Here is a 72,089-nt window from a genome sequence, read left to right as displayed (position 1 = left end):
ATCATCTTATAATGCTACCGCCGAACTAAGCAAAATAAGATGCATAAAGGATAAACATCACATGCAATCAATATAAGTGATATGATATGGCCATCATCATCTTGTGCCTTTGATCTCCATCTCCAAAGCACCATCATGATCACCACCGTCACCGGCTTGACACCTTGATCTCCATCATAGCATCGTTGTCATCTCACCAACTATTGCTTCTACGACTATAGCTACCACTTAGTGATAAAGTAAAGCAATTACATGGCGATTGCATTTCATACAATAAAGCGACAACCATATGGCTCCTGCCAGTTGCCGATAACCGTTACAAAACATGATCTCATACAACAATTTATATATAATCACGTCTTGACCATATCGCATCACAGCATGCCCTGCAAAAACAAGTTAGACGTCCTCTACTTTGTTGTTGCAATTTTTACGTGGCTGCTACGGGCTTAGCAAGAACCTTTCTTACCTACGCATCAAAAACCACAAAGATTTTTCGTCAACTGTCCTGTTTTAACCTTCAACAAGGACCGGGTGTAGCCACACTTGATTCAACTAAAGCTGGAGAAACAGACACCCACTAGCCACCTGTGTGCGAAGCACGTTGGTAGAACCAGTCTCGCGTAAGCGTACGCGTAATGTCTGTCTGGGCCGCTTCATCCAACAAATATCGCCGAATCAAAGTATGACATGCTGGTAAGCAGTATGACTATTATCTCCAAACTCTTTATGTTTTACTCGTGCATATAACATATACGCATAGACCTGGCTCGGATGCCACTGTTGGGGAATGAAGTAATTTCAAAAAAATCCTACGATCACGCAAGATCTATCTATGTGATGCATAGCAACGACAGGGGGAGAGTGTTATCTACGTACCCTCGTAGACCGAAAACGGAAGCGTTATGACAACGCGATTGATGAAGTCGTACGTCTTCACGATCCGACCGATCCTAGTACCGAACGTACGGCACCTCCGCGATCTGCACACATTCAGCTCGGTGACGTCCCACGAGCTCTAGATCTAGCTGAGGTCGAGGGTGAGTTTCGTCAACATGACGGCGTGATGACGGTGTTGATGAAGTTACCGACGCAGGGCTTCGCCTAAGCACTACAATGATATGACCGAGGTGGAAATCCGTGGAGGGGGGTGTCGGTGTCAAAACCGGCGGATCTCGGGTAGGGGGTCCCGAACTGTGCGTCTAAGGCGGATGGTAACAGGAGGCGGGGGACACGATGTTTACCCAGGTTCGGGCCCTCTCGATGGAGGTGATACCCTACTTCCTGCTTGATTGATCTTGATGATATGAGTATTACAAGAGTTGATCTACCACGAGATCGAAGAGGCTAAACCCTAGAAGCTAGCCTATGGTATGATTGTTGTCGTCCTACAGACTAAACCCTCCGGTTTATATAGACACCGGAGGGGGCTAGGGTTACACAGAGTCGGTTACAAGGGAGGAGATCTACATATCCGTATTGCCAAGCTTGCCTTCCACGCCAAGGAGAGTCCCATCCGAACACGGGACGAAGTCTTCAATCTTGTATATTCATAGTCCAACAATCCGGCTAAGGGCTATAGTCCGGCTGCCCGAGGATCCCCTAATCCAGGACTCCCTCAATAGCCCCTGAACCAGGCTTCAATGATGATGAGTCCGGCACGCAGATTGTCTTCGGCATTGCAACGCAGGTTCCTTCTCCGAATATTCCATAGGAGATTTTGAACACAAGGATAGTGTCCGGCTCTGCAAAACAAATTTTACACACGAGAATAATATTTCCACAAATCTAATCTGCTGACACATTCGGCAGCATGACATCACACCATGGCCCGGTCATTATTCGAACCGTTTTTCTCAACCAGCTACTGCACATATTGCGAGGCGGTTTTCTTGGCACGTCTTGTCGAAGCAGAGATCATGTCCCCTTATCACGAGATTCTCATCAATACGGGTGTGCGTAACCCAACCGTGCCATCAATTACGACGCTTGGGGAATAAGCGAGTTTGCTAGGCAGGTGGGGAGGCGTCTAGTTTCTTCCACCCTTATAAAGGGACAAGGATTCGGCTTTTTCACCCACGCCTTCTTCTTCCCGATCCATTCCCCTCCGCCCAAGCTCCAGCGCCCAAGCATTCATCTTCTCTGCCCACCAAGGCCTTCTGAAAATGTCTGGATCCGGAGCAGGACGCAATGGATGGCCTCTACCGTCTGGGAGAAGGATATCAAAAAGCTTCGGGAGGCCGGGTATCTGGCCAAGAAAATCAGCAACCGTCTCCCAACGGCGGGACAGATCGTCCCTACCCCGGAACCCCACGAGAGGGTTGTATTCCTCCCTCACTTTTTCCACGGGCTAGGGTTTCCCCTCCACCCGTTTGTTCGCGGCATCACGTATTATTATGGGATCGATCTTTACGATATGTCCCCTAATTCCTTCCTCAACATCTCGACATTTATTGTCGTGTGCGAGGCTTTTCTCTGCATCTCGCCACATTTTGGCTTATGGCTGAAGATTTTTAATGTGAAGCCCAAGGTAGTGGGTGGCGAGCACGCCAAGTGCGGGGGCGCCATGGTGAGCAAGATGCCCAATGTGACATGGCCAACAGGCACCTTTAACGATTCCGTCAAGGAGTGGCAACAACAGTGGTTTTACATCACCGAGCCGCGCGGCACGGAATGGGCCGCGACCCCCGAGTTTCGATCCGGTGCCCCCCTGCGGCTTACATCCTGGGTCAAGAAGGGCCTGAACTGGTCCTCGTCCGATGAATTGTCGGTGCTCCAGATGCGCGTTAAAGATATGGGAGACAAGAACATTGAACTTGTCAACGTGGTCCAGGTGATGTTAGTTCGCCGGATCCTGCCTTGTCAACACCGGACTTGCAATCTATGGGAATTTGACCCGGCCAAGCACCAAACCTTGCGAGAGCTTTTCGGCTCCTCGCACAAGGACATCTGGAAGGTGCTTTTCAAGTCCAGCAAATCATGGCCGGACTCCGCCGAAGACCGCGGGTACCAAATGTCCCGCCCTGCAAGCTCGGTGAGTTATCGTAATTTTTATCCGCATAACCCAAGGGAAGCGCTTAACGTGTTTTCTACAACTCTCCTAGGGCTGGACGAAGAAGGCGGAGCGGATCCATTGTCCGGCCCCGCTGCCCTAAGAACCGGTCGTCCCACTTCTGACGAAGATGCTGGTCCCGGTGCCTTACAAGGTGCCGAAGAAGACGGCCGAGAAGGGGGCCAAGAAGACCCGGGTCGGCCTTCGTCACCGCGGCGCTTCGGATAACATATCCGAAGGCTCTGACGCCCATTCCGCCTCAGAAGAGGACGAGGAGGAGGAAGAGGAAGATGAATCCCCCACGGGGGAAAGAAAGAAGAAGACGGCCTCCGCACACTTGGAGGCCGAGTCGCCAAAAAGGGGAAAAGCTCCTCTTCCGGGGGAGTCCACTGCCACCGCCGACAGCGGCCCGGTGTGGGATCCGAGGGTCCAGCCCCTGGTGAACACGTGAGTATATATAGTCCGAACATGTTTATGCATCCAGACTCATCCTGGCATAATATTTTAACCTGAACTTCATGTTTTGTAGTCCGGCGAGGTCCCGTACCGAACAATCCTCATCAGACGATTTGCTGAGCTCGGATGCTATGGAAAGCGGGACGCCCCCGAAGGCCCCCTCCCTCGAACAGGTGAATACCACCGAGGCTTCATCCCAGAGGGACCCCGGCCAAGGAGGAGACGAAAAGACCGTGAAAGCGGCGCCTGGAGGTCAAACTTCAGGGGCCAAACACATGGGGGAGCAAATTCCCATGGGAGCTGACGGCGGGGGCCTTCTTGAATTCGGCTCCCAGCCGGATGCAGTTCCGCAGACCAATACATCTCTAGAATTAGGCGGGCAGCCTCTCTCAGCTGGAGGGGGTAGACCGGCAACCTCTGTTCAACCAGAGGTGTCCGATGCTTTGTTGGTGGCGCTGAAGAGCGCCTTCATCGTCGACGAACACCGTACCCTTATGGGTGCGGTGATTGAGAAAATTCAGTCTGCTGAGAGTGGACTGAATGGAGCCTGCATCAGCATTATATAAGGTTTTGAGGTATGTTTTTCGAAGAGCGTCATGGTATGGATAGTAGCCCCTGATACACTGTTCGGTGAAAGAAGAAACCGGACAGAGGATCAAATTTATGTTCGTAGGAAGACTCATTAAATGACATCTATTGCATTTTTGTTATAAGTAGGCGTTTGTAGTGGCTGCTGCCTCTCATACTGCGAAGATCTCCGGACTAAATCAAAGTCTGGAATAGGCCAAAGAAGAACTTGGCCAGTTGAAAATGCAATTGGGAGAGAAACGAGGTATGCACAAGTCTTGTTCGCGTGTAGTGCGATCGACTTTCCAGTATAATAAAATATGTTCCCTGATTTTCTCTAGGGATGATGACCGAAGTCGAGGCTCTTAAGAAGGCTGTGGCCAAGGCCGAGGAAAAGGCAGCCGCAGAGCAGGCACAACGTGAGAAGTACGAGGCCAGGGTTATTAAAGCTGGGCAGGAGCTGCAAGAGGCCGTGAAGAAATGCAAGACCTTGGAGCAGAGTTTAACGGAGAAAGAATCCGAACTCACTAAGGCGCATCAGGCCACAAACAATGCCCGGGGGGAAACCCAAAGCGCACTGCAGGGGATCCAAGAGGCGAGGAAGATCACGGCGGGTAAGGCTTTTTCCCTCTGAAGCAAGTTTTTGAGGAGAAGATTATGTTTCTAATTTTGAATTCGGATTTCTTCAGGGGTGTTTGCGGAGCTGCCCCGCAGTATATCGGATGCCGCCCAATTCTACCGGGCCGAAGAAAGGACACTGCGGATAAGCTTTTCTGGTCGCAGTATTTGGCGCCGAATTATCCGGTGCCTTTTGCCGATTAACTGAAACAGCTGATCGAACTGCATAAGGCAGCGGAACTAGCCATGAAGGATTTGATTATCCGGCTATGGCCCGCCGAGCTGATTCCAAGCATCTACTTCGGGCTCGTGAAGCGGCTTGTAAGCGCTTGCCCTCGACCTGACGTCATCAAGCGGTCGGTCTGCATAGAGGGTGCGCGAATGGCCTTCGCCCGTGCAAAGGTGCACTGGGGGAAGATGGATGCTAAGAAGCTGATGACCGAAGGGCCACCAGAGGGGAAGGAGCACCGCAAGCCCAAATTATATTATGAAAGTGTCCTTAAAGGATCCTACCATGCAGCGGAGCTATGCACCAAGGACACTATATTTCCATGAATGCCAATCATGTTGTCCTTTGTAATGTTTGAACAAGGTCATTTATTTATTGCCTGTTATATAAAAGTTTACCCTCCTGTGCGGCCGTTTTATATGTTAAACCTGAGAGTTGGCCAGTCGTCAGCTTCTGCCCCTAGGTAGGAAGTACGGGGGTGTTCGGGATAAACCTGAGCACTCTTTATCCCAGTTTTGGGTCCTTCGAAGGAGGTGCTCAGCACAACGAACCAGGCAATCGGACTATAGGGCTTTATCACTCTCACTTAGCCATAGGAGCTTTAGTAAGGTAAGCGCAGCCCCTGGTGTTCGGAAGACCGTACTAGGGGCTCTATAAGCACCTGATCGGAGGAAAAACCGATCCATCGCACGCTGCATTGGTTATGGCATTATGCGGGAGAAATCCTTAAAGATTTTACGACCTCTCGAACAGCTAACCAGCTCTCGCTGTATCATGACAGTCAGTTTTCGGCTTTCTGTACTGAGGTGCTCGTCCGGAAGAACCGGGACACAATCGCAGTAGTTCTCCCAGTGCTACCTTAGCCGATATAGCGGAACGTAAGGTACCAAAACATGGGAGCCGGGCAAACCCAACAATTGACCCAAGACATGATTCGGAGCTGATGCATATAATGCTATAAGTTCGGGGTGCCGAACTTCCACGAAGGTGTTTGGGCTTTATTGCCATACTATGGGTAAAACGAAGCCCCTGGCACGTTTAAAGGCATATCGTGCTGTACTTATGCCACTCGACAAAAGAGTTTTAATAAGAAATGATAGCAGAAAAGCGTCATACAAATCCACATATTTTATTTGAATAGTACGTCGATGCGTATAAGACAGGTAATAATGGAAAAGAAATATGACTGTGGCACCTGATGAGACCAGGGAAGAAGAAGCTGCGTGCGGATCCGGGGTATAGTCGGATGGTCATCGCGGGGAACATCTGAGGATTCCCTTGCGCGTTCGGGCTGCCTCCATATTACCCGTCCTGGTCAACGCAAAGGTGAACCTGCAAATGAAATGTAAGAAATGTTTGTGTGCCGGGAGTGGTTTAGCCGCTGTATGCGGCCTATCTTGGCCTTCGCCGGAGTGTTCAATTGAGTACTGGACGAGCCGGGCTATGCTGCCGCTAAGTAGTTCGACATCCTTTGGCGGTATCCGAGAGCCTGGCCGTCGACTTGAGGTTCGGCCGCAAGGTGCTGCTCATTGCTTCTGCTGTTAAGGCAGCGGTGTACTTGTTCCTGCCAAAGGAGAGGTCGACCTTGCCCTTAACCGTGATGACGCCGCATGGACCGGGCATCTTGAGCTTGTGGTAGGCGTAATGTGGCACTGCATTAAATCAAGCGAACGTGGTTCGTCCGAGCAGTACCTGATAATCACTGCGGAAGGGGATGATTTCGAAGGTTAACTCTTCGATACGGTAATTGTCTGGTGATCCGAAGACTACCTCGAGGGTAATGGAGCCTGTACAACTGGCCTCCACACCTGGTATAATGCCTTTGAAAGTGGCTGTAGTGGGTTTGATCATCGAATGATCGATGCCCATCTTGCGCACTGTGTCCTGATAAAGTAGGTTTAGACTGCTGCCTCCGTCCATAAGGACTCGTGTGAGGTGGAACCCGTTAACTATTGGGTCAAGGACTAGTGCGGCTGGATTGACCTGATTGGCGTTGACCGGACGATCTGTGTGGTTGAAGGTGACCGGCCCTAGTTTATATTGTCGGACGGCTGGTTCCGTTAAGTCGGCATCCCTAGGGGTGTGTATCGGGTCCGGTTTGGGAATTTGGGTGGTGTTTACCACGTTCACCGTTTGGATTTGCGGGGGAAATTTCTTTTGCCCTCCTGTGTTTGGTGATCTGGCCTCTTCGTCGCCATCATCGCTTTGAGACCCCTCTTTATTGTTTTTGGCGCCTGCCCTGCCGGCTTGCTTGAAGACCCAGCATTCTCTGTTGGTATGGGTGGCCGGCGTCCCTGGGGTGCCATGAATTTGGCATTGACGATCGCGTATGCGGTCCAGACTGGACGGACCCGAATTGTTATTTTTGAGGGGCCCTTTCCGCTGACCGGACTTTGAGCCACTAAACCCAGCATTCACTGTCGTATCTTTGGCGTTTTCACCATATTTGCGGCGCTTGTGTTTGATGCGTCGTGGTTTGCCATTGCTATCCCTGGCTTCTGATGAGCCAGGTTTGCTTGCTGTGTTGTTACTACGAGCCAACCAGCTATCTTCGCCCGCACAAAAGCAGGTCATAAGTGTTGTGAGGGCTGCCATAGATTTTGGCTTCTCTTGACCGAGGTGCCGGGCGAGCCACTCATCACGGATGTTATGCTTAAATGCCGCTAAGGCCTCTGCATCCGGACAGTCAACAATTTGATTCTTCTTAGTTAGGAACCGGGTCCAGAATTTCCTGGATGATTCCCCTGGCTGCTGAGTTATATGACTTAAATCGTCAGCATCCGGCGGTCGCACATAAGTGCCCTGGAAGTTGTCCAGGAATGCATCTTCCAAATTCTCCCAACTGCCAATAGAGTTTGCTGGCAGGCTATTCAGCCAATGCCGAGCTGGTCCTTTGAGCTTTAGTGGGAGGTACTTGATGGCATGTAGATCGTTACCGCGGGCCATGTGGATGTGGAGGAGGAAATCCTCGATCCATACCGCGGGGTCTGTTGTGCCATCGTATGACTCAATGTTCACAGGTTTGAATCCTTCTGGGAATTCATGATCCATTACTTCATCGGTAAAGCATAGGGGGTGAGCAGCGCCTCTCTGCTGGGCTATGTCACGACGCAGTTCATACGAGTCTTGTATGCTGTATTCGGCCCGGCCGGATTTGCTTTTAGTGTACCCGGCGTGACGATCATCGTCGCGCGTTGGAGCGCGACCCCGTGATCCATAGATCGATCTTGTATGTCCTACTTTGTTTTCCAATACGTCTTGCAGGTCTCGTGTGTTGCCCCGGGCCTTGGTGTTTTTGTTTGTCTGGCGACGGGGTGCGGGCTAGACTTTGGCCTGATATGTCCCTCTGTCTCGGCCACGAGGTGGCCGATCAGCCGCATCATACGCTGGTAATGTGGGTTTTAATGCTTACTCCTCGAGTTGGGGTAGCAACCTGCGCTTTGGGTAACTCTTGGTTGGGCGCTCGAGTTCGTATTCCTCGGCCGCCAGGACTTCAGTCCATCTATCCGCTAGCAGATCTTGATCAGCTCGAAGCTGTTGTTACTTTTTCTTCAGGCTGTTTGCTGTGGCTATAAGCCGGCGCTTGAAGCGCTCCTGTTCGACGGGATCCTCAGATACGATAAATTCTTCGTCGCCGAGGCTCACCTCGTCTTCAGAGAGAGGCATGTAATTGTCATCCTCCGATTCTACGTCTGCTGCCTGTTCCGGAGGGCTAGCTTGTTCATCCTCGCGATCTAGGTCTAGCTGGAGGGGATTGTCGTCATCCTCGGCACTATCTAAAGCGTTATTGTCTCTCGTGTCGGTATCGCTGCTTTTACTATGGTGGGACTTAGAGCGGCGCCGCTGACGTCGGTGCTTGGGTTGCTTCTTGGAGGGATTATCCTCCGCTGTCTTATCGCCATCGCCTTCTTTGGGGGTGTCCACCATGTATATGTCATATGATGAGGTGGCAGTCCAGCGCCCTGTGGGCGGTGGTTTTTGTTCGTCTCCTGCATCGTCGTCCATACCGTCGATGTCTTCGGAGCCGAAGTCGAGCATGTCGGTTAAATCGTCGATAGTGGCTACTAAGTGGGTGGTGGGTGGGGAGCGAATTTCTTCGTCATCCGCATCCCATTCTAGCCGGACATAGTTCAGCCAAGTGTCTCCTGACAGGGAGAGAGACCTCAACGAGTCTAGCACATCGCCGAAGGGTGAGTGCTAAAAGATATCCGCGGAGGTAAACTCCATGATCGGTGCCCAATCGGATTCGATAGGCACGGACGCAGGCGGCTCGGAGCCCATGGCCGGGGACGAATCCAACGGTTCGGCAACACGGGTCTCGCAGGAGGTGAAGTCAGTATTCGGCTCAATCGCCACTGAGTGTGCGGCCTTCGTGGCGGGGTCCATCCACCCGTCCTCAGATGGCGCAATTTGTTTCAGATTAAGGGCCGGAGTAGATGCAGGTGTGATCTCCCGAACACTGTCTGACGGCAGAGCTAAGTCATGCTCGTCGTGATTGTGCGGCGCACCTGACATGGGCTCGAATCTGCCGAGGATTAAGTCTCCTCGGATGTTGGCATTATAGTTCAAGTTTCCAAACCTGACCTGATGGCCAGGGGCGTAGCTCTCGATCTGCTCCAGATGGCCAAGCGAGTTGGCCCGCGGTACGAAGCCGCCGAATACGATGATCTGTCCGGGGAGGAAAACCTCACCCTGGATCGCATCGTTGCCGATGATCGAAGGAGCCATCTAGCCTTACGGTGATGGCACAGTGGAACTCTCAATGAAAGCACCAATGTCGGTGTCAAAACCGGCGGATCTCGGGTAGGGGGTCCCGAACTATGCGTCTAAGGCGGATGGTAACAGGAGGCGGGGGACATGATGTTTACCCAGGTTCGGGCCCTCTCGATGGAGGTAATACCCTACTTCCTGCTTGATTGATCTTGATGATATGAGTATTACAAGAGTTGATCTACCACGAGATCAAAGAGGCTAAACCCTAGAAGCTAGCCTATGGTATGATTGTTATCGTCCTACGGACTAAACCATCAGGTTTATATAGACACCGGAGGGGGCTAGGGTTACACAGAGTCGGTTACAAGGGAGGAGATCTACATGTCCGTATTGCCAAGCTTGCCTTCCATGCCAAGGAGAGTCCCATCCGGACACGAGATGAAGTCTTCAATCTTGTATCTTCATAGTCCAACAATCCGGCTAAGGGCTATAGTCCGGCTGTCCGAGGACCCCCTAATCCAGGACTCCCTCAGGGGGCACCACACACGGCTAAACAATCAACTTGTGAGTCTATGGGGTGCCCCCTCCCCCGTTTATAAAGGAGTGGAAGAGGGGGAGGGCCGGCCTCCTATGGCACGCCCAAGGGGGGGAGTCCTAGTCCTAGTAGGAGTAGGTTTCCCCCCTTCCCTAGTTGGAGTAGGAGAAGAAAGAAGAGGGGAGGGAGAGAAGGAAAGGGGGGCCGACCCCCTTCCCAATACGGATTGGGCATGGGGGGCGCTCCCCCACATTGGCCGCCTCCTCCTCTCTTCCACCATGGCCCATTAAGGCCCATTAACTCCCCGGGGGGTTCCGGTAACCCCCCGGTACTCCGGAAAAATGCCCGAACCACTCGGAACCTTTCCGGTGTCCAAACATAGCCTTCCAATATATCGATCTTTATGTCTCGACCATTTCGAGACTCCTCGTCATGTCCGTGGTCATATCCGGGACTCCGAACAATCTTTGGTACATCAAAACACATAAACTCATAATACCGATCGTCATTGAACGTTAAGCGTGCGGACCCTACGGGTCCGAGAACTATGTAGACATGACCGAGACTCATCTCTGGTCAATAACCAATAGCGGAACCTGGATACTCATATTGGTTCCTACACATTCTATGAAGATCTTTATTGGTCAAACCGCATAACAACATACGTTGTTCCCTTTGTCATCGGTATGTTACTTGCCCGAGATTCGATCGTCGGTATCTCAATACCTAGTTCAATCTCGTTACCGGCAAGGCTCTTTACTCGTCCCGTAATCATCATCCCTTGACTAACTCATTAGTCACATTGCTTGCAAGGCTTATAGTGATGTGCATTACCGAGAGGGCCCAGAGATACCTCTCCGAAACACGGAGTGAAAAATCCTAATATCGATCTATGCCAACCCAACAAACACCATCGGAGACACCTGTAGAGCATCTTTATAATCACCCAGTTACATTGTGACGTTTGCTAGCACACTAAGTGTTCCTCCAGTATTCGGGATTTGCATAATCTCATAGTCATAGGAACATATATAAGTTATGAAGAAAGCAATAGCAATAAATTAAACTAAACGATCATAGTGCTAAGCTAACGGATGGGTCATGTCAATCACATCATTCTCTAATGATGTGATCCCGTTCATCAAATGACAACTCATGTCAATGGCTAGGAAACTTAACCATCTTTGATCAACGATCTAGTCAAGTAGCCGCATACTAGTGACACTCTGTTTGTCTATGTATTCACACATGTACTAAGTTTCCGGTTAATACAATTCTAGCATGAATAATAAACAGTTATCATGATGTAAGGAAATATAAATAAAAACTTTATTATTGCCTCAAGGGCATATTTCCTTCAGCTCTTTGACGAAGCTAGGCGCACTACGGGGATCATGTCTAGGTGGGGAGAATCTTATTCCAGCTCCACGGAGCTGTTGGGGAACGCAGTAATTTCAAAAAAATTGCTACGCACACGCAAGATCCATCTAGGTGATGCATAGCAACGAGAGGGGAGAGTGTTGTCTATGTACCATCGTAGACCGAAAGCGGAAGCGTTATGACGACGCGGTTGATGTAGTCGTACGTCTTCATGATCCGACCGATCCTAGTATCGAAGGTACGGCACCTCCGCGATCTGCACACGTTCAGCTCGGTGACGTCCCACGAACTCTAGATCCAGCTGAGGTCGAGGGAGAGTTTCGTCAGCACGATGGCGTGATGACGGTGATGATGAAGCTACCGGCGCAGGGCTTCGCCTAAGCACTGCAACGATATGACCGAGGTGGAAATCTGTGGAGGGGGGCACCGCACACGGCTAAACAATCAACTTGTGTGTCTATGGGGTGCCCCCTCCCCCGTATATAAAGGAGTGGAGGAGGGGGACCGGCCCTCTCATGGCGCGCCCAAGGGGGGAGTCCTACTCCCGCTGGGAGTATGATTCCCCCTTCCCTAGTTGGAGTAGGAGAGGAAGGAAGGAGGAGAGAGGGAGAAGGAAAGGGGGGTCGGCCCCCCACCCCAATTCAGATTGGGCTTGGGGGGGTGGGCGCCCCCACCTTGGCCGCCTCCTCCTCTTTTCCACTAAGGCCCAATAAGGCCCATACACTCCCCGGGGGATTCCGGTAACCCCCTGGTACTCCGGTAAATGCCCGAACTCACCCAAAACCATTCCGATGTCCAAACATAGCCTTCCAATATATCGATCTTTATGTCTCGACCATTTCGAGACTCCTCGTCATGTTCGTGATCATAGCCAGGACTCTGAACTACCTTCGGTACATCAAAACACATAAACTCATAACACCGATCGTCACCAAACATTAAGCGTGCGGACCCTACGGGGCCGAGAACTATGTAGACATGACCGAGACTCATCTCCGGTCAATAACCAATAGCGGAACGTGGATGCTCATATTGGTTCCTACATATTCTACGAAGATCTTTATCAGTCAAACCGCATAACAACATACGTTGTTCCCTTTGTCATCGGTATTGTACTTCCCCGAGATTCGATCGTCGGTATCTCAATACCTAGTTCAATCTCGTTACCGGAAAGTCTCTTTACTCATTCCGTAATGCATCATCCCGCAACTAGCTCATTAGTCACATTGTTTGCAAGGCTTATAGTGATGTGCATTACCGAGAGGGCCCAGAGATACCTCTCCGACAATCGGAGTGACAAATCCTAATCTTGATCTATGCCAACTCAACAAACACCATCGGAGACACCTGTAGAGCATCTTTATAATCACCCAGTTACGTTATGACGTTTGATAGCCCACTAAGTGTTCCTCCGGTATTCGGGAGTTGCATAATCTCATAGTCATAGGAACATGTATAAGTTTTGAAGAAAGCAATAGCACCAAACTAAACGATCATCGTGCTAAGCTAACGGATGGGTCAAGTCAATCACATCATTCTCTAATGATGTGATCCCGTTAATCAAATGACAACTCATGTCTATGGCTAGGAAACTTAACCATCTTTGATTCAACAAGCTAGTCAAGTAGAGGCATACTAGTGACACTCTGTTTGTCTATGTATTCACACATGTACTAAGTTTCCGGTTAATAAAATTCTAGCATGAATAATAAACATGTAGCATGATATAAGGAAATATAAATAACAACTTTATTATTGCCTCTAGGGCATATTTCCTTGAGTATCCCACTTGCACTAGAGTCAATAATCTAGATTACATTGTAATGATTCTAACACCCATGGAGTCTTGGTGCGGATCATGTTTTGCTCATGAGAGAGGCTTAGTCAACGGGTCTGCAACATTCAGATATGTATGTATCTTGCAAATCTCTATGTCTCCCTCCTTGACTTGGTCGCGGATGGAATTGAAGCATCTCTTGATGTGCTTGGTTCTCTTGTGAAATCTGGATTCCTTTGCCAAGGCAATTCCACCAGTATTGTCACAAAAGATTTTCATTGGACCCGATGCACTAGGTATGACACCTAGATCGGAGATGAACTCCTTCATCCAGACTCCTTCATTTGCTGCTTCCGAAGTAGCTATGTACTCCGCTTCACACGTAGATCCCGCCACGACGCTTTGCTTGGAACTGCACCAACTGACAGCTCCACCATTCAATAATAATCAGTATCAAAGCTTGCATTGACGTAAACGTTTACGACGAGCTCTGTGTCACCTCCATAAAAGAGAAACATATCCTTAGTCCTTTTCAGGTATTTCAGGATGTTCTTGACTGTCCAGTGGTCCACTCCTGGATTACTTTGATACCTCCCTGCTAAACTAATAGCAAGGCACACATCAGGTCTGGTACACAGCATTGCATACATGATAGAACCTATGGCTGAAGCATAGGGAATGACCTTCATTTTCTCTCTATCTTCTGCAGTGGTCGGGCATTGAGTCTAACTCAACTTCACACCTTGTAACACAGGCAAGAACCCTTTCTTTGCTTGATCCATTTTGGGCTTCTTCAAAACTTTATCAAGGTATGTGCTTTGTGAAAGTCCAATTAAGCGTCTTGATCTATCTCTATAGATCTTGATGCCCAATATATAAGCAGCTTCTTCGAGGTCTTTCATTGAAAAATTCTTATTCAAGTATCCTTTTATGCTATTCAGAAATTCAGTATCATTTCCGATCAACAATATTTCATCCACATATAATACCAGAAATGCTACAGAGCTCCCACTCACTTTTTTGTAAATATAGGCTTCTCCAAAAGTTTGTATAAAACCATATGCTTTGATCACACTATCAAAGCGTATATTCCAACTCCGAGATGCTTGCACCAGTCCATAAATGGATCACTGGAGCTTACACACTTTGTTAGCACCTTTTGGATCGACAAAACCTTTTGGTTGCATCATATACAACTCTTCTTTAAGATATCCATTAAGGAATGCAGTTTTGACATCCATTTGCCAAATTTCATAATCATAAAATGTGGCAATTGCTAACATGATTTGGACGGACTTAAGCATCTCTACGGGTGAGATGGTCTCATCGTTGTCAACTCCTTGAAATTGTCGAAAACCTTTTGCAACAAGTCGAGCTTTGTACACAGTAATATTACCGTCAGCGTCAGTCTTCTTCTTGAAGATCCATTTATTCTCTATGGCCTGCCGATCATCGGGCAAGTCAACCAAAGTCCACACTTTGTTCTCATACATGGATCCCATCTCAGATTTCATGGCCTCAAGCCATTTTGCGGAATCTGGGCTCATCATCGCTTCCACATAGTTCGTAGGTTCGTCATGGTCAAGTAACATGATCTCTAGAACAGGATTACTGTACCACTCTGGTGCAGATCTTACTCTGGTTGACCTACGAGGTTCGGTAGTAACTTGATCAGAAGTTTCATGATCATTATCATTAGCTTCCTCACTTACTGGTGTAGGAATCACTGGAACAGATTTCTGTGATGAACTACTTTCCAATAAGGGAGCAGGTATAGTTACCTCATCAATTTCTACTTTCCTCCCACTCACTTCTTTCGAGAGAAACTCCTTCTCTAGAAAGGATCCATTCTTAGCAACGAATATCTTGCCTTCAGATCTGTGATAGAAGGTGTACCCAACAGTCTCCTTTGGGTATCCTATGAAGACACATTTCTCCGATTTGGGTTCGAGCTTATGAGGTTGAAGCTTTTTCACATAAGCATCGCAGCCCCAAACTTTAAGAAACGACAATTGGTTTTCTTGCTAAAACACAGTTCATAAGTTGTCGTCTCAATGGATTTAGATGGTGCCCTATTTAACGTGAATGCAGTCGTCTCTAAAGCATAACCCGAAAATGATAGCGGTAAATCAGTAAGAGACATCATAGATCGCACCATATCTAGTAAAGTACGATTACGACGTTCGGACACACCATTACGCTATGGTGTTCCGGGTGGCGTGAGTGGCGAAACTATTCCGCATTGTTTCAATGAAGACCAAACTCGTAACTCAAATATTCTCATCCACGATCAGATCACAGAAACTTTATTTTCCTGTTACGATGATTTTTCACTTCACTCTGAAATTCTTTGAACTTTTCAAATGTTTCAGACTTATGTTTCATCAAGTAGATATACCCATATCTGCTCAAATCATCTGTGAAGGTAGGATAATAACGATACCCGCCGCGAGCATCAACACTCATTGGACCGCATACATCAGTATGTATTATTTCCAACAAGTCGATTGCTTGCTCCATTGTTCCGGAGAATGGAGTCTTAGTCATCTTCCGATGAGGCATGGTTCGCAAGCATCAAGTGATTCATAGTCAAATGATTCCAAAAGCCCATCAGCATGGAGTTTCTTCATGTGCTTTACACCAATATGACCTAAACGGCAGTGCCACGAATAAGTTGCACTATCATTATTAAACTTATATCTTTTGGCTTCAATACTATGAACATGTGTATCACTACTATCAAGATTTAGTAAAAACGGACCACTCATCAAGGGTGCATGACCATAAAAGATATTATTCATATAAATAGAACAGCCATTATTCTCTGATTTAAATGAATAACCGTCTCGCGTCAAACAAGATCTAGATATAATGTTCATGCTTAACGCTGGCACCACATAACAATTATTTAGGTATTAAACTAATTCAAAAGGTGGATGTAGAGGTAGCGTGCCAACGGCGATCACATCGACTTTGGAACCATTTCCCACGCACATCGTCACCTCGTCCTTAGCCAACCTGCGCTTAATCCGTAGCCCCTGTTTTGAGTTGCAAATATTAGCAACAGAACTAGTATCAAATACCCAGGCGCTACTGCGAGCATTAGTAAGGTACACATCAATAACATGTATATCAAATAAACCTTTCACTTTGCCATCCTTCTTCTCCGCCAAATACTTGGGGCAGTTCCGCTTCCAGTGACCAGTCCCTTTGCAGTAGAAGCACTCAGTCTCAAGCTTAGGTCCAGACTTGGGCTTCTTCACTTGAGCAGCAACTTGCTTGCTGTTCTTCTTGAAGTTCCCCTGCTTCCCTTTACCCTTTTTCTTGAAACTTGTGGTCTTGTTGACCATCAACACTTGATGCTCCTTCTTGATTTCTACCTCCGCAGCCTTTAGCGTTGCGAAGAGCTCGGGAATCGTCTTATCCATCCCTTGCATATTATAGTTCATCACGAAGCTCTTACAGCTTGGTGGCAGTGATTGAAGAACTCTGTCAATGACACTATCATCTAGGAAGATTAACTCCCAGTTGAGTCAAGTGGTTGTGGTACCCAGACATTCTAAGTATATGTTCACGGACAGAACTATTCTCCTCCATCTTGCAGCTGTGGAACTTATTCGAGACTTCATATCTCTCAATCCGGGCATTTGCTTGAAATATTAACTTCAACTCCTGGAACATCTCATATGCTCCATGACGTTCAAAACGTCGTTGAAGTCCCGGTTCTAAGCCGTAAAGCATGGCACAGTGAACTATTGAGTAGTCATCAGCTTTGCTCTGCCAGACGTTCATAACATCTGGCGTTGCTCCTGCAGCAGGTTTGTCACCTAGCGGTGCTTCCAGGACGTAATTATTCTATGCAGCAATGAGGATAATCCTCAAGTTACGGACCCAACCCGTGTAATTGCTACCATCATCTTTCAACTTATCTTTCTCTAGGAACGCATTAAAATTCAACGGAACAACAGCACGGGCCATCTATCTACAACAACATAGACATGCAAAATACTATCATGTACTAAGTTCATGATAAATTAAAGTTCAATTAATCATATTACTTAAGAACTCCCACTTAGATAGACATCCCTCTAATAATCTAAGTGATCACGTGATCCATATCAACTAAACCATGTCCGATCATCACGTGAGATGGAGTAGTTTTCAATTGTGAACATCACTATGTTGATCATATCTACTATATGATTCACGCTCGACCTTTCGGTCTCAGTGTTCCGAGTCCATATCTACATATGCTAGGCTTGTTAAGTTTAAACCGGGTATTCTGCATGTGCAAAACTGGATTGCACCCACTGTATGTGAACGTAGAGCTTATCACACCCGATCATCACGTGGTGTCTCGGCACGACGAACTGTAGCGATGGTGCATACTCAGGGAGAACACTTATACCTTGAAATTTAGTGAGAGATCATCTTATAATGCTACCGTCGTACTAAGCAAAATAAGATGCATAAAGGATAAACATCACATGCAATCAATATAAGTGATATGATATGGCCATCATCATCTTGTGCCTTTGATCTCCATCTCCAAAGCACCGTCATGATCACCGTCGTCACCGGCACGACACCTTGATCTCCATCGTAGCATCGTTGTCGTCCCGCCAACTATTGCTTCTACGACTATCACTACTGCTTAGTGATAAAGTAAAAACAATTATAGGGTGATTGCATTGCATACAATAAAGCGACAACCATATGGCTCCTGCCAGTTGCCGATAACTCTGTTACAAAACATGATCATCTCATACAATAAAATTTAGCATCACGTCTTGACCATATCACATCACAACATGCCCTGCAAAAACAAGTTAGACGTCCTCTACTTTGTTGTTGCAAGTTTTACGTGGCTGCTATGGGCTGAGCAAGAACCGTTCTTACCTACGCATCAAAACCACAACGATATTTCGTCAAGTGTGCTGTTTTAACCTTCAACAAGGACCGGGCGTAGTCACACTCGATTCAACTAAAGTTGGAGAAACAGACACCCACTAGCCACCTGTGTGCGAAGCACGTCGGTAGAACCAGTCTTGCATAAGCGTACGCGTAATGTCGGTCTGAGCCGCTTCATCCAACAATACCGCTGAATCAAAGTATGACATGCTGGTAAGCAGTATGACTATTATCACCCACAATTCTTTGTGTTCTACTCATGCATATAACATCTACGCATAGACCTGGCTCGTTTGCCACTGTTGGGGAATGATAACCCGCAAATATAGGGGATCGCTACAGTTTTCGAGCGTAGAGTATTCAACCCAAATTTATTGATTCGACACAAGTGGAGCCAAAGAATATTCTCAAGTATTAGCAGTTGAGTTGTCAATTCAACCACACCTGGATAACTTAATATCTGCAGCAAAGTATTTAGTAGCAAAGTAGTATGATAGTAACGGTAATGGTGGCAAAAGTAACAGTGATAGTTTTGTAGTGATTGTAACAGTAGCAACGGAAAAGTAAATAAGCGAAGAACAATATGTGAAAAGCTCGTAGGCATTGGATCGGTGATGGAGAATTATGCCGGATGCGATTATTCATGCAACAGTTATAACATAGGGTGAAACAGAACTAGCTCCAATTCATTAATGTAATGTAGGCATGTATTCCGAATATAGTCATACGTGCTTATGGGAAAGAACTTGCATGACATCTTTTGTCCTACCCTCCCGTGGCAGCGGGGTCCTACTGGAAACTAAGGGATATTAAGGCCTCCTTTTAATAGAGTACCGGACCAAAGCATTAACACATAGTGAATACATGAACTCCTCAAACTACGGTCATCACCGAGAGTGGTCCCGATTATTGTCACTTCGGGGTTGCCGGATCATAACACATAGTAGGTGACTATTGACTTGCCAGATAGGATCAAGAACTCACATATATTCATGAAAACATAATAGGTTCAGATCTGAAATCATGGCACTCGGGCCCTAGTGACAAGCATTAAGCATAGCAAAGTCATAGCAACATCAATCTCAGAACATAGTGGATACTAGGGATCAAACCCTAACAAAACTAACTCGATTAAATGATAAATCTCATCCAACCCATCACTGTCCAGCAAGCCTACGATGGAATTACTCACGCACGGCGGTGAGCATCATGAAATTGGTGATGGAGGATGGTTGATGATGACGATGGCGACGGATTCCCCTCTCCGGAGCCCCGAACAGACTCCAGATCAGCCCTCCTGAGATAGATTAGGGCTTGGCGGCGCCTCCGTATCATAAAACGCGATGAATCCTTCTCTCTGATTTTTCCTCGCCGAATGTGAATATATAGATTCGGAGTTGAGGTCGCTGGAGCTCCAGGGGCCCACGAGGCAGGGGGCGCGCCCAGGGGGCAAGCGCGCCCCCCACCCTCGTGGATACCGTGTGGGCCCCCTGGCCTTGATTCTTTCTCCAGTATTTTTTATTATTTCCAAAAATAATCTCCGTGAAGTTTCAGGTCATTCCGAGAACTTTTGTTTCTGCACAAAAATAACACCATGGCAATACTGCTGAAAACAGCGTCAGTCCGGGTTAGTTCCATTCAAATCATGCAAGTTAGAGTCCAAAACAAGGGCAAAATTGTTTGGAAAAGTAGATACGACGGAGACGTATCAACTCCCCCAAGCTTAAACCTTTGCTTGTCCTCAAGCAATTCAGTTGATAAACTGAAAGTGATAAAGAAAATCTTTTACAAACTCTATTTGCTCTTGTTGTTGTAAATACGTAAAGCCAGCATTCAAGTTTTCAGCAAAGATTGTGACTAACCATATTCACAATAACATTTAGGTCTCATGTTTACTCATTTCAATGGCATAATCAACTAGCGAGCAATAGTAATAAATCTCGGATGACAACACTTTCTCAAAACAATCATAATATGATATAACAAGATGGTATCTCGCTAGCCCTTTCTGAGACCACAAAACTTAAATGCAGAGCACCTTTGAAGATCAAGGACTGACTAAACATTGTAATTCATGGTAAAAGAGATCCAGTCATAGTCATACTCAATATAAACTAATAGTAATGGATGCAAATGACAGCGGTGCTCTCCAGCTGATGCTTTTTAATAAGAGGGTGATGACTCAACATAAAAGTAAATAGATAGGCCCTTCGCAGAGGGAAGCAGGGATTTGTAGAGGTGCCAGAGCTCGGTTTTGAAATAGAGATAAATAATATTTTGAGTGGTATACTTTCATTGTCAACATAACAACCGAGAGATCTCGATATCTTCCATGCTACACACATTATAGGCGGTTCCCAAACAGAATGGTAAAGTTTATACTCCCCCTCCACCAACAAACATCAATCCATGGCTTGTCCGAAACAACGGGTGCCTCCAACTAACAACAATCCTGGGGGAGTTTTGTTTGCAATTATTTTGATTTGATTTGCATAAAGCATGGGACTGGGCATCCCGGTGACCAGCCATTTTCTCGTGAGTGAGGAGCGGAGTCCACTCCTCTTGAGAATAACCCGCCTAGCATGGAAGATACAGACAGCCCTAGTTGATACATGAGCTATTCGAGCATGCAAAACAGAATTTCATTTGAAGGTTTAGAGTTTGGCACATACAAATTTACTTGGAACGGCAGGTAGATACCGCATATAGGAAGGTATGGTGGACTCATATGGAATAACTTTGGGGTTTAAGGGATTGGATGCACAAGCAGTATTCCCGCTTAGTACAAGTGAAGGCTAGAAAAGACTGGGAAGCGACCAACTAGAGAGCGACAACAGTCATGAACATGCATTAAAATTAATAAACATTGAGTGCAAGCATGAGTAGGATATAATCCACCATGAACATAAATATCGTGGAGGCTATGTTGATTTTGTTTCAACTACATGTGTGAACATGTGCCAAGTCAAGCCACTTGAATCATTCAAAGGAGGATACCACCCTACTATGCCACATCACAACCATTTTAATAGTATGTTGGCACGCAAGATAAACCATTATAAAATCCTAGCTAATTAAGCATGGCATAAGCAACTATAATCTCTAATTGTCATTGCAAACATGTTTATTCATAATAAGCTGAATCAGGAACGATGAACTAATCATATTTACAAAAACAAGAGAGGTCGAGTTCATACCAGCTTCTCTCATCCCAATCAGTCCATCATATATCATCATAATTGCCTTTCACTTGCACGACCGAACAATGATAATAATAATAGTGCACGTGCTTTGGACTAAGCTGGAATCTGCAAGCATTTAAGACAAAGGACAAGACAAGGTAATATGGGCTCTTGGTTAAATCAACAATAATGTATATAAGGGCCACTTCAACATTATCATTATGGTCTTCTCCTATCGACCCCCAAAGAAAAGAAAAGAAATAAAACTATTTACACGGGAAAGCTCCCAACAAACAAAAAAAGAAGAACAGGAAATCTTTTTGGGTTTTCTTTTAATTATTACTACTACTACATGAAAAGTAAACTAGCTAAAAGCTACAACTAATTTTTCTATTTTTCTTAAGGTTTTTCGAACACACAAGAAGAAAGCATAAAAAGTATAATAAACTAGCATGGATATTACAGTGTAAAAGTATGAGCACCGACAACTAGCATGAGTGTGTGAATATGAGTGAAATATCGGTGAGAAATACGTACTCCCCCAAGCTTAGGCTTTTGGCCTAAGTTGGTCTATGGCCATGGCTGGCGTGGCGGATATCCAAAGTTATGGTTGGGGTCGTACTGTGATGTAGCAGCTATTGCCTCATGAGATGCCGCTTGGAGACGAGTTGTCTCCGTCCTCCTCTTATACTCGTTCGCCTCCTCCCTGGTTATAATAAATCTCCCTTTTGTCTGAAAGTCAAAGAAAGTAGGAGTAGGGAGAGCAACATGGAAAATGTTGCACCTATCAAACATTAGTCGGTACTGGAGAGGTTGTTCATTCCTCTCAATAAACTGATGGCGAACCATAGCCTCATATCCTAGATAAGTGGGAGGCAATTCCATATCACTCTCATGTATGGGTTTCCCAAGAAATTTAGCCACACGGGTTGCATAAATTCCCCCAAAAAAAGTCTCCACTTAAACCATTATTATGAAACCTCCATGCAACAATGGCCCCCAAGTTATAGTGTTTATCTCCTAAAACAGCACTACTGAGAACACTAAGGTCAGGGACACACATGTGACATGCTTCATCCTTACCATTTATGCACCTACCTATGAAGAGAGCAAAATAATGTATAGCAGGAAAATGAATGCTCCCTGTGGTAGCTTGTGTTATATCTCTAGATTCCCCCACTGTAATACTAGCAAGAAAATCTCTAAACTCGGATTTGCGAGGTTCACTAGCACTACCCCATTGTGGAAGTTACCAAGCAGTGTTAAAATCCTCTAAGTCCATAGTATAAGATTTGCCATATATATCAAACAGGACAGTGTGAGAATTACGTGAAGATGAAATTTTGAACGTTCTCACAAAGTAATCAATTAGATGGTAATAGTGAGGGCACTTATCTAGCATGAAGCCCTCGAGTTCAGCATTGCGCACATACGCATCAAATTCCTCTTTAATTCCTGCTTGGACCATGAAATTGTCTGACGGCCATTCACAAGGCCGCACTTGAGCTTCTCTGGGTAGTTCATGGTCCGGCTCACGCATTGCGGGCCTGGGTCCTTGCTTCCTTGAAGAACCGCCTTGGTATAATTTCCTAAACATATTTCTTCCTTTGAAAATTTTAGTAACTCAAAATAAAAGTGAACCAAACTCAACAAAATTGATAGCAACTACTCCCACAAGTGCCTAGAGACTATATCATGCATTAGAACTACTTGGGACCATATAAATTTGACATGCAAGCTCAAGAACAGGGTCACCTAGGCAGCAACAATTTGCAATAAATAAAGCACTAGAACAAAAACTAATTGGACCATTGGAGGAGTCACATACCGAAGAACAATCCCCCAAAGCAGTTTTGTGAGTGGAGCTTTGAGCAAGGAGATCGAAAATGGCAGCAAGATGAGCTAAAACTCGTGCTTGAGCTAGATGATGATTTTTTGGGGAGGAAGAAGGAGTGTGTGGTGGCTGGAATAAGTGGAGGGGAGCCACTATGGGCCACGAGGCAGGGAGCGCGCCCAGGGGGTGGGCGCGCCCTAGACCCTCGTGGCCAGGTGCTTGCTCCCCTGCTGTGTTCTCAGTGCCAGATATTTTCTAATATTCCAGAAAAAATCATATTTCAATTTTGGGGCATTTGGAGAACTTTTATTTTCGGGTATTTTTTTGCACGGATAAATCAGAAAACTGATAGAATATACTATTTTTGCTTTACTTAATCTAAATAACAGAAAGTAAAAGGCGGGTACAGAAGGTTGTGCCTTCTAACTTCATCCATCTCATGCTCATCAAAAGGAATCCACTAACAAGGTTGATCAAGTCTTGTTAACAAACTCATTCCGAATAACATGGAACCGGAGAAATTTCGAATAAAACTATGTTACCTCAACGGGGATATGCACATCCCCAACAATAAGAATATCATATCTTTTTTTGACAGTAGGAAGTGGAAATTCAAAACCTCCAATAGTAATAGTTGAAATTTTTCCAATAGAATTGATACAGTGGACTTGAGGTTGTTTCCTCGGAAAGTGTACCGTACGCTCATTACCATTGACATGAAAAGTGACATTGCCTTTGTTGCAATCAATAACAGCCCCTGCAGTATTCAAAAAGGGTCTTCCAAGAATAATAGACATACTATCGTCCTCGGGGATATCAAGAATAACCAAGTCAGTTAAAATAGTGACGTTTGCAACCACAACAGGCACGTCCTCACAAATACCGACAGGTATGGCAGTTGATTTATCGGCCATTTGCAAAGATATTTCAGTAGGTGTCAACTTATTCAAATCAAGTCTACGATATAAAGAGAGAGGCATAACACTAACACCGGCTCCAAGATCACATAAAGCAGTTCTAACATAGTTTCTTTTAATGGAGCATGGTATAGTTGGTACTCCTGGATCCCCAAGTTTCTTAGGTATTCCACCCTTAAAAGTATAATTAGCAAGCATGGTGGAAATTTCAGCTTCTGGTATCTTTCTTTTATTTGTAACAATATCCTTCATATACTTGGCATAAGGATTCATTTTAATCATATCAGTAAAACGCATACGCAAAAAGATAGGTCTAATCATTTCAGCAAAGCGCTCAAAATCCTCATCATCCTTTTTCTTGGATGGTTTGGGAGGAAAAGGCATGGGTTTCTGAACCCATGGTTCTCTTTATTTACCATGCTTCCTAGCAACAAAGTCTCTCTTATCATAACGTTGATTCTTTGATTGTGGGTTATCAAGATCAACACAGGTTCAATCTCTACATCATTGTCATTACTAGGTTGAGCATCAACATGAACATCATCATTAACATTATCACTAGGTTCATGTTCATTACCAGATTGTGTTTCAGCATCAGAAATAGAAATGTCATTGGGATTCTCATGTGTGTCAATAACAGGTCCACTAGATCCATGCAAAGTCCTATCATTTTTATTTTTCTTCCTTTTAGAAGGACTAGGTGCATCAACATTAGTTCTCTGAGAATCTTGCTCAATTCTCTTAGGGTGGCCCTCAGGATACAAAGGTTCCTGAGTCATTTTACCCCCTCTAGTCAAACTCTAACAGCATTATCATTCTTCTTATTATTTAATTCATTGAGCAAATCATTCTGAGCTTTAAGTACTTGTTCTACTTGAGTGGTAACCATAGAAGCATGTTTACTAATGAGTTTAAGTTCACCTTTAACTCTAGACATATAATCACTCAAGTGTTCAATCATATAAGCATTGCGTTTTAATTGTCTACCAAAATAAGCATTGAAATCTTCTTGCTTAACCATAAAATTATCAAACTCATCTAAGCATTGGCTAGCAAACTTAGTAGGCGGGATTTCAGCTTTATCATATCTATAGAGAGAATTTACCTTTACTACCTGTGTCGGGTTATTAAGGCCATGTATTTCTTCGATAGGTGGTAAATTAAGGCCATGTATTTCTTCAACAGGAGGTAAATTCTTGACATCTTCAGCTTTTATACCTTTTTCTTTCATAGATTTCTTTGCCTCTTGCATATCTTCAGGACTGAGGAATAGAATACCCCTTTTCTTCGGAGTTGGCTTAGGAGTTGGTTCAGGGAGTGTCCAATTGTTTTCATTCGTCAACATATTATTCAATAGAATTTCAGCTTCATCAACAGTTCTTTCCCTGAAAACACAACCAGCACAACTATCCAGGTGGTCTCTGGAAGCATCGGTTAGTCCATTATAAAAGATATCAAGTATTTCATTTTTCTTGAGAGGATGATCAGGCAAAGCATTAAGTAATTGGAGAAGCCTCCCCCAAGCTTGTGGGAGACTCTCTTCTTCAATTTGCACAAAATTATATATATCCCTTAAAGCAGCTTGTTTCTTATGAGCAGGGAAATATTTAGCAGAAAGTAATAAATCATATCCTGGGGACTACGCACACAACCAGGATCAAGAGAATTAAACCATGTTTTAGCATCACCCTTTAATGAGAACGGAAATAATTTAAGGATATAGTTGTAACGAGTTTTCTCATCATTAGTGAATAGGGTGGCTATATCATTTAATTTAGTAAGATGTGCCACAACAGTTTCAGATTCATAACCATAGAAAGGATCAGATTCAACCAGAGTAATTATCTCAGGATCAACAGAGAAATCATAATCCTTATCAGTAACAAAGATAGGTGAAGTAGCATAAGCAGGATCATATTTCATTCTAGCATTCAAAGATTTTTCTTTCAGCTTAGCTAATAATTTCTCAAGATCACTCCTATCATTGCAAGCAAGAAAGTCTCTAGCAGTTTCTTCATCCATAACATAACCCTCAGGCACAACAGGCAATTCATATCTAGGGGAGAATCTTCATCATCACTTTCATCAATATTATCAGTTTCAATAATTTCATTCTCTCTAGCCCTAGCAAGTTGTTCATCAAGAAATTCACCTAGTGGCACAGTAGTATCAAGCATAGAAGTAGTTTCATCATAAGTATCATGCATAGCAGAAGTGGCATCATCAATAACATGCGACATATCAGAATTAATAGCAGAAGCAGGTTTAGGTGTCGCAAGCTTACTCAAAACAGAAGGTGAATCAAGTGCAGAGCTAGATGGCAGTTCCTTACCTCCCCTCATAGTTGAGGGATAAATTTTGGTTTTCTCGTCTTTCAAGTTCCTCATAGTGACCAGCAGATATAAATCCCAAGTGACTCAAAGAATAGAGCTATGCTCCCCGGCAACGGCGCCAGAAAATAGTCTTGATAACCCACAAGTATAGGGGATCGCAACAGTTTTCGAGGGTAGAGTATTCAACCCAAATTTATTGATTCGACACAAGGGGAGCCAAAGAATATTCTCAAGTATTAGCAGTTGAGTTGTCAATTCAACCACACCTGGATAACTTAATATCTGCAGCAAAGTATTTAGTAGCAAAGTAGTATGATAGTAACGGTAACGGTGGCAAAAGTAACAGTGATAGTTTTGTAGTGATTGTAACAGTAGCAACGGAAAAGTAAATAAGCGAAGAACAATATGTGAAAAGCTCGTAGGCATTGGATCGGTGATGGAGAATTATGCCGGATGCGATTATTCATGCAACAGTTATAACATAGGGTGACACAGAACTAGCTCCAATTCATCAATGTAATGTAGGCATGTATTCCGAATATAGTCATACGTGCTTATGGGAAAGAACTTGCATGACATCTTTTGTCCTACCCTCCCGTGGCAGCGGGGTCCTACTGGAAACTAAGGGATATTAAGGCCTCCTTTTAATAGAGTACCGGACCAAAGCATTAACACATAGTGAATACATGAACTCCTCAAACTACGGTCATCACCGGGAGTGGTCCCGATTATTGTCACTTCGGGGTTGCCGGATCATAACACATAGTAGGTGACTATTGACTTGCAAGATAGGATCTAGAACTCACATATATTCATGAAAACATAATAGGTTCAGATCTGAAATCATGGCACTCGGGCCCTAGTGACAAGCATTAAGCATAGCAAATTCATAGCAACATCAATCTCAGAACATAGTGGATACTAGGGATCAAACCCTAACAAAACTAACTCGATTACATGACAAATCTCATCCAACCCATCACCGTCCAGCAAGCCTACGATGGAATTACTCACGCATGGCGGTGAGCATCATGAAATTGGTGATGGATGATGGTTGATGACGACGATGGCGACGGATTCCCCTCTCCGGAGCCCCGAACGGACTCCAGATCAGCCCTCCCGAGAGAGATTAGGACTTGGCGGCGGCTCCGTATCGTAAAACGCGATGAATCCTTCTCTCTGATTTTTTTCTCTTCGAACATGAATATATAGAGTTGAGGTCGGTGGAGCTCCAGGGGGGCCACGAGGCAGGGGGCGTGCCCCCCTCCCTCGTGGACAGGGTGTGGGCCCCTGGCCTTGATTCTTTCGCCAGTATTTTTTATTATTTCCAAAAATAATCTCCGTGAAGTTTCAGGTCATTCCGAGAACTTTTATTTCTGCACAAAAATAACACCATGGCAATTCTGCTGAAAACAGCGTCAGTCCGGGTTAGTTCCATTCAAATCATGCAAGTTAGAGTCCAAAACAAGGGCAAAAGTGTTTGGAAAAGTAGATAAGACGGAGACGTATCAGGGAACGCAGTAATTTCAAAAAAATTCCTACGCATACGCAAGATCCATCTAGGTGATGCATAGCAATGAGAGGGGAGAGTGTTGTCTACGTCCCTCGTAGACCGAAAGCGGAAGCGTTATGACAACGCGGTTTATGTAGTTGTACGTCTTCACGATCCGACCGATCCTAGTACCGAAGGTACGGCACCTCCACGATCTGCACACGTTCAGCTCGGTGACGTCCCACGAACTCTAGATCCAGCTGAGGTCGAGGAAGAGTTTCGTCAGCACGACGGCGTGATGACAGTGATGATGAAGCTACCGGCGCAGGGCTTCGCCTAAGCACTGCAACGATATGACCGAGGTGGAAATCTGTGAAGGGGGGCTTCGCACACGGCTAAACAATCAACTTGTGTGTCTATGGGGTGCGCCCCTCCCCCGTATATAAAGGACTGGAGGAGGGGGAGGGCCGGCCCTCTCATGGCGCGCCCAAGGGGAGAGTCCTACTCCCGGTGGGAGTAGGATTCCCCCTTCGCTAGTTGGAGTAGGAGAGGAAGGAAGGAGGAGAGAGAGCGAAGGAAAGGGGGGCCGGCCCCCCACCCCAATTTGGATTGGGCTTGGGGGCGCCCCCACATTGGCGGCCTCCTCCTCTTTTCCACTAAGGCCCAATAAGGCCCATACACTCCCCGGGGGGTTCCGGTAACCCCCCGGTACTCCGGTAAATGCCCGAACTCACCCGAAACTATTCCGATGTCCAAACATAGCCTTCCAATATATCGATCTTTATGTCTCGACCATTTCGAGACTCCTCGTCATGTCCGTCATCATATCCGGGACTCTGAACTACCTTCAGTACATCAAAACACATAAACTCATAATACCGATTGTCACCAAACGTTAAGCGTGCGGATCCTACGGGTTCGAGAACTATGTAGACATGACCGAGACTCATCTCCGGTCAATAACCAATAGTGGAACCTGGATGCTCATATTGGTTCCTACATATTCTACGAGGATCTTTATCGGTCAAACCGCATAACAACATACATTGTTCCCTTCGTCATCGGTATGTTTCTTGCCCGAGATTCGATCGTCGGTATCTCAATACCTAGTTCAATCTCGTTACCTGCAAGTCTCTTTACTCGTTCCGTAATGCATCATCCCGCAACTAGCTCATTAGTCACATTGCTTGCAAGGCTTATAGTGATGTGCATTACCGAGAGGGCCAAGAGATACCTCTCTGACAATCGGAGTGACAAATCCTAATCTCGATCTATGCCAACTCAACAAACACCATCGGAGACACCTGTAGAGCATCTTTATAATCACACAGTTACGTTGTGACGTTTGATAGCACACTAAGTGTTCCTCCGGTATTCGGGAGTTGCATAATCTCATAGTCATAGGAACATGTATAAGTTATGAAGAAAGCAATAGCAACAAACTAAACGATCATCGTGCTAAGCTAACGGATGGGTCAAGTCAATCACATCATTCTCTAATGATGTGATCCCGTACATCAAATGACAACTCTTGTCTATGGCTAGGAAACTTAACCATCTTTGATTAACGAGCTAGTCAAGTAGAGGCATACTAGTGACACTCTGTTTGTCTATGTATTCACACATGTACTAAAGTTTCCGGTTGACAATTCTAGCATGAATAATAAACATTTATCATGATATAAGGAAATATAAATAACAACTTTATTATTGCCTCTAGGGCATGTTTCCTTCAGGAGCCGCCGTTGCCTCGCCTTCCTAAGCAAGGCACAAACCCTAACCAGGCTAAAAACATAAAAGTTGTTATGTTTGATGTCATCATCATCTTAATAAATTGAAGTCGTCATCATCTTTTCATGTAGTTATGTTTGATGTTACTACTAAGTTGGCAAGCACGGACATGTGGAGGTGGAAGGCCTACAGGTCGTCAACTTCTTTTCTCGGAGAAGAAACAACGGCGGTATCTGAGCAATAAGCATCAGCTAACTCTATGCCAACAGTCGCGATAAATGTTATATAGTTTCCATCTAATATGCCCACTCAATATCATAAAGGGAATATCAGGCGTCATCGGGGCGAGGGTGTGCCTCATCAAACATCTTCCCCACCATCGAATCCAAATCAAGATGTTGTACATTTGCATAGAAAATAAACCCCATGAGAATCCCTATGAGAAACTTTTATATATATATATATATATATAGCATCATTGTTGTATTTGTTCTTGTGGTATGTCAAAATTTCAATGAAAATGTTGCAACAATTAAAACACACCCTCGTCGTAGGGATGGATTCGACAGGGGTAGAACCCCGGTCAAAAATGCAAAAATTGTTTTACTGTATACTAGTTAGGCTAATATGTACTCCCACCGTAAAGAGCATTTAGATCTCATACGCATATATATAAGCTTGGCACCCCTTGTGATGAAATTGTAGAACCGCTACTACCTCATCATCGCCGGATCCGCTAAGCCATTCCCCTCACTTTTTGGAGATCTTAACGCGTGTGAGCTCCAATACAATTGTCGCATTTGGGAGGAGATAACCCAAGGGATGAGGTGCATCGGGGACGAGTAGATGAGGGGTGGCAATGTTATTTTTCCTCGACGACCACCCTTGAGCTCGGGTTGGAGGGGTCGGTGCCCCTACTGCATCCCTATTTCACCTTTTGTTTTAACACAAGAAGGCGCCATCAATCACTAAGACTTCATGCATCTCATAAGCAAAGTACAACATGTATTACTAGTCCATGGAACTGAAAGTTTTGAAAAGAAAGCATAGCAAGATAAAGAGAGATGCCTTGAGAAGAATAATGAGTATAACTAAAGACAGATTCTACTATTGAGTTGAGAACCTGATGAGCACAAACATGAGCTATTCCATTGATGTTCATGTAGACAGCGTAGAGAGTGGAATAACGATCACCTGCAGAAGCTTGTCAACTTCCTCGCCTGTAACATGAATGAAGACACCAATCCCGGTTGCCAACTTTTGTCCCCAGCTCCTATACTTTGCTTATACTCCCTCCATCTGAAAGAGTGTACTTTCAATTTTGTTGGAGAGTCAAACTATCTTAAAGTTTGACCGAGTTTGTGCAAAAATATATCAATGTTGGTGAAACCAAATAGGTATATGATGAAAATATATTCTATCATGGATTTAATGCTACTAATTTGATGGCATAAATGTTGGTGTATTATTATATAAATACTGTCAAATATATAAAAGTTTGACTTTTTAATAAAGTTGAAAGTACATTTTTTCAAGGACGGAGGGAGTAAGTGTTTATTCTGTTCAGGGAGAAGAAAGACGAAACCATGCAGAACAGACAGAAAATGGCCATGCGATGTTCATCCCGCCATTGGAACAGTTCGATCGTCCGACTAAAGAGAATCATTTCCAAGTGAGCACCGCGAACCACGTGCCGTCTTCGTCTTCCAAGTCCTCAAACAGCTTGGCGACGCAAAACCTGCCGCCGCCCAGGTTCACCAGCCTGAGATGCCTGGTGTACAACCGCCCGCGCTCCTCCTCCTCGGGTAGGGCCAGGTCTTCCCAGACGTGCTGCAGGGTGGGTGGCCGGCCGTGGTGCACGGCGGCGGCGAGGTCCACCGCGCACAGGTGGCTCTGTCTGTAGGGCGGAGCGGAATCTTTGAAGCCTAGCTAGGTGTTGAGCTCGCGGACGTGCTCGGCTCGGCCATGGAACGGCAGAGCCCAGTCGGCGACGTGCCTCCACTCCTCCAGGCTCCGCCATGCCTGGCGGTCGCTTTCCTTCGATTCTTGGTGGTGACCGGGGTCGTCGGGGCGCGCCGTCGCCGTGTCGAAACAGTAGGTGCCACCGAATCTCTTGACCGACGACGAGACCACGATAGAGGTGCACCCGTTGGAGGTGTCCATGCCTCCATGGTGGTGTAGGAGGTGATCAAGGAGGAGGGGTCGTACCCGGGCAGGTGCACGCACGGAGGCGGCGGAAGGGGGCGGCAGCTCTTGGCCGATTTGGACATCGCAATTTTCGGCAGGAAGTGGGCCTTGGGCCTCTCTTCCCATTCTTGGAGCCAAACGCGGCCTAGAATAATCTACAAATTATGGACAACATAAGACAACCAATATTTTGCAATTCTAAAAAAACAATATTTTGCATGATTTTTTGTGTTTTTTTTCTGCACACTTAGAGTACAATGCAATTAGTTTCTATGAAAGAAATTATTATCATTATTTTTGCGAGAGAAAATTTCAATTTATTCATCTATCATGGGCCCTTCCCCTACAGGAAGAGGCCCTGGAGGTGGATGGCAGGTTTTGAGTCTGCCGTGGCTTGCGGATGGTAGGCTAGTTTTCATGGATATGCAGCCATATAAACTTCTTGTGTGGAATGTGCGTGGGCTGAACTCCCCTGCACGACGTAGCACGATCTTTCAGGTGGTGGAGGCGGCAAAACAATCTTGATTTCGTCCCTGTAAACATTGTGACGACGTAATAAAGCTTTGCAGTTTGTCTCAAAAAGAAAGGTGGTGGAGGCGGCAAAACCAGCCATTGTTTGCCTCCAAGAAACAAAAGTCGAAAACTTGACAACTGCTATCGTCAGGCAGTGTCTTGGAAATAAACTTGAAATTTTCTTTTATTTGCCGGTTGTGGCGACCCGCGGAGGCGTTCTAATTGCCTGGGACGAGACGGTGGTAGATCTTTCCAACCCACACCGTACGAACAACACTTTAACGGTCTAGTCAAGCCGAAGAATGGTGAGCACTGGTGGCTCACGGGTGTATATGGCCCGCAAGCGGATGGTGACAAGATAGTGTTCATGGACGAGTTGGAGGAAATCCGCGATTTGCATGTGGGTCCATGGGCAGTTGTGGGTGACTTCAACCTGCTAGCCAACCCCGAAGACAAAAGTAACGAGGCCATCAACCGGAGAATGATGGCAAGGTTTCGGAGGAAAGCAAACTTACTTGAGATCAAAGAGATGTACCTCAACGGCCGCAAGTACACTTGGTCGAACGAACGCCGATGTCCCACCTTAGGGAAGATCGACCACATTTTCACTACCAATTGCTAGGACGATTTACACCCGGCAGCTTTGCTTACGGCCCTTGGATCAGCCATATCAGATCACTGCCCTCTGCTCCTGGATCTGAACGCGGACTTTGCATATGGCAAGCGTTTTCATTTTGAGGCTTTTTTGGCCGAAGGAGGATGGTTTCTTTCACACGGTGGAGACGGCGTGGAGCTCTGTGGGATCATCGGGCAATGCTTTTGTGGATCTGGACAACAAGCTACGAGCTACGGCCAAGGCTCTCCAGCGATGGAGTGATAGGTGGATCGGAAACATCAGGCTGCAGATCGCAATTGCTTTGGAGGTTATTGCACGGCTAGACAAGGCAATGGACTCGCGAGTCCTCACGGAGAGAGAGCACGGACTGCGCCAAACCCTTAAGAGGAAACTTCTGGACTGTGTTCACTGCAACGATCCATCGCTAGGCAACGCTCTCGGCTACTTCAGCTTAAGGAAGGAGAGGCCAACACCTCATTTTTTCACCGCCAGGCCAGCCACCGCCAGAGAAAGAACATCATCCTCTCCATCCACTCGGAAGGCCATGTGTTCACAGGTCAAAACAGCATTGCGCAGGCGATTGATGATTACTACCAGCGGCTCCTAGGCTCGGCCGCGGAAAGGAGCCACGCCCTAACCTTGAGTTGATCGGGCTGCCAAGGAGGGACTTGCGGAATCTGGAGGCTCCTTTCTCAGTAGATGAAGTGGAAAAAGTGATAAAAGAGATGCCCATGGACAAGGCACCCGGACCAGACGGCTTCACTGGACGATTCTATGCTACATGCTGGCATATTATAAAGCACGACTTCATGAGGGCGATCGATATGTTTCACAGTGGAGACATGCGAGGGCTTCAGGCCATTAACAGAGCCACGGTTTCGCTACTACCAACGAAAGTGGGAGCGGTTGATATAAAAGATTTCCGGCCTGTCAGCCTAAATCATGGCGCTGTCAAGATTTTTGACAAGGTTCTCGCCTCTCGGCTCACGAACGACTTGCCGCACTTGGTGGGAAATCATCAAACCGCGTTCGTGCGTGGAAGATCTCTACATGACAATTTCATGCTCGTGCAAGGCACGGCATGTAGACTGCACGCTCTAAAAGATCCGACGGTGCTTGTGAAGCTCGACATAAGCAAAGCTTTCGACTCTGTGCAATGGCCTTTTCTCCAAGAGGTTTTGAGACAGATGGGATTTGGACCAAGGTGGATCTCATGGATCTGTGGATTGCTCGCGACTTCATCAACAAAGATTGTTGTAAATGGAATCCCCGGCGAAACGATCTTCAAATGTCAAGGGTTGCGTCAAGGAAGTCCGCTCTCTCCTATGATCTTCATTCTATGCATGGAGCCCCTACACCGTCTGTTTGAGTATGCCACTTCAGCTGGACTGCTTACCCTTTTGGCCTGGACGGGACTGAGGCATCGGGTCTCCATGTACGCAGACGACGCAATGATTTTTATCAAACCAAAGGAATTGGACCTTCGGGCATGCGCTGCAATTCTGGACATGTTCGGGCAGGCTTCTGGGCTCAAGATCAACCTTCAGAAAAGTTCAGCTCTGCCGATCAGGTGTACGCAAGAGCACATGCAACTAGTGTCCGGGCTGCTGGGCTGCGCAAATACAAGTTTTCCTTGCCGCTATCTAGGGCTACCACTGTCAATTCGGAAGCAGACAGCGGTACAGTTTCAGGACCTGGTAGACCAAATCGCCGCGCAAACATGGAAGGCGGCCTCCCTACCAAAGAGCAGCTGGTTGCTGCTGATTCAGTCGGTCCTCTGTGCGATACCGGTGCACTCGATGATTGCCATGGGTCTGCCTCCGAAAAAGGTCAAGGCGATCACCAAGATTTGCAGAAGCTTCCTATGGAGTGGAAAGGAGGAAGCGGGAGGGGGAAATGTTGGGGAACGTAGTAATTTCAAAAAAATTCTACGCACACGCAAGATCATGGTGATGCATAGCAACGAGAGGGGAGAGTGTTGTCCACGTACCCTCGTAGACCGAAAGCGGAAGCGTTAACACAACGCGGTTGATGTAGTCGTACGTCTTCACGATCCGACCGATCAAGTACCGAACGCACGGCACCTCCGAGCTCAGCACACGTTCAGCTTGATGACGTCCCTCGAACTCCGATCTAGCCGAGTGTTGAGGGAGAGTTTCGTCAGCACGACGGCGTGGTGACAATGATGATGTTCTACCGACGCAGGGCTTCGCCTAAGCACCGCTACGATATTATCGAGGTGTAATATGGTGGAGGGGGGCACCGCACACGGCTAAGAGATCAATAGATCAATTGTTGTGTCTATGGGGTGCCCCCCTGCCCCCGTATATAAAGGAGCAAGGGGGGAGGCGGCCGGCCTAGGAGGAGGCGCGCCAAGGGGGGAGTCCTACTCCCACCGGGAGTAGGACTCCTCCTTTCCTTGTTGGAGTAGGAAAAAGGAAGGGAGAAGGAGAAAGAAGGAAGGGGGCGCCCTCCCTCCCTAGTCCAATTCGGACTAGTCCATGGGGAGGGGTGCGGCCACCCTTTGGGGCCTTTCTCTCCTTTCCCGTATGGCCCATTAAGGCCCAATACGAATTCCCGTAACTCTCCGGTATTCCGAAAAATACCCGAATCACTCGGAACCTTTCCGAAGTCCGAATATAGTCGTCCAATATATCGATCTTTACGTCTCGGCCATTTCGAGACTCCTTGTCATGTCCCCGATCTCATCCGGGACTCCGAACTCCTTCGGTACATCAAAATATATAAACTCATAATATAACCGTCATCGTAACGTTAAGCGTGCGGACCCTACAGGTTCGAGAACTATGTAGACATGACCGAGACACCTCTCCAGTCAATAACCAATAGCGGAACCTGGATGCTCATATTGGCTCCCACATATTCTACGAAGATATTTATCGGTCAGACCGCATAACAACATACGTTGTTCCCTTTGTCATCGGTATGTTACTTGCCCGAGATTCGATCGTCGGTATCTCAATACCTAGTTCAATCTCGTTACCGGCAAGTCTCTTTACTCGTTCCGTAATACATCATCCCGCAACTAGCTCATTAGTTGCAATGCTTGCAAGGCTTATAGTGATGTGCATTACCGAGTGGGCCCAGAGATACCTCTCCGACAATCGGAGTGACAAATCCTAATCTCGAAATACGCCAACCCAACAAGTACCTTCGGAGACACCTATAGAGCACCTTTATAATCACCCAGTTACGTTGTGACGTTTGGTAGTACACAAAGTGTTCCTCCGGTAAACGGGAGTTGCATAATCTCATAGTCATAGGAACATGTATAAGTCATGAAGAAAGCAATAGCAACATACTAAACGATCGAGTGCTAAGCTAACGGAATGGGTCAAGTCAATCACATCATTCTCCTAATGATGTGATCCCGTTAATCAAATGACAACTCATGTCTATGGCTAGGAAACATAACCATCTTTGATCAACGAGCTAGTCAAGTAGAGGCATACTAGTGACACTCTGTTTGTCTATGTATTCACACATGTATCAAGTTTCCGGTTAATACAATTCTAGCATGAATAATAAACATTTATCATGATATAAGGAAATAAATAATAACTTTATTATTGCCTCTAGGGCATATTTCCTTCAGTCTCCCACTTGCACTAGAGTCAATAATCTAGTTCACATCGCCATGTGATTTAACATCAATAATTCACATCACCATGTGATTAACACCCATAGTTCACATTGTCATGTGACCAACACCCAAAGGGTTTACTAGAGTCAATAATCTAGTTCACATCGCTATGTGATTAACACCCAAAGAGTACTAAGGTGTGATCATGTTTTGATTGTGAGATAATTTTAGTCAACGGGTCTGTCACATTCAGATCCGTAAGTATTTTGCAAATTTCTATGTCTACAATGCTCTGCACGGAGCTACTCTAGCTAATTGCTCCCACTTTCAATATGTATCTAGACCGAGACTTAGAGTCATCTAGATTAGTGTCAAAACTTGCATCGACGTAACCCTTTACGACGAACCTTTTGTCACTTCCATAATCGAGAAACATATCCTTATTCCACTAAGGATAATTTTGACCGCTGTCCAGTGATCTACTCCTAGATCACTATTGTACTCCCTTGCCAAAATCAGTGTAGGGTATACAATAGATCTGGTACACAGCATGGCATACTTTATAGAACCTATGGCCAAGGCATAGGGAATGACTTTCATTCTCTTTCTATCTTCTGCCGTGGTCGGGCTTTGAGTCTTACTCAATTTCACACCTTGTAACACAGGCAAGAACTCTTTCTTTGACTGTTCTATTTTGAACTACTTCAAAATCTTGTTAAGGTATGTACTCATTGAAAAAACTTATCAAGTGTCTTGATCTATCTCTATAGATCTTGATGCTCAATATGTAAGCAGCTTCACCGAGGTCTTTCTTTGAAAAACTCCTTTCAAACACTCCTTTATGCTTTGCAGAATAATTCTACATTATTTCTGATCAACAATATGTCATTCACATATACTTATCAGAAATGTTGTAGTGCTCCCACTCACTTTCTTGTAAATACAAGCTTCACCGCAAGTCTGTATAAAACTATATCCTTTGATCAACTTATCAAAGCGTATATTCCAACTCCGAGATGCTTGCACCAGTCCATAGATGGATCGCTGGAGCTTGCATATTTTGTTAGCACTTTTAGGATTGACAAAACCTCCTGGTTGCATCATATACAACTCTTCTTTAATAAATCCATTAAGGAATGCAGTTTTGTTTATCCATTTGCCATATTTCTTAAAATGCGGCAATTGCTAACATGATTCAGACAGACTTAAGCATAGATACGAGTGAGAAACTCTCATCGTAGTCAACACCTTAAACTTGTCGAAAACCTTTTTGCGACAATTCTAGCTTTGTAGACAGTAACACTACTATCACCGTCTGTCTTCCTCTTGAAGATCCATTTAATCTCAATGGCTCGCCGATCATTGGGCAAGTTAATCAAAGTCCATACTTTGTTCTCATATATGGATCTCATCTCAGATTTCATGGCCTCAAGCCATTTCGCGGAATCTGGGCTCATCATCGCTTCCTCATAGTTCGTAGGTTCGTCATGGTCAAATAACATGACCTCCAGAACAGGATTACCGTACCACTCCGGTGTGGATCTCACTCTGGTTTACCTACGAGGTTTGGTAGTAACTTGATCTGAAGTTACATGATCATCATCATTAACTTCCTCACTAATTGGTGTAGGAGTCACAGGAACAGATTTCTGTGATTAACTACTTTCCAATAAGGGAGCAGGTACAGTTACCTCATCAAGTTCTACTTTCCTCCCACTCACTTCTTTCGAGAAAAACTCCTTCTCTAGAAAGGATCCATTCTTAGCAACGAATGTCTTGCCTTCGGATCTGTGATAGAAGGTGTACCCAACTGTCTCCTTTGGGTATCCTATGAAGACACATTTCTCCGATTTGGGTTTGAGCTTATTCAGGATGAAACTTTTCACATAAGCATCGCAACCCAAACTTTAAGAAACGACAACTTTGGTTTCTTGCCAAACCACAGTTCATAAGATGTCGTCTCAACGGATTTAGATGGTACCCTATTTAACGTGAATGCAGCTGTCTCTAATGCATAACCCCAAAACGATAGTGGTAGATCGGTAAGAGACATCATATATCGCACCATATCTAATAAAGTACGGTTACGATGTTCGGACACACCATTACACCGTGGTGTTCCAGGTCGCGTGAGTAGTGAAATTATTTCACATTGTTTTAACTGAAGGCCAAACTCGTAACTCAAATACTCTTCTCCACGATCAGATCGTAGAAACTTTATTTTCTTGTTACGATGATTTTCCGCTTCACTCTGAAATTATATGAACTTTTCAAATGTTTCAGACTTCTGTTTCATTAAGTAGATATACCCATATATGCTCAAATCATCTGTGAAGGTCAGAAAATAATGATACCTGCTACGAGCCTCAATATTCATCGGACCACATACATCTATATGTATGATTTCCAACAAATCTGTTGCTCTCTCCATAGTTCCGGAGAACGGCGTTTTAGTCATCTTGCCCATGAGGCACGGTTCGCAAGCATCAAGTGATTCCAAAATTCCATTAGTATGGAGTTTCTTCATGCGCTTTACACCAATATGACCTAAACGGCAGTGCCACAAATAAGTTGCACTATCATTATTAACTTTGCATCTTTTGGCTTCATTATTATGAATATGTGTATCACTACGATCGAGATTCATTAAAAATAGACCACTCTTCAAGGGTGCATGACCATAAAAGATATTATTCATATAAATAGAACAACCATTATTCTCTGATTTAAATGAATAACCGTCTCGCATTAAACAAGATCCAGACATAATGTTCATGCTCAACGCTGGCACCAAATAACAATTATTTAGGTCTAAAACTAATCCCGAAGGTAGATGTAGAGGTAGCGTGCTGACCGCGATCACATCGACTTTGGAACCATTTCCCATGCGCATCGTCACCTCGTCCTTAGCCAATCTTTGCTTAATCCGTAGCCCCTGTTTCGAGTTGCAAATATTAGCAACAGAACCAGTATCAAATACCCAGGTGCTACTGCGAGCATTAGTAAGGTACACATCAATAACATGTATATCACATATACCTTTGTTAACCTTGCCATCCTTCTTATCCGCCAAATACTTGGGGCAGTTCCGCTTCCAGTGACCAGTCTGCTTGCAGTAGAAGCACTCAGTTTCAGGCTTAGGTCCAGACTTGGGTTTCTTCTCCTGAACAACAACTTGCTTGCTGTTCTTCTTGAAGTTCCCCTTCTTCTTTCCTTTGCCGTTTTTCTTGAAACTAGTGGTCTTACTGACCATCAACACTTGATGCTCCTTTTTGATTTCTACCTCCACTGCCTTTAGCATTGCAAAGAGCTCGGGAATTGTCTTATTCATCCCTTGCATGTTATAGTTCATCACGAAGCTCTTGTAGCTTGGTGGCAGTGATTGAAGAATTCTGTCAATGACGCTATCATCCGGAAGATTAACTCCCAGTTGAATCAAGTGATTATTATACCCAGACATTTTGAGTATATGCTCACTGACAGAACTATTCTCTTCCATCTTGCAGCTGTAGAACTTATTGGAGACTTCATATCTCTCAATCCGGGCATTTGCTTGAAATATTAACTTCAACTCCTGGAACATCTCATATGCTCCATGACGTTCAAAACGTCGTTGAAGACCCGGTTCTAAGCCGTAAAGCATGGCACACTGAACTATCGAGTAGTCATCAGCTTTGCTCTGCCAGACGTTCATAACTTCTGGTGTTGCTCTTGCAGGAGGCCTGGCACCCAGCGGTGCTTCCAGGACGTAATTTTTCTGTGCAGCAATGAGGATAATCCTCAAGTTACGGACCCAGTCCGTGTAATTGCTACCATCATCTTTCAACTTTGCTTTCTCAAGGAACGCATTAAAATTCAACGGAACAACAGCACGGGCCATTTATCTACAATTAACATAGACAAGCAAGATACTATCAGGTACTAAGTTCATGATAAATTTAAGTTCAATTAATCATATTACTTAAGAACTCCCACTTAGATAGACATCCCTCTAATCATCTAAGTGATTACGTGATCCAAATCAACTAAACCATGTCCGATCATCACGTGAGATGGAGTAGTTTCAATGGTGAACATCACTATGTTGATCATATCTACTATATGATTCACGCTCGACCTTTCGGTCTCCGTGTTCCGAGGCCATATCTGCATATGCTAGGCTCGTCAAGTTTAACCTGAGTATTCCGCGTGTGCAACTGTTTTGCACCCGTTGTATTTGAACGTAGAGCCTATCACACCCGATCATCACGTGGTGTCTCAGCACGAAGAACTTTCGCAACGGTGCATACTCAGGGAGAACACTTTTATCTTGAAATTTTAGTGAGAGATCATCTTATAATGCTACCGTCAATCAAAGCAAGATAAGATGCATAAAAGATTAACATCACATGCAATCAATATAAGTGATATGATATGGCCATCATCATCTTGTGCTTGTGATCTCCATCTCCGAAGCACCGTCATGATCACCATCGTCACCGGCGCGACACCTTGATCTCCATCGTAGTATCGTTGTCGTCTCGCCAACTTATTGCTTTTACGACTATCGCTACCGCTTAGTGATAAAGTAAAACAATTACATGGCGATTGCATTGCATACAATAAAGCGACAACCATATGGCTCCTGCCAGTTGCCGATAACTCGGTTACAAAACATGATCATCTCATACAATAAAATATAGCATCATGTCTTGACCATATCACATCACAACATGCCCTGCAAAAATAAGTTAGACGTCCTCTACTTAGTTGTTGCAAGTTTTACGTGGCTGCTACGGGCTTAGCAAGAACCGTTCTTACCTACGCATCAAAACCACAACGATAGTTTGTCAAGTTGGTGCTGTTTTAACCTTCGCAAGGACCGGGCGTAGCCATACTCAGTTCAACTAAAGTGAGAGACACAGACACCCGCCAGTCACCTTTAAGCAACGAGTGCTCGCAACGGTGAAACCAGTCTCGCGTAAGCGTACGCGTAATGTCGGTCCGGGCCGCTTCATCTCACAATACCGCCGAACCAAAGTATGACATGCTGGTAAGCAGTATGACTTATATCGCCCACAACTCACTTGTGTTCTACTCGTGCATAGCATCAACGCATAAAACCAGGCTCGGATGCCACTGTTGGGGAACGTAGTAATTTCAAAAAAATTCTACGCACACGCAAGATCATGGTGATGCATAGCAACGAGAGGGGAGAGTGTTGTCCACATACCCTCGTAGACCGAAAGCGGAAGCGTTAACACAACGCGGTTGATGTAGTCGTACGTCTTCACGATCCGACCGATCAAGTACCGAACGCACGGCACCTCCGAGTTAAGCACACGTTCAGCTTGATGACGTCCCTCGAACTCCGATCCAGCCGAGTGTTGAGGGAGAGTTTGTCAGCACGACGGCGTGGTGACAATGATGATGTTCTACCGACACAGGGCTTCGCCTAAGCACCGCTACGATATTATCGAGGTGTAATATGGTGGAGGGGGGCACCGCACACGGCTAAGAGATCAATAGATCAATTGTTGTGTCTATGGGGTGCCCCCCTGCCCCCGTATATAAAGGAGCAAGGGGGGAGGCGGCCGGCCTAGGAGGAGGCGCGCCAAGGGGGGAGTCCTACTCCCACCGGGAGTAGGACTCCTCCTTTCCTTGTTGGAGTAGGAAAAGGGAAGGGAGAAGGAGAAAGAAGGAAGGGGGCGCCCTCCCTCCCTAGTCCAATTCGGACTAGTCCATGGGGAGGGGTGCGGCCACCCTTTGGGGCCTTTCTCTCCTTTCCCGTATGGCCCATTAAGGCCCAATACGAATTCCCGTAACTCTCCGGTACTCCGAAAAATACCCGAATCACTCGGAACCTTTCCAAAGTCCGAATATAGTCGTCCAATATATCGATCTTTACGTCTCGGCCATTTCGAGACTCCTCGTCATGTCCCCGATCTCATCCGGGACTCCGAACTCCTTCGGTACATCAAAATACATAAACTCATAATATAACCGTCATCGTAACGTTAAGCGTGCGGACCCTACGGGTTCGAGAACTATGTAGACATGACCGAGACACCTCTCCGATCAATAACCAATAGCGGAACCTGGATGCTCATATTGGCTCCCACATATTCTACGAAGATATTTATCGGTCAGACCGCATAACAACATACGTTGTTCCCTTTGTCATCGGTATGTTACTTGCCCGAGATTCGATCGTCGCTATCTCAATACCTAGTTCAATCTCGTTACCGACAAGTCTCTTTACTCGTTCCGTAATACATCATCCCGCAACTAGCTCATTAGTTGCAATGCTTGCAAGGCTTATAGTGATGTGCATTACCGAGTGGGCCCAGGGATACCTCTCCGACAATCGGAGTGACAAATCCTAATCTCGAAATACGCCAACCCAACAAGTACCTTCGGAGACACCTGTAGAGCACCTTTATAATCACCCAGTTACGTTATGACGTTTGGTAGCACACAAAGTGTTCCTCCGGTAAACGGGAGTTGCATAATCTCATAGTCATAGGAACATGTATAAGTCATGAAGAAAGCAATAGCAACATACTAAACGATCGAGTGCTAAGCTAACGGAATGGGTCAAGTCAATCACATCATTCTCCTAATGATGTGATCCCGTTAATCAAATGGCAACTCATGTCTATGGCTAGGAAACATAACCATCTTTGATCAACGAGCTAGTCAAGTAGAGGCATACTAGTGACACTCTGTTTGTCTATGTATTCACACATGTATCAAGTTTCCGGTTAATACAATTCTAGCATGAATAATAAACATTTATCATGATATAAGGAAATAAATAATAACTTTATTATTGCCTCTAGGGCATATTTCCTTCAGGAAATGCACGGTGGCTTGGGAGACTCTCTGTCGACCGAAGTGGGTAGGTGGCTTGGGTGTCCCTAACCTGAGATGGATGAATGTGGCATTGCAAGCAAAGTGGCTATGATTGCAACGGACAAACACGTCTAGACCGTGGGCAGAGTTCACTTTCTCGATCGCGGAAGAGGCAAAAGGCCTGTTTCAAGCCGCGACCAGGGTGACCCTTGGCGACGGCCAGACGGCTTTGTTCTGGGAGGACAGATGGTTAGATGGTTACCGAATACAAGAGCTGGCTCCGGTGGTGTATGAAAAGATGCCAAAGAAAGCTCGAATGTCCAGAACTATGGCTGACGCCCTCCTTGATGCAACGTGGGCCCGTGATTTTGGAACAAACTTGGACGAGATCGGTCTTCGCCAGTTTCTCGAGACCTGGTCGAGGGTGGCAAGGATAACACTAAACACCCAGGTGCCAGATCAGATATCGTGGTCTTGGGAAAAGGATGGTCAGTTCTCGGCGAGGTTGGCGTACGCGGCTGGGTTTGCCACAATGCACGTCTCCCCGACGGCAGTCTTCACCTGGATATCAAACGCACCTTTGCGTTGTCGCTTCTTTGCTTGGTTGGCCCTACGGAACAGGGTGTGGACCTCTGACAGACTCGCAAAACATGGACCGCCACACCAAAATGCATGCCCACTTTGCGACCAAGGTGATGAAGATATAAATCACCTCCTGCTACAATGTGTGTTCTCGAAAGAAATATGGAACAAGTTAGGCCAGGCGATGGGTTTGAGAGGCATGGCACCAACAGTGGGCGAAGAACTACAATCTTGGTGCACGAGAGCCATACCTCAAGGAAAGAATGGTAAGTCCTATCGAGCCATCCATTTGCTGACCATGTGGGTGTTATGGAAGCACAGGAACTCGGTCGTGTTTGATGGAGCGAGGCCGGATGTGCAGCTTGTCATAAGACAGATTGCATCAGAGTGTGTATTGTGGAAGCAAGCTGGCATCCTGCAGGCAGACTTCCAAATCTCCTTTGTAGAGGTAGATGGGTGGGCGGCTGGTGAGTAGGCATATGGTGGAGTGCGTTTGTAACGCGTTGTAATTAACTGTGGGTGGGTTTCTCCCCCCCCCCCCCCCCCCTCTTCTCTTAATATATGATACACACACTCGTGTGTATTCAAGAAAAAAAATCTATCATGGCAGTACATAAAACACTAGAGGTAATAAAAATTACAACGGGTTCCATGGACCACCTAACGTCGACTACAAGCAGCGAGCCGTATAGTCGTCGCTAGGTGGTCCATGGACCCGATTGTAATTTTTATTACCTCTAGTGTTCCATGCCCCCCCCCCCCCCCCCCCCCCGCCGCCGTCATCGCCCCTCTGGCCTCCCTTACCAGAGCCGGACAAACCTTATCATATTAGACTGTTGGGAAGTCGTCGTGCTAAGGCCTCAGAGGACTAGTGCACCAGAGCAGTAACCATCGCCGATGAGAGAGTTGTTGATAGGAAAGATCAAACCTGTAAGGCTGTAACCACACGAATGTAACCGGACAAAAACTGGATCCAAATAGATCCACCCAAGACCAGCACCGACTGAATCCCGCGAGATCCGACGAAGATGCACCTTCACATATCCTCTGACAACGCTATTCGCACCATCGGGACGAGGATAGGACGTGGGAGACGTTATTCCTACCTAGGAACATCGCCACCGCCACACAGCTCCAACCAAGTCCTTGAACCTAACAAAAATGAGAACGGGGTCCTTCCCACCGGTGGGGGGCCGAGATCCTCCGCACCTCCACGGCCCAAAGGCCATCAGAGGTGGGGCGGATTAGCGGCGGCGCCTGCAGGAGGAGGAAGGGGACTTTCCTTGAGGAGGAGGAGGAAAGACAACCCCGTTGCTATGAAAGAAATTATTTAACCATTTGGTCTTTAGATAGAGACATAAAGTAGATTAAAAGATATATAGTTTGCATATTCTTCAGATTTAGGGAAGTAACCAAAATAGTTGGCACATATTTGGGCGAGACAAACAAAATATTTATCTCTTTGGGCAAAAGTTAGAATTTAAAATTCCTGTTTCAAAAACAATAATTCAAAACTCAAGATTACGCTTTGTCAAGCAAAACAGTATCCAAAATTTTAAATAATCTGGGTATGCCACTGTTGCACTGTTGACCATAGACATTTACGCTGTGAAAAGCTTATTTTTCTATAGTCACATCATAATTGAGCATCTTAAAATTTCCATAGAAAATCCCAATTAAGTATTCATTTCGTTGCCTATTATGTTTGCAACATAACTGCCAATTGCAATTACAACCGGTTCCTCCGCCTAGTTAAGTACTCCCTCTATAAAGAAATATAAGAGCGTTTAAATCACTATTTTAGTTATCTAAATACTCTTATATTACTTTACGGAGGGAGTAGAAAACTACACATAATTTCTGTCACCTAGGGTCTAACTATTTGCGAGCGATTGAACGATGGAACAAGAGATAGTTGTGTTGCAGAGAAAAGTGAGCACAAACGAAGGATTGGCTAATAAAGATGAATATATGATGGCCAGTGCTACAAATCATCCGGATGATAATACAGAAACGTAAACCGCCTCGCCAGCCATTAGATTGCCCTACGCGTAGCTGTTGGATCGGGTCAACGCAGAAAACGCACGCAACCGCTCGCCCTCAAATCCAGCCACGCCTCCTCTGCAGCGATGATGCTCGCCATCAATCCCACCTCACCATGGTGACTGCGCCAGCGACATCACACCACCGGAGCCATCGGCAGAGCTCCAACGCAGCAGCACCGGAGCCACCGGCGGAGCACCAACGCAGCAACACCGGAGCCGATGGAAAACAAAGCTTCAATGGAACACCTACGACCCCCGGGGAAGCTCCACTGCAGCTCCATGGCAGCACGGTGGCGCGAAAAAAAGCTCCACGCTGCACCGTCGGCATCCCGGCGAAGCTCCATTGCAACCGTGACGGAGCTCCATTGCAGACGACGCTCTCCATTGCAGCCACCGGCGCGCGGTGTTCCGGCGAAGCTCCGTTGCAGCCCCAGCCGCGGCGGGGCTCCATTGCAGCACTGCCCGCTGCATCGCAGCTCCTGGCTTACCGGTGAAGCTCCATTGTGGCGCTGGTGAAGTTTTCTACTCCCTCCGTGAGAGTGTTGGGTGGTCTTGAGCCATGTTTAGAGGGTTAGGAGCTTCGTTGCAACGCATGTAGATATTTGTTAATTTTTGTAAAAAAACTTAAAATAAAATAAATACTAGAATGACTGATACATCCACTTTTATATAAAGCAATAGCAAAAGAAATAATCCCTCCTTTCACAAATATAAATGTTCTGGATATTTCAATATGGACTACATACAAACTAAAATGAGTATATATATTCGAATCGAAAAAAATTAAAACATCTAATACTTCCTCCGTCCCAAAATAAGTGTCTTGTAGGAAAGAGAGTATCTGTGAGTTTTAAGAAACGACACACACATATCTTGAATCAAAAGCTTGGTATCATTTTTATTTTCTCATTTTGTGCAGTTCGGAAAATCTTCGTCTCAAAATGTAAGACGTTTTTATAGGCTTGGTATTATTTTACGAAAATTTACATAAAGCTGCGTTTGAATGTTTGTATTTGGGCTCGGAAACGTGAATTGGGATTGGTGTGGTCCAGTCCAGCTGTTTGAATCCACTGAATTCGTCTCGCTGCCCCTCTTCCGTAAAGAAACAACGGATGAGGCGAGATCCGCGGCGCAAGCCGAGGACGATGCGGCCACCTGACAGGACCGAAACTGTCGCTAGAATTGCCGCGGTCTGACACCACCGACGGCCGCGCGTCCCCTCCACTGCCGGACGTCAATCTCCCCGCCCCCTCCATCTCTCCCGCCGCGTTGAAGCTGCACACGGGAGCGCCCTGCACCGCCTCCACCGCGGCCTCTGCATCTCCACCCGCGACGCTCTCCCTGGCCGCCACCATGCGGCGTGACGGAGGGGGACGCCAGCGGCGAACCGGCACCCACTCTTCCTTGCGCAGCGGTCGCTGGTCCTGGTAGCGAGGGGCAGATGTTCGACGAAATGCCGGACAGATGGAGCAGCACTTCTGGGCGCTGCTTGTGTTCGATCAAAGGCCCAGCCCAGCAGCGGAGAAGCTTACTGAAGCACTCGAGGAATCAATGCCAAATCTTGGCCGTTAGTGCTTTGGGAGACGATGCTCAGCTCAGCTCAGCTCGACGGCATGCTTGACAGCAGGCATGCGTGTAGCCGTGTACAGCCGGCTGGTTTCGAGCTGCAGACATGTATGTATCGGTCTCTTGTATCCAGTGGCATAGGACTGAATGCTTTACAGAAGGCGTTCATGTACAGTCGGCTAGCTGGTCGCACATGGAGCCTGCCTTGCCGCCATGGAGTGAAGGAGTGCTGGGCTCTTTTCGGTGGCTCGAGAACACTGCATTCGGTGAAGATGTTTAGTGATGCAGAGTGCACACATGTGTATCCAGGGGCTGTTTTACATGGACTGGTAGCAACTGGAGATACAGATGAGTCGGTTGGTTGACACAAGCAGCTACATTTGGAAGTTGGACCAGCACCTCTCCTAAAGTCAATGTTCGTCTTCTATCAGTCAGGCAAGTCTGTTGGTAGAGATGATTATAGAAACAGAAAGGGGTATGTTTTTTTTTAAACCAATGCAATTTCAAAGTTTGTCATCCAAACATGAGTTGGAATTGAAGCCTTACCAAGGTTCCCTGAGCCAATGCTGTGAACAACCAAACAACAAAATTCGTATTTAGACCCATTTTTAGTTTTCACCGTGAATCATATTCCAGCCCAATTCAGTACAGAGCTCTCCAATTCATACATCGAAACAGAGCCTAAGTTTCAACTCAAGAGCTCTCCAATTCATATAAGCCTGATTGTTTCTTCTCAAAGTTCACAATTTTGTTTTTCAAAACCTAGAATGTTGGTTTCGGCGTACACAATTCCAAACATGCCCTTGTTGCTGTGCTCTTGGAGTAGCATGTTTATATTCGACATGTAAGGTATTGTGGGAAGCGTAGAACCCTTCGTCTGGGCCGCATTGCATTATATAGAAACATTGCCGTGGCTTACAAGGAACGATCGATCGTAACGAGAACGGATCGATCAAGGTTAAAGGAGTTGGAACAGAAGAAGGGATAGAAGACAGAGTACAATTTAAACTACTTTCCTCTCCCTATACAACTTATCCTAACACGACAGACTATCATATTATCGACTCTGACAACGAATCAGTGAAAGGCCGGATTTTTACCCTCTTTTAAAACTGTGCTCTTGATACTTGTATCTTCAACCAGCGGTAGGAACTGAGAGGGGTCAGTTGCCAGTGTTGTCAATTAGTACTACACTTGCAGTCCTCTGAGCACTAGTGGTAACCCATGAGTTCCCTTCCAAGAGTTAACCCGTCTAGCTATCTAGCGAGTCGAGTGTTCTATCTGCTCTGAATTATTTACTTGTCTTTGTCCATACAAACGATTACCAAATTGAGTAATATTTTGTGCACGTGCGCTGTTTCTCAAAGTCCAACGTGTGTTAAGCGTGATCGAGACAGAAAGATGCTGCAGATAAGTTTCTGCGTTGGCTGAGCCCCATGGTGATCGCGACATGCCAACTTTCCACAGGCACCTCAATAATTCACCTGGACTACATAGCCCAATCAATCAGGTGCCATTTTCTCCCAATCTCTCTGTGTGTAGATATCCAGCTGCCTACACTGTCTTCTCCAAATAGCACAACAACAATGGCTCCTTTTCTTAACCCCTCTCCAGAACTCAAGCATGCCCTCCTGTGGTCAGTACCAATACTCATCATAGCTCCCACAGTGATCTTCTTGTACATGCAAGCTGTTGGCAAGAAGAAGAACACCATCCGTCTTCCTCCGAGTCCCCTGAGGCTGCTAATCATAGGGCATCTGCACCTGATGGTGCACGAGCCCCACCGCTCACTGTAGAGGCTGGCTCGCAGCCTGGGCCGGTCATCCACCTGCAGCTCGGTGGCATCGCGGCCATCGTGGTTTCGTCGCCGGAGGCTGCCAAGGAGGTGCTCAAGACGCACGATGTCCATTGCTGCAGCCGACCCTCATCACCAGGCAAGTTCTTTCACCCCCCAACCCCGGTCTGCAAGTCGTTTTTCTTTGAAACATTTAGAAAATAATAAAGAATCTGTAAACATCAACAATTGTCTGAGAATATATTGGTACGTAAAGAAAGTTGCATACTAACTCAATGTTGTTTGTGCTGGAAGGGAATATCATCACCTTTTTGAATATTTCAGGTGCAAAATTGATTACTTATGGCCAACAAGACATCGCGTTCTCGCCGTACAACGCGAGCTGGCGTGAGAGGCGTAAGCTGTTCGTCTCAGAGCTCGTAAGCAGCAAGCGCGTCCAGTCCTTCGCTTACGCACTAGAAGCTCAGGTCGGCGAGCTGATCCAGTCACTCTCACTACGGTCTCCGCCTACGGAGGCCGTCAACCTCAACGAGACCCTCTTCACGCTCATTGACGGCTTCATCGGCAGGGTGGCGTTCGGGAGCATGAACGGCGCCAAGCTCATGAAGTATGCCAAGTTCCAGCAGGTGTTCAGCGAGGCCATGGTCGCCCTCTCCGCCTTTTCTGCGCAGGATTTCTTCCCGACCTTGCCGATGAGCCGGTGGTTCGACAAGCTTGTGGGGCTGGAGGCACGGTACCAGAGGATATTCCTAGAGCTGGACTCATACTTCGAAATGGTGCTTAGCCAGCATATGGATCCTGGGAGGGTGAAGCCCGACAAAGATGACCTTGTGGATGTGTTGATCAGTCTATGGAAGCGGCAAGGGAAGGTCACAAAGGACCACCTCAAGGCTCTTCTAATGGTACTAAACCTGTTCTTCTCTGAAGCTAACACTGCATATAAGTTCTCCTATAATTTTTTAAGTAAATCATATTGTGGTTCCATATACTTTTAATCAGGATGCATTTATCGGTGGCACGACGACGAGCTCGGTGACATTGTTGTGGGCTATCTCTGAGCTAATCAAGAACCCGGCGGTGATGAAGAAGGCACAGGCAGAGATAAGGAGTTTGGTTCGTGTCAAACAGAGACTGGTGCAGGTCGACGACCTCTGTAAACTCAACTACCTGAAGATGGTCGTCAAAGAAACACTACGACTACACCCGCCGGCGCCGCTGCTCGTCCCTAGGGAGACCATGGACCATGTGAAGGTCCTCGGGTACGACATTCCCTCGAAGACAAGGATCTTTGTGAATGTGTGGGCTATGGGTAGGGACCCTGCCTGCTGGGACAGACCTGAGGAGTTTTACCCGGAGAGGTTTGAAGGCATCGACACTGATTTCTATGGATCGCATTATGAGCTCCTTCCATTTGGCGCCGGGCGGCGGATCTGCCCTGCTATCCCCATGGGTGCCACCATCGTGGAGTTCACGCTTGCTAGCTTGCTGCATTCGTTCGACTGGGAGTTGCCGGACGGCGTGAGGAAAGAAGACGTAAGCATGGAAGGGACTGGCAGACAGGTTTTCTGTAGGAAAACTCCTCTGTATCTTGTTCCATGTGTTTATACTGGCTAAAGCATGAATTTAGACTATAAAACCACATCTTGTATTTTCTAATGGAGATAGCAGTATTTCTCGCTCTTCCCTTTAGTATTTAGAATATGAAAAAAAATAAGTTGTCACATGCATGTTTTCACTAGTGAAAATACTGTCTTTATGACTTAATAATCTGTTAAATTGCTTTGTCAACTCTAGCACATATGTAATCTGAACATAAAGTTTAAACTATAAAACACCCTCCAACTTGTTCGTTTGCAATAATGTGCTTTTGCTTTCTAATGCAGCTTGTAAAAGTCTATTGTTGCACATGTTGCTGATGCATGCATCTTCAATAATATAACTAGGTTCTTCAGATTGTAGCTTACAACTGTAGTATGGAGGAAACTTTGAAAATTACACTTCTAAAATGTTGCCTAGGTTAGCATTGGAAGCTAACAGCTTTTCACCACTGTTGCCGCCTCTTCCTCTTCCCCAAGGTGAGTTTCCCCATTTTCTAACCCTAGAATGCATGGATGTGTGTGGTATAGATAAAAAAAATGGATGGATGGATTTATGCTTGCTCAAGTTAGATAAAGAAGCGTATATTAGAGAAATGAATGGGTAAATGCATCGGGTATGCATGTCTTAGGGCTTAGATGAGTTGATTGATCAAGTCTGAGATGACAGCTTATATGAATACTGGGATGGATTTAATTTAACAATGAATTGATGGATGTTATTGTGCACTCGATTCACAACTCTAATGACAATGATGCTCATCATCTATTGGTATAGCTAGCATCTTGAGGCCTCAAGTCACAATCTACACAGAAGGGGATCTGGATCTATCTAAACCTACTTGACTTTCTATTCCTTGTGTCTCTGCTACTCAGTGTATGACGATATGTCGGAAAATCAAGACTCAAGATGGCTATATGAATTAGAGTATTGATGCTAATAATTAGAAATAATAAATCTCAACATTTTTTTAACAGGTGCAAGAAATTGTAGGAAAAGGTTGGAAAAAGATGGAATTATGTTCATTCACCTAGTTCGTACATAGACATGTTTTCCAACGATCAATGATTCCACTTAGCACAATTAATAGTTCTCCCTCCATTCCATAATATAGTGCATATAAGACATTTTGAAAAGTCAAACTTTACAAATTTTGACCAAATTCATAGATAAACCTATTTATATTCACAATACCAATTTTATATAATATGAAGATATGTCTTTATGGTGTATCTTCTTTTAGAAAAGAGGCTAATGATATGTATTTGGTATTCTAGATGTATATGTTTTTCTTTACAGACTTGGTCAAAGTTTGTAAAGTTTGACTTTTCAAAAAATCTATAGGCACTACATTGTAAAATGAAGGGAGTAGTTGATATAGTAAAGTGCATACAAAATAGGCTGGATGGTGTACTAGCTTTGTTTGGCTGGCAAATTTATTAAATAATATATTCCCTCCGTTCCAAAATAAGTGTCTCAAGCTTAGAACAACTTTGTACTAGAGCTATTTTGAGACGGAGGGAGCATTATTTAGCCATGTCAGATAGTTGTATATTTTTGGAGTTACCTATTCTGGATTAGCAAAATTTAAATGAGGTACCATAAAGTAAAAGGGCAGAGATATAATTACATGGGAGAAACTATCCTACAGTGGTCTGTCCTTCATAGCATGTATAGCTGCATAAAAACAATCATTTATATACAAAAACATAAATCAAAGTTCATGTCATAAATTGAATGTGAGAGAAATTAACTCAATTCATACTGATGATCAAAGGTGCATGGGAAGAAGTATTCATACAAAAGAAAAAAAAAGGCTGCAATGTAGTATTGTCGCATCTTAGATTGAAATAAGTCAGATACCCTCAATGGAAAATGCGCAGCTGCACACGGTGGCAGCTGCACATCTCTATCGAAGTATCGATGGTGCTTTGAATGTCAAGATTAGGGACCCGGTCTTTGCTTCTTTGCGTATAGGAAGTACCAATTCCTTTCTATCAACCATATAGTAGAGGTGCCAGTGGTATTCATTGGTTGGACCCACGACTAGAAGCGCCACATGAAGAATGTAGCAGCCACATGCACAGGAATGAGTCCACATGAAGACTTTTGGTGGCCAAGAGGTGTCAAACACCTGGCTGACTCCATCAGCCCCAAGGCCTCCTCCGCCTTACTGATCCTCCGATCTTAGCCACCATGACTTCCTTCATCGTTATCTACGTCATGAAAATCGAGATACCGACATGTCCCATGATGTCAACAAACAGTAGAGCTTCGCGCCACGCTCTCCTGGAGTTGCGTAGGCTGATATGGACGTGCACAACCAAATTCTATCCGATCCGGATATCCTTGGGCAAGATCTCCGACGGTAGTTCCGGAACTTGTTGACGGCCAGATCGAGGATGACCGATCATGCAGATCGTTGCCATGATGTGATAAGAGCACTAGGACCGCCACCACACCGCTGCCTCGACCACGTCGATGCCATCGCCGCCACGGCGGAGGACACCAGCCCACGCTGTCCACAGCACATGCCGTCGGCTGAAGACGGACGACAGATCGGGGCGATTCCCGATCCACCCCCTCCCCCCCCCCTCCTCGCTTGCACGATCTGCCACCTCGAAGGCTGCCGTGCGCCGCTGATCCCGAGCGCCGCTGCCATGGGGATCCGCCGCCGCACCACGGCGACCCTCGCCATCGCGGTGTCCCGGCCTAGCCGCGCTGCCCCGTGGCGGAGAGCCTGCGCGAGAAGGCAAAACGCCCCGCCGCCGCTGATGTCGGCCAGGCTTTGCCCAGCCGTGTCCTCTGGAGGCAGCTAGGGAGGAGTGAGGAGTGCGGTTTTGTGTAGCTCGAGCTACGTGGTACCCCTTATCTTAGCCATCCATTTTTGCATCAGGATCCGTGCAGAAACATTTGTCATTTTTGTTTCTCTCAAACGAAACAACGTATGTTGAGGATATAGACCTTAGAGTCACCCGCCAGGAGGGGCCGGGTTACTCATATGGTCGTTGCCAGAAGCCCGGACCTAAGCTTGAAGACGATGGGCCGGAGATGGGCTAAGACCCGGATATGGCTTAAGGCTCGTAGTTACAATCATTATTATGGTAGAACTTGTAGTGTAAGGCAAGTATAGTTGAGAGTCCGAGCCGGACACTCTTATGAGCCGGCCGGGACTCTAAGGGCTGCTGGGCGTCGGCCTCCCTATATAAAGGGACGACCCGGCAGCGGTTTAGGGACAAGAACAATCTCATTAAGAGCCGGGCATAGCTGTTTAGCTCCCTGGTGATCGTAACCCTAATCAATACCACCTCAAACTGGACGTAGGCTTTTACCTTCACCGTAAGGGGCCGAACCAGTATAAACCCTCGTGTTCCTTGTCCCGCATAACCCCTTCAAGCTTCCTAGTTGCGATGGCTCCACGACTAAGTCCTAGCTCGAGGACATCTGCCGTGACAATTCCACGACAGTTGGCGCCCACCGTGGGGCCAGCGCACGGTGGATTTGAGTTCTTGAAAGGCAGCTTCGAAGGGCTCAAGGGATACGTTGTGGGCCGGATGACCAAGAGTCATCGCGGCAATCTCTACATCGACGATGCAAACTGGGGCCCCGACGCCGGCTCAATTGAGTAAGGGTACCGGGTCCCCTTCGGCGGAATTCATGTTTTCATCGGCAAGATTGGTGAGCCGGGCCCTGAGCCGGATCTCTGCGCCGATCTCATCGAAACGGCTCAGCGCGCATGACCCGCCCGGGCCCGGCCTGCCTTAAGGCACGCTTTTGTGGGATGCATCCATGGAGGACCCACTGATCCGTCTGGGTCTGGTGATGAGGCGGCCGCCGGCTCTGACGGCGAGTCGGCCACCGATGAGTCAAACTCGTTGTATCAACTTCAAGATGGCTGGCTCATGGGCTGTTCCGATGGTGACAGTATTCCGGACCCGTTTGAGCCGCCAAGTCAGGTTGGAGTATTTATGGCTGGTGCGCAGCCTGTTCAGAACCCCGCTGCTGGAATGGGAAACCCGGTGCCTTCTCCGTCTCAGGTGCTGATGGATCTCACGGACAAGATGACGGCCCTGCTAACCGCCACGGTTGACCCGGCAGATCAAGCTCAGCATGATGCGGAGGTGGCACAGTTAAAATTGGATCTAAGGAAAGCTAAAGAGGATCTTGCAGCAGAAGGGATCAGGCTGGCTGCGGAGCGGGCGGCTCTGGATGCCCAAACTCAGCTGATCCAGGCGCAGTCCTTCCAGCTTACGATGGATCAGAACGCGGCCAATGAGGTCATGAGAAGAAGGCATCAAAAGGCCCAATCTCGACTCCCTCCGGTTTACGATCCACGCAACCTCTTCAACACGCCAGGTGCAGGGTCTAGTAACCCGCCAGGGGTCATAGCGCCCGGGTCTGGACCCCTTATTCAGCCACGAGTGATGGGGCCTCCCCAGGTGCCCCCTGCCCCGCCTCAGTATGTGCCAATACCCCCGGGTCATTATAATAACCCGCTGGAGAACATGGTCGCTGCGGCAGCCCGGCTGGCGGCTCTCCCAGTTGACGGCGACTCTCCGACGGCTATTGAAACCCGCCGGGTCAGGGAACTCCTTCAGACAGCACTGGCGCAGCAAGAGGCGTACTCCTACAGCCGGGACAGGATCCACTCGACCCCTCGTCCAGGCCAGAGCCCGAGTTACAGCCGGCACATGGTCTCAGCAACCGGCTCAAGTAACGTCCGACGCCATGACCCGCCTCCTGGCCATGGCCCGGCTCATAATGGAGCCTTTTACGCAGCGGACCAAGCGCGGCAAGAGGCGGAGCAAGTACCTCAATTGACGGCTTACCAGACCCCCCCGGCTTATCCGACGACTTCCATTGATGTGGGTATCCCTACCAGGACCGGGGGTGTCCCTTGTTTGGTGCCAGCTATCCGGAATGAACGTCTACCTAAGGACTTCAAGGGCCCTAGGAAGGTGCCTAACTACACAGCTGACTTACAACCCGCAGCTTGGATCGAGAGTTATGAGATGGCTATGGAGATACTGGAGGTCAGTGAGGCGGCCATGACCAAGTATTTCACCATGATGTTAGATGGAACTGCCCGCACTTGGTTGAAAGGGCTACCACCGAATTCCATTGGGTCTTGGGCTGAGCTGAAAGCCCGGTTCATCCAAAACTTCAAAGATACCTATAGGCAGTCTATGTCAATTGTGGATTTGACTAACTGTAAGCAGCAGGAGGGTGAGTCCACGACACATTGGGTTCACCGGGTTAAGGAGATCATACACTCGTCAGACAAGATGGATGCCGGCTCAGCGGTTTTAATGCTGGAGCAGAATTGTCGTTTTGTGCCCCTGAAGATGAAACTCGGGCGGCTTAAGCGCGACTGCAGTGATATGGGTACACTAATGGTAGCTCTTGTCAAGTACGCCGATTCTGATGGTACCAAGGATCCCCCTTCAGATGATGAAAGGACAGGGAAGGGAAAGAAGAACGGCAATGGCAAGGGTCCTTAGTTTAACCCGGGGAACCAAGGAGGAGGCAAGCGCAAGGCAGATGGCAGCCTAGAGTTTGTGACCAATGCCAGCGCACAAGGCAATAACCAGCGACGCAAGGGGAGGCCCCCTCCCCGAGGCGGCGGGTCAGGACCTTCACTGGAGCAGCTGTTGAATGAGCCTTGTCCGAGGCACGGCTCTAGAGAGAAGCCAGCGACTCATCTGTGGAAGGATTGTGCAATCATGAAGGCCTTTAAAAACTACAATGGCCCGGGCGGCGGCTCAGGTGCCGGCGGCTCAGGCGCCGGCGGTTTTCATGGCCCGGGGGGCGGCTCAAATTCTGGTCCTCAGAACGGTCAAGGGGGCTTTAATCAACAGTCTGGCCAGGGTCATCAACAGCACCAGGGGGGTTATCAGACCAATCCAAAGCAGCTCAGCGGTGGACAGTATCATGTGTTTACCACTAGTTTGTGCAAGCGGGATCAGAAGCTTCACAAGAGGGCTGTGAATGCTGTTGAGCCGGCAGTCCCACGCTACTTGCGGTGGTCTGAGCAGCCTATAGTGTGGAGTAGGGAGGATCACCCTCCCCGGGTGGATAACCCGGGCCACTTGGCCTTAGTGGTGGCTCCTCAAGTGGGAGGGTATAAGTTCACAAAGGTGCTCATGGATGGAGGCAGCAGCATCAACATCCTCTATTATGAGACTTTTCGCCGTATGGGGTTGGTGGATAAGAACCTCAGCCAGTCAAACACTATCTTCCATGGTGTGGTACCTGGTAAGTCGGCTTATCCAGTCGGCAAGATCGAATTGGAAGTGGCTTTTGGTGATGAGAACAACTACAGGGTGGAGAAATTAACCTTTGAGGTGGTCAAGATAAGAAGTCCATACCATGCTATATTTGGACGGCCGGCTTACGCCAAGTTCATGGCACGGCCGTGTTATGTGTACTTACAGCTCAAGATGCCGGGTCACAATGGGACCATTACGGTTCACGGCAGCCGGAAAGTGGCTCTGGAGTGTGAGGAAGGCGATGCGGCTTATGCAGAATCTGTTTGTGCTACAGAGGAGTTGAAGTTTTATAAGGACAATGTTGACCCAACAGATATGACCTCTCTGAAAAAGCCGACCACGGAGAATGAGCCGGCGATGAAATTTAAGTCGGCTGATGAAACTAAGCTTGTTGATTTTGTTCCAGGAGATTCATCTCAGCAGTTTAGCATCAGTGCCAATCTGGATCCAAAATAGGAAAGCGCGCTCATCGAGTTCATCCATGAGAATAGGGACATCTTCGCATGGAAACCCTCTGACATGCCAGGTGTACCTAGAGAACTCGCTGAGCATACTCTCAATATTGATCCGAAATTTAAGCCGGTCAGACAGTTCCTCCGGCGGTTTAATGAAGAGAGGCGGAAAGCTATTGGTGAAGAAGTAGCCCGGCTCTTGGCGGCCGGGTTTATCGTTGAAGTCTTTCACCCAGATTGGTTGGCTAACCCGGTGCTCGTACTTAAGAAGAACGGCACCTGGCGGATGTGTGTGGACTACACGGACTTGAACAAGGCGTGTCCGGCTGATCCTTTTGCCCTCCCCCGTATTGATCAAATCATTGATGCTACGGTAGGTTGTGCACGTTTAAGTTTCTTGGATGCTTATTCCGGTTATCATCAGATTAAGATGGCAGTTAAGGACCAGGAGAAGACGGCGTTCATCACTCCCTTTGGAGCCTTCTGCTATGTGTCTATGCCCTTTGGACTCAAGTGTGCACAGGCGACTTACCAGCGTTGTGTACAGAACTGTCTTCATAAACAGATTGGGCGTAATGTTCACGCTTACGTGGACGATATTGTGGTTAAATCCATAAAAGAGGAAACCCTGATAGATGATTTAAGGGAAACCTTTGATAATCTCCGGGTCTATAAGATGATGCTTAACCCGGCCAAGTGTGTTTTTGGTGTTCCTGCAGGCAAACTCTTGGGCTTCTTGGTTTCTGACAGAGGCATTGAGGCTAACCCGGAGAAGATCAAGGCCATCACCTCCCTGGCTAAGCTGGCGTGTATAAATGACGTTCAGCGCTTGGCGGGTCGCATCGCTGCTTTAAGCCGGTTTATAAGCCGTTTGGGTGAGAAGGCCATGCCCTTATATCAGTTGATGAAGAAAACTGATAACTTCGTCTGGAATGATGCAGCTAATACCGCTTTTGAGGATTTGAAGAAGCAGCTGGCAGAGCCCCCAGTCCTTGCTGCTCCGGTTGACAAGGAGCCCTTACTACTGTACGTGGCGGCAAACGCACGAGCCGTCAGTGTGGCTATTGTGGTGGAGCGCAAGGAGGAGGGTAAGGAGCATCCGGTTCAGCGGCCGGTTTATTATGTCAGCGAAGTACTCATTGAGTCCAAGCAGCGGTACCCGCATTGGCAGAAGCTGGTGTATGGTGTGTTCATGGCAAGCCGGAAACTTAAGCATTATTTTCAGGGTCATCCCATCACTGTGGTCAGTTCTGCCCCTCTTGGTGATATCATTCAAAACAGAGAGGCCACAGGGAGAATTGCTAAGTGGGCTATAGAACTTGGACCTCATGGTCTCAGATATGTGCCACGCACTGCTGTTAAATCTCAGGCCTTGGTGGATTTCATCAACGACTGGACAGAGTCACAAGTGCCCGAGCAAAAGCCGGATAACACATATTGGACTATTCACTTTGATGGGTCCAGGCAGTTGGAGGGCTCGGCGGCTGGCGTTGTATTGGTTTCCCCTAAAGGTGACAAGTTCCATTATGTGCTACAGTTGATGTTTCCTTGCACTAACAACGCGGCTGAGTACGAGGCCTTGCTCCACGGTCTTCGGATGGCTAAGGAGATGAGCTTGAGCCGGGTAAGGTGCTTCGGTGACTCAGACTTGGTGGCTCAACAAGTATCAGGCAAGTGGGACTCTAAGGACCCTCTAATGGCGGCTTATCGCCGCGAGGTTGATGCCATTGCTGGGCACTTTCAGGGCTACCAAGTAGAGCACATTGATCGCAGGAAGAACGAGGCGGCTGATGCTTTAAGCCGGCTAGGCTCTCAGCGAAAGCCGGTGCCGCCTAACACTTTCCTGGACGTCCTGTATAGCCCTTCGGTTAAGTTGCCTACGGAGGAAGACTTGGCTGTCCCTGACCCGGAGGCACGACTGGTGGCGGCCCTCCATATCATACCAGACTGGACAATGCCATATCTGGCTTACATGACCCGGGGTGAGTTGCCTGAGGATGAAACTTTGGCCAGGCAGATAACCTGGCGGGCTAAGTCAATGATCGTTATCAATGGCGAGTTGCATCATCGCAGTGTTACAGGGGCATTCCAGCGTTGTGTCTCCCCTGAGGAAGGTTAAGAGATCTTGCGTGAGATCCATGAAGGGGATTGTGGCCATCATGCCGGCTCAAAATCCCTTGTGGCCAAGGCTTTCCGTCATGGTTTTTATTGGTTGACGGCTCATGCTGATGCAGAGGACTTGGTCAGTAAATGTGATGGTTGCCAGAGGTTCTCACGACGGGCTCATGTGCCGGCTCAGGAGCTGAGGATGATCCCAATCACTTGGCCCTTCGCGGTCTCGGGGCTTGATATGGTTGGACCTTTTAAAAGGTCCAAGGATAAGAAGACCCACCTCTTGGTGGCAGTTGATAAGTTCACAAAGTGGGTGGAAGCTGAGCCAGTTAGCAAGTGCGATGCAGCCACGGCGGTTCAATTTATGAAAAAGGTGATTTTCCGCTTTGGTTTTACCCACAGCATTATAACTGACAATGGCACCAATCTCTCCAAAGGTGCCATGGAAGAATTTTGTCAACGAGAGCATATCCGACTTGATGTTTCCTCAATGGCTCATCCTCAATCCAATGGTCAAGCTGAGAGAGCCAATCAGGAGATTCTGAAGGACATCAAGCCCCGGCTTTTGGTCCCTTTGCAACAGACGCCGGGTTGTTGGGTGGAGGAGTTGCCCTCCGTCTTATGGAGCATCAACACTACTCCTAACAGGTCTACAGGCTTCACGCCTTTCTTCATGGTTTATGGAGCAGAAGCAGTCCTCCCCAGCGACATCCGTCACGACTCACCTCGCGTGGCGGCTTATGTTGAGACGGATAATGAACAGGCGCGCCAAGATGCTCTCGACTTGTTGGACGAACAGCGTGATGTGGCAGCAGCCCGGTCAGCGATTTACCAACAAGACCTGCGCCGTTATCATAGCCGCCGGGTCAAATCCCGGGTCTTCCAGGAAGGCGACCTTGTGCTCCGGCTCATCCAGGATCAAACAGATGCACACAAACTATCCCCACCTTGGGAAGGGCCCTTTGTGATCAGCAAGAACTTGCACAACGGGTCATATTACCTCATTGACATTCGGGAGCACAAAGATTCATGTAAGTCAGAGGAGGAGACCCGTCGGCCGTGGAACATAGCTCAGCTTCGGCCTTACTACACCTGAGCCACCGGCTCTCGTGGTGTACATATTTCTCTCAGCCGTGTATATATTATGATAAGAAATAAAGCAGGACCTCTGTCCTTTTTTCTCCTCCAAATATGCACGTGTTGTTTTTATTACAAGATTACATGATGACTTAAAGGAGGATCTGGCTTATGGTCATATTCGAATCTAGCCATAAACAGTAAGGTCACTTGGGGGCTTCCTGTTCAAACATGGGTCGTATTCGAACCAAAGAGAACATAGCTGTCGATACCCATTTGATTGGCAAAGTGCCGAGCTCATTGGGAGGTTGCCTTTGGTCATATTTGAATCATAGTTTAACCCCTCTGAGAACCGACGTGGATCGTATTCGAATCAGCGTCGTTAAACAATTCTTAAAGTCACTTGGGGGCTTCCTGTTCAAACATGGGTCGTATTCGAACCAAAGAGAACATAGCTGTCGATACCCTCTTGATTGGCATCGCCACACCCACTGGGGGCTATATGATCGTATCCGAATCTTAGCTTAACCCCTTTGGGCCGGGTCTCTGGTCGTATTCGAACCGGAAGCCCCTAAGTTCTTCTGCTTTATCACAAGTTTACTCTGATTATGTCAAAGATGTGTACGGCCGGGTCTCACTTTGCCGGCTTAACTTTGGTTTACAGTGTTAGTTGAACGCCATGGGTGTCATTCGACAGGTAAATCGGAGTTAAGATACCAAACTTATTACCCGGGTTATCTAAACCGGAAGTATGCTTACAAGCCGCTAAGTGTGTTATTACGGTTGTGTTAAGGATATAGTTGAGGACCAGTCTTTTTTTATTCATATTCCGGGTTATCTATCCAACACACCTGATTCTCAGGGCGACAAGCCGCCTTGAGACTTGTGGTTTGCCTTTCCATGCAGGATACTTAAAGGTATCTCTTTGAGGTTGAGCAAAACAAAGGGGTGATTCTGACCCGGAGAAACATCAAAAGAGACAACTTCAAAGGACTTTTCGCATTCAATACGTGCACGATGGCACGGCAGAGATGAACTGTTGCACCTACTCTATTACAAAAACTCATCAAGTCTAAAAAGGTGGAACATTGTTTGGTAAACCGCCAGCCAAATTATGATGCCCGCTGAGTTGAAGTCTCCGGCTCGTTCCTATCTTCTCCTCCGGCTGATCCCAAGACCTCGAAGGTTGATGACTTCCAGTCGATGCCGCTGAGAGCTTCGAATTGGGCTTCTTCGTCAATTAACCCGGCCGGGTCAATCTCTGGGGCGAAAGTGTGCTGACGAGCCGGCGGGGTCAAGTTGAGAGCTTCATAGCGAGGGGTTGGAATCCTCTGATTCTCCGCATCGTAGCCCGGCTGGTACTTGGTCAGATCTGTATCGTTCCCGATAAGGGTGGCCACCGGGCGTACGGCCTTCACGCAGGCTGCGAAATCCTTCTGATCGAAAGCTGAGCCGTCTTCCTTCAGGCTTGGATAACCCAGGGCGATGTCTGCCGGGTCTAGCTCCGGCAGGAATGCCTTTGCCCGGCTCAGCGCGGCGATTGCTCCGGCTCTCGCAGAGGCCCGTCGCAGCTCTTGGATCCGCTGAGGCAGAACGGCGAGCCGGCGCAGGACTTCGGCCAGATGAGTCGGCACCTCGTTGGATAGGGCCACCACAGCTAAGGCACGCTGTGACCCGGTGTAGAGCTGCTCCACCAGGGTATACACGGCCTTTAGCTTGGTGACCACGCTCTGGTTGAGATTGGCACTTCTGGGACCTGTTTAACAGAATCAGGTAAGTCGGCGGCAAGGATGAATCATGAGATATAAACATTCTAACATTGGTGAAAGCCGGTGAGGCGACTTACCGAAGATGGCGGCCACCATTTGGGAAACCTGGCGCTTTAGGCCGGAGAGCTCGGCGGTCTTCTCAGAGAGAGCCTTCTCCGCCTGTTCCGCCCGGGTCACCAGTGCGGCCTTCTCTTCGGCCCAGGCTTTTCTCTCAGCATCAAACTCGGTCTTCAACTTTTCTTGAGTGGCGATGCTGGATACAAACTTGGCGTTTGCCTTCCGGGTCTCCATCTCCTGCATCTTCAGCCGGCTCTTGAGATCCGCAAGTCCGCCTCTAGCTTCTTGCTAACAGCCTGCATAAATTTCCGGGTTATTAACAGTCATTATATAAGTCCCAAGCGTTTTCCAAGCAAAGACACTTGGCACTTGGGGGCTAATGCATATTGAATGTATCTATCTACATACAGCCGACTCAATTGAGTAAGCCGGAACCTAAGTCTACAACATATTCAAATCATAAGTCGTCGACTTGGGGGCTAGCATGGCAAAGGTAACTATGCAGTGAGTAAGAAGATAGCAGAAGGATACCTCAGATTTTTGCTAGATCTGGTTTACCATGGCGACCTCGGCGACCCGGCTCTTGTGTACTTGGCTGATGTAGCCAGAGACGAGCTCTCCAATGCTCAGGTTGCTGTAGTTGGAGAGGTCCAGATTCGCCCGGTGGGGCTGTAGTAACTCCCCCTTAGCGGAGCACTTGGCCAACACGGTCGGTCTCCCCAGCTCAACATACTCCGTCCGGGTGATTACCACGTCCGGGTCGTCTGCTGGTGGAGCTGAGCCGGAGGCCTCCGGGTTAACCGAAGCTTCGGTCGTTGCCTTGGTAGTTGGGGCGGTGGCTTCAGGCGCCGTGTCCATTGGAGTGGTGGCTTCGGGGGCGGAGGCAGCTGGCGGTTCTTGGACTGTCACCGCCGGCTCAGGCAAATCCGGCACTCCGGCCGACTTGGTTTTCTTCACCCTCTTGGTGAGCTTTGCTTGGGCACTGAAAGAACAACAAAGGTTAGTACAAAGCATATGAGTAAAGATCAGAACAACATGAGATGATTGTTGTTACCCGGGCGCGGTCTTGAAAGCCGGCAGATTTGACTGCATGGAATCACCCGAAGAGGGGGAGGTCTCCTGATAATTGGAGTCAGAAGAGTTGAGTGGCTGACGGATAACACCTGCCAACGGGTGAAAAGGGTACAAGTGGGAAATAACCTCAGTTCGGCGCTTCCTTGTTGCGTCGGGTAACCCGGCGGAGAGGTCGGTGTCCTTGTTGGTCCGGGTGTGACGCCGGCTTTCGTGAACCTGTCGCTTCAAAAGAAATTGAGGGTCTTGATGAGCTAAAGGATGTGAAAAGCTTACTTTCCGGGTTACCCTTCGGACTTTCAGCTGTGGCAAGGGCTCCGAGTCGGAGGAAAGTGACATTACCTCTTCAACCACCGGGTTACTTGCGCCGGTGTCATCCTGTCAATGAGCAAGTATTGATAAGGCGGATAGCAACAAACAGTGAATATAGTAAGGACTTAAATGCTCAGGAGTTACCTCTGACTCGGAGCTCTCGCTTAATTGCATCAGCTCCGACGCAGTAGGCCTACTTCCTTTTTTGCGAGGGGCGGCTTTCTTGGCGGCTTTCTTCGCCTTCCTGGCTTTCTTGGCCGCCTCATGGTCATATTTGACCCGCCAGAACTTATCATCAGCCTGAAAAATACAATGATGAATTCTTAAAACGGTTCAGATGAAGGTTATATGCAGACGAAGATAAAAAGTTAAAGTCAGCGGCTTACCGCTGGGGCTGGATTGGTCTTGCAGAAGGGGGCTAACCTGGTCCTTCCGCAGTCTGCCAGGCTCTCGTTTAAAAGAGCCTTGGTCTCCTCCTCTGCAACGTCTTCTGGAAGATCATTGCGACTGTGCCTCTGAGGGTCATCCTTTCGCCCGGTGTACTCACACATTAAGCCGGGGCGGCGGCTCAATGGGATCACCCGCCATGAGATCCAGACCCGGACCAGGTCGATTCCGTTCAGACCGTTGCCCAGGAGGGCTTTGATTTTGTTGATAGTAGGAAGCAGAGGCTGGCGCTCCGCTGGAGTCAGCTTGTCCGACAGTGGGTGAGTCGGCTCTAGACGTGTTGGGCGAAAGCCGGGCAGTGGGCTTTCGTCAGCCGGGGACGTATCTTGGCAGTAGAACCAAGTCATGTTCCAGTCCTTGGGGTGGCTCGGCGGCTCTGCATAAGGGAACAGACAGTCCCTACGCCGCTGGATGGAAATGCCACCTAGCTCCAGACTTGGCCCGTTGGCACACTCATTCTGGCGGTTTAAGTAAAAAAGTTCTCTGAAGAGCAGCAGGCTAGGTTCTTCTCCTAGGTAAACCTCGCAGAAGACTTGAAAATTGCAGATGTTGGATACGGAGTTGGGTCCTATATCTTGAGGCCGCAAGTCGAAGAAGTTGAGCACGTCCCTGAAAAACTTTGAGCCGGGCGGTGCGAAGCCCCGGCTCATATGATTTGCGAAAATCACTACCTCCCCGTCCTTTGGCTGTGGTCTCTCTTCTGACGGGTCAGGAGCACGGTAGGACATGATTTCCTTCTTAGGCAAATATCCGGACTTAACAAAATTGGCTAGGGTCTCATTGGTGACGTTGGACCTCATCCAGTTGCAAGTGATGGGAGCCTTGGGAGGCATGGTGAAAGTTGGCGGTCTATGACAAAAAGGAAAAATGTCCGGGTTAATTATAAGCCGGAGATCTACAGTTCAAAACTAAGGTGGCGGCTTATGAAGGGGACTAATGATATATACTCTGGTACAGTGGGTTATTTAAGCCACAGGGGCATTCAGAGTAAGTTGGTTATCTACGGCCTTACCACAGTTAAGCCGGAGGATTCTACGAAGCATGGTTTTCTTTAAAGCCGGAGGATTCTATGGCGCGTGGTTTCTTTAAACTGGAATTATAAGCCGCCAAGATTCAATGGTTGCAGTTTTTACTAAGTGTGGTAAAACAGGTTTCACATATTGCAGTAACTTTTCTGGATCAAAATGGTCGGGCAAAGGAAAAAAAATTCTAGACCTAGAAACCGAAGTGAGGGAGTTCTTGGGTTCGAACAAGGTTCTTATGCAGTACAAGGAAGGCTACTTGCATGTGAAATGGATCTTAAAACAACTACCGCACTAGTTCTATGCAGGCCTAAGATCAAGCAGGAGCAGTAACTAGGAGAACTACCGAACTTGTGGGCAATGGTGACGAACACGAAGAACGTGGATGAACCCTACTGCAGATCTACTCTACGGGGTAGTGAGAACTAACCGGAGCTGAAGAGGTGCGGGAGTCGCCGCCGTTTATCTGGTCCGAGTCAGGGTGATGCAGCGGCCAAGGTTGACGAAGACCGGAGGCGAGACGACAGCGGCGGAGTGCGAGCTCAGTGAGAAAGGCAGCGGCGCGAGGAGGAAGAAAGGAGTGTGAGGAGAGCCCGTCGGGCCGGCCTATTTATAAGGCAAGGTCATAAGTGGGCGCGAGATTCAAGGAGACCACGGCGTGGTTATCTCCCCCCCACGACGCCTCGATTTTCGGAATGACAGTAAAAGCAAAGATCCGTTGCGGATCTAGTGGAGTAAAAAACGGGCTTAATGGAAGATGACGTCACGGCGGATTATCCGGAGTCCAGAGGATGATGTCACGCCGGGTTATGACCTTCCCATGAATGGTAAGTCGGCGATTTTTTCTGTCGGCAGAGTTGAAGATTGACATGAGCCGGCTCAAATCAATCTGGGGCCTAATGTTGAGGATATAGACCTTAGAGTCACCCGCCAGGAGGGGCCGGGTTACTCATATGGTCGTTGCCAGAAGCCCGGAGCTAAGCTTGAAGACGATGGGCCGGAGATGGGCTAAGACCCGGATATGGCTTAAGGCCCGTAGTTACAATCATTATTATGATAGAACTTGTAGTGTAAGGCAAGTATAGTTGAGAGTCCGAGCCGGACACTCTTATGAGCCGGCCGGGACTCTAAGAGATGCTGGGCGTCGGCCTCCCTATATAAAGGGACGACCCGGTAGCGGTTTAGGGACAAGAACAATCTCATTGAGAGCCGGGCATAGCTGTTTAGCTCCCTGGTGATCGTAACCCTAATCAATACCACCTCAAACTGGACGTAGGCTTTTACCTTCACCGTAAGGGGCCGAACCAGTATAAACCCTCGTGTTCCTTGTCCCGCATAACCCCTTCAAGCTTCCTAGTTGTGATGGCTCCACGACTAAGTCCTAACTCGAGGACATCTGCCGTGACAATTCCACGACAACGTATAAACTTCAAACTTTGCAGGACAACAAAACATTCTAATTACTATGTGGGAAAAACCTTTCAGATTTATTTCATGCATTTTAAATGCTAAAAAATATATTTTTTAATCAAGAAAAATCTCATTTTGTATATTTATGTCGGTCCAAAAAATCTGAAAGTTTTTTCACACATTGAAGTTGTAAAGTTTGTTTGATCTGGAAAGTTTGAAGTCTATATGTTATTTCATTTGAGAGAAACAAAAAGAGAAATCTTCTTGTTGTAAGTTAGTTGGAGAGTACGAATCTCAAAGCAATGTTGGAGGGCTGAAGATAAGAGGTTCCATGTAGCTCGACCTACAGAGAAACTTTACCAGGAGTGAGGGAGAGGAGGGTGCTGGCGGTGGCGGCGGGAGCGCCCTCCCCATCGCCCACGGGAGCGACATGGGAGGATATGCGAGATCCCTATTTTCTTGTACGTGAGCGAGGGAAGCAACCGCGAAAGCTGGGGTTGACAAAGTTTTTGCTAACAGAAAAATGAGTATGACAACACAATCGTGATCGCGACATGCGACATGTCAACCCTCCATAGCCATCTCAAACACTCATCTGCACTGCACAGCCCAATCAGTGAAGACGCACACTCTCCCCATCTCCCCGTGTGTGTATATACTATATAACTGTATATCCAGCTGCCTACTGTGCCCCGTTGGCTTCTCCAAGAGCACAGCAGCAACAATGGCGCCTGATCTTCTGAGCCCCTCTCCAGAACTCAAGCATGTCCTCATGTGGTCAGTACCACTACTAATCATAGCTCCTACGGTAATCTTCTTGTACCTGCAAGCTGTGGGCAACAAGAACCCCATCCGTCTTCCCCCGAGCCCCATGCGGCTACCCATCATAGGGCATCTGCACCTCATGGTGCACGATCCCCACCGGTCGCTGCAGAGGCTGGCCCGCAGCCTAGGCCCCGTCATCCACCTGCAGCTCGGCGGCGTCACGACCGTCGTGCTTTCGTCGCCGGAGGCGACCAAAGAGGTGCTCAAGACGCATGATGTCCATTGCTGCAGCCGGCCCCCCTCGCCAGGCAAGTCCTTTCGCCGGCTACCATACTCCTTTTCATATTGTTCACCTCTTTCCGAGTACAAGTGGTTTTCACTTTGGCGGCTGCTACCCATAAACCGGATGATAACTTGCAGTTATCATCCGCCTTATCTGCCGTTCGATATGCTTAATCAAGCCCGTCAGTTTAAGCCCACACATCGCATCATGCTTGTCTCCACCCGCAGCATCTTTTGCAGCGTAGACAAAAAACCGCTCCATAACAGACGTCAGTCACAACTCCGGCGAGCGGGGTTGCCGGCGGCCGCTTGCACCATCCATGGCAGCAGCTCCACGGCAGCACCGTCGGCGCCTGGCGGCGCTGTGATCGCCGACAACGCTTCATTGCAACCCAAGTGAGCTTCAACGGCCCCCGCAGCGCGTCATTGCAACTCCGGCGGCTATCGGCGATGCTTCATTACAACTCCGGCGCTCCCCGGCGATGTTGCATCACAACACCGTCGGCCGGACGATGTTTCATTGCAACTCCGGCGCTCTCCGGTGATGTCGCGTCACAACACCGGTGGCCGGATGATGCTTCATTGCAACTCCGGCACTCCTGGCGATGTTGAACTACAACACCGGCGGTCCCCAGCGATGCTTCATAGAAAATCCGACGAGCCCCCAACTGCAGCATCCCGCCACTTGCTTGAAGCACAGCAGAGCGCCGGCGGCCCGATGTTGCGCAACTCCTCTCCTCAGCCTCCCCGATGCAGCATGTGCGCTGAGTGGCGACCGCCTCGCGACACCGTCGTCGTCTGCAGCTCCGGTGGCTGCTACCACGCAGCCCTGCGGGATCTCGCGTCGCCGCCCACACCATGCGCACCATCACCCGCCTCGCAGCAACGGCTCGTCGTCGAACGACAGCCATCACGGCGCAGCGACGCCCCTGATAGCAGCAGCAGCTCCGCCCGCCGTCGGCAAACATCGACGGATGCTGCGTCGAGAGTGTTTCATCACAACGTCGATGTGCTGTGTCTCAACATGGCCGCCAGCCGCATCGCGTCAGCAGCGGTGGTGCTTGGCGGTGCGGCCTTGTGCATGGCAGCAACCGTGCGGCGGTGCTGTGATATGAGAGAAAAGAAAGGAAAAATGAGCCTTCGGTCTGCTGAGAAGAAGAAAGGGCGACAAGATAAGATTGGAGTGGTGGAGAGGATAGGTACATGGGTGGTCCCATGGGACGCGTGGCCAACGGAGGAGGCGGTTTATGCGACGCGAAAGATTAGCCGGGTGATTTAAAACATTTCCCTTTCACTTTCCGTGAGATTTGACGAAATTCATCGAATTTCAGTAATTTCGTTAGACTCTCAAGTATTTACTTCCGGCCAATATATTTCAGTAATTTCAAAGTACACAGGAATTCAAATATTTTGAAAATTAATTTTAAAAAATTCAATTTTTTAAATTGAAAACAAGTGAATATTTTGGCCTTTTGGCCGAAATTTAAACTGAAATTTACTGAATTTCGGTAATTTCGGTTGGTGTTGAAATTTTTCTGAAACAGAAACCGAAATCCTAAATCTAGTAGTATTGAATTCCAGGTGCGAGATTGATGACCTTCGGCCAACAAGACATCGCCTTCTCGCCGTACAACGCGAGCTGGCGCGAATTGCGCAAGCTGTTCGTCTCAGAGCTCGTGGGGAGCAAACGCGTCCACACCTTCTCTCACGCACTAGAAGCTCAGGTCAGCGAGCTGATCCAATCCCTCTCACCGATGACGGAGCCCGTCAACCTCAACGAGATCCTCTTCACGCTCATTGACAGCTTCATCGGCACGGTGGCGTTCGGGAGCATGAAAGGTGCCAAGCTCATGAAGTACGCCAAGTTCCAGCGGGTGTTCAGCGAGGCCACGGTGGCCCTCTACGCCTTCTCCGCGCAGGACTTCTTCCCGGCGTCGCCCATGAGCCGGTGGTTCGACAAGCTCGTCGGGCTGGAGAGGCGGTACCTCAGGACATTCCTTGAGATAGACTCCTACTTGGAGATGGTGATCAGCCAACATATGGATCCTGGGAGGGTGAAGCCCGAGAAAGATGACCTTGTGGATGTGTTGATCAGTCTTTGGAAGGACGAAGGCAAAGTCACAAAGGACCACGTCAAGGCTCTTCTAGGGGTACTAACTAAACTAGCTTGGTCTTCTCTGTAGCTTCTCAACTGCATATATATTTTCTTATACTTCCTCCCTCCTAAGATAAGTGCCGTTGATTTCATACAACTTTGTATCAATTTTGTACTAAATCAGTGACATTTATTTTGAAACGGAGGGAATACTTTTTAAGTACGAATCCTAATTAATGTGGTTTCATATGCTTTTTTAAAAATCAGGATGCATTTATCGGTGGCACCGCGACGAGCTCGGTGACATTGTTGTGGGCTATGTCTGAGCTCATCAAGAATCCGACGGCGATGAAGAAGGCACAGGCAGAGCTAAGGAGTTTGGTCGGCGGCAAACAGAGACTAGTGCAAGTCGACGACCTCTCTAAACTCAAGGGACAAACCAGAGGAGTTCTACCCGGAGAGGTTTGACGGCGTCGACACTGATTTTTATGGGTCACACTATGAGCTCCTTCCGTTTGCCGCCGGGCGACGGATCTGCCCTGCTATCCCCATGGTATCCACCATTGTGGAGTTCACGCTTGCCAGTTTGCTGCATTCATTTGACTGGGAGTTGCCCAAAGACATGAATATAGAAGACGTCAGCATGGAAGGGACCGGCAGACAACTGTTGTGTAGGAAGACTCCTCTGTATCTTGTTCCATCATTTTGTACTGGCTAAGAGCATCTCCAACCGATGATGTGCGTGTATAAATAATCAAAATTTACATCACCAAGACCCAAAAATGATGCTCCAACATATGATGTAGATGCAAAATTTACTCCATATTTGCTTCACATGTAAAATAGGGCATTTGGTGATGCAACTTTGCATCACCAGCCACACCCGAGCAAAACGCAGGCGGTCGCGCACGTACGCCCAACTGCCGCGCGTATACTCCCTCCCGCCCGCCCGCCGTCGACCATGGCCATCCACCCGCATGACCAACTGTCCTCCCCATTCAAACCAAAATTGAACAAAAAAAAAGATGAAATTCATGCTAACCAGACAATAATTGCTAAATTTTAAAATATTTACAACCAAAAGGACACAACTTAACAACGTTCACCAAAACCAGATGAAAATTAAACTAAACCTAAACTAAACTAAGTGAGGTATCAGACACTGACCTCGTTTGCATGGCTTCCTTGGCTGGTGACACCTCCGTCGACCGTCGTCGTTGCCATCAGAGTCGTGGTCCTTCCAGCAGCGGAAGGGCACAAAGGGTCGTGGCAGAACTGATTGGCCGCCGCATGGCGCTCGCGGCGCAGCCAGTCGGCTGCCTCCGTTGCCTGGCGCGGGCACTCGACCGCATCGTCCTGGTGGCGATGGTTGGCCACGGACGTAGCCCCAGCTCATCCGCCCTTGGCCATTCTCTTGCCGAGGGCACATGCGACGCTTGGACTAGGACAACCCTATTTTGAAGAGTTGGTCACTGATCCAGTCCCGACGTGGGGCGGACATCTGGGCGGTGGTTCGGGTCCGGTCCTCGATCAAGGCCAACACGAGGTCGGGGTGTTGAGGACCAATCTGGCAGGACATTTGAAGTGGCGAACACAGCCTATCGGACCAGTCCTGGCGCACCAGCTCGGCTTCCATCTTGTCGACCGCCGTCATGGTGAGCAAGAAGGAGCCGCGCTACTGCCGCCACGTCCAAGGTAGTGGAGATGGCCATGCGCGCCACCGATCGGGCCGGGCGCCTCCTCCATCCTCACCGGGCGCCAGTAGGACCGACGGGGCGGCACCACCTCCTTGCCGCGCGGGAAACTGCGTGGTGGGGACACTGGTTGGACGAAACACACGGTCGTCCTGTGCGGCGGCGACGGCGGGTTCTCCTTGACCTCTTT

At 47.5% G+C, this 72,089-nt stretch overlaps 1 pseudogene; it reads left to right on the top strand.

Moving 5' to 3' along the window:
• The first annotated feature begins 47,176 nt into the window (after positions 1-47,176).
• LOC123169695 (uncharacterized) lies at positions 47,177-71,666 on the top strand (annotated as a pseudogene).
• The last annotated feature ends 423 nt before the right edge of the window (positions 71,667-72,089 follow it).

The sequence above is a fragment of the Triticum aestivum genome, chromosome 7D (assembly GCF_018294505.1).
Source record: "Triticum aestivum cultivar Chinese Spring chromosome 7D, IWGSC CS RefSeq v2.1, whole genome shotgun sequence".
Lineage (NCBI taxonomy): Eukaryota > Viridiplantae > Streptophyta > Magnoliopsida > Poales > Poaceae > Triticum > Triticum aestivum.
Note: the sequence above shows the minus strand (reverse complement) of the source record. Positions and strands in the feature narration are given on the sequence as shown.